This window comes from Triticum urartu, chromosome 1A, assembly GCF_056163025.1.
Source record: "Triticum urartu cultivar PI428250 chromosome 1A, HENAU_Tu73, whole genome shotgun sequence".
NCBI classification, from domain to species: Eukaryota; Viridiplantae; Streptophyta; class Magnoliopsida; order Poales; family Poaceae; genus Triticum; species Triticum urartu.
The window spans coordinates 36832728-36904386 of NC_141873.1; the positions used below are offsets into that span (position 1 = coordinate 36832728).

Below are 71659 nucleotides of genomic sequence, written 5' to 3' on the forward strand. Positions count from 1 at the left end.
GCAAATCTCGAAAGTCAGTCAGTTGGCTCAATGAATCGACCAAGGGTCTGTCCACGGTCGACAAAGGAAAGCAAGTTTTGTTATTACCCGGAAATGGTAGGGACAGCCATCTTCATCTTGGGCAGAGCCTTGGGCGGCTTGGACGGCATCGCGCGTGGGTGCTTGGGAGCCTTCCCAGTCGGCGTAGGAGAAGAGGCCCGAGGGCGTTTCGACGACTGCCCAACGGGAGCAGTCGCCTTGCCACGTTCCCGCGCTGGATCGTGTGTGAGCTTGGATCGCCCCTCCGGGCGGGGGGGGGGGGGGGTTCAACCTCCTCCTCCTCTTCGCTGGAGTCGACGTTGTCGTCTCCCTCTCCTTCACCGTCGGACTCCCACTCGCCTTGGTCATCTCCACTCTCACCTCCGCTCGCCTCCCCTTCCTCAGTTGGCTCCTGTGCCCCGTTGGGCGTCGAGTACATCTCGGTAGTCGCCTGGAAAACAACGGACAAGACGAAGGTCAATCGACCTACCCAATGAAGAAAACAAGATCTCAGTCGGGAGCATAAAGTCAGACCTGATCCACTTCATATGAGTTGTCGAATGGAACAACCCTCCTGGCTCCTCGGGGGTTGTCTTTGTTCCCCGTGATGCTCGACAGCCACCCCTCCAGCATCTCGTCAGTGACCTCCTCCGGGTGGACCCGAGTGGTGTCGTCAAAACCCGAGTACAGCCACATCGGGTGGTCATGAGCCTGGAGCGGTTGGATGCGCCTCTGGAGGAAGACCTCCAGCAAGTCCATACCAGTCACGCCCTCACAGACAAGCTCAACCACTCGACCAGCCAGCACTTTGACTTGGGCCTTTTCCTCCGGCGTCACTTTCAAAGAAGCAGGTTTTTCAGCTCGGTCGAGAGAGAAAGGGGGAAGACCAATCGACTGTCCTGGGGTTGCCTGGTCTTGACAGTAGAACCAGGTCGCCTGCCAACCGCGGACCGACTCTAGGAAAGTGATAGATGGAAAACAACTCTTTCCCCTCGTCTGGATCGCCAGGCCCCCGCACAGCTGGATCACCTGTGTCCTTTCGTCACTCGACTTGGCCTTCTTGACCGATTGGGAACGGCAGGTAAAGATGTGCTTGAAGAGTCCCCAATGGGGGTGGCAACCCAAGAAACCCTCACACATGGAGATGAAAGAAGCAAGGTATACGATGGAGTTGGGAGTGAAGTGGTGGAGCTGCGCTCCGAAGAAGTTCAGGAAGCTTCGGAAAAAAGGGTGGGGCGGCAGAGAAAACCCGCGGTCGACATGGGTGGCTAGGAGCACGCACTCACCGTCGCGGGATTGAGGTTCGATATCTCTCCCCGGGAGACGCGCAGCCTCGTGGGGAATGACTCCCCCCTCGACCATGTCGTCGAGATCTTCTTGCCGAATCACCGACGGCATCCAATCGCCCTGGATCCAGCCTCGGGGCAGAGCAGACCTTGAGGAGGATCCGCCCCGAGCAGACCTCTTCCCCTTTCCCTGCGCCGCCGCCTTCTTCGCGCGCTCCAGAGCGGATGTCTTGTCCTTCGCCATCGTCGCCGGCAAATCTTGCACGGGCCTGCGGCGCTAAGGTGAGAGCGGAGGTGGAGGAGGAACTTGCGAAGGGAGAGAGGAAGAAGAAAGCACACTGTTTGGAAACCCCGAGCCGGCGACTTATAAGAGGCCGCTCCTGAGTGGCTGACTGGTAGGCCCAAGCTTTCCAGTCAAATCCCGCAGCAGACGCGCGCGCAGTATGTGGCGAAAAGGTGGCGCGGCAATCAAGGAGCTTCCGCTTTATCGCTTCCGATTACTGCGGCCGCTCCCGTCCCGCGCGCTTCCTGAAATCCGAATCCCGCGACATCCGCGGGCTGCAGAACAACTTGTCAAAACAGAAGACCCCGCTCGCGCCGACACTCGGTATGTCACAAGTAAAGAAATTCACTCGACGAAAGGCCTGGAATGGATCAAGGCGACTGAAAGAGGTTGATGACGTCATCCGTGACGATTGACCCAAAACAAGGCACTCATGTAGCCCAAAGAACCAGTCGGAAAGATCCCCAACTCTTTCCCCACTCTAACCTCGATCCATTCGGGGGCTAATGATGAAGCTATGTACCTAGGGTAGGGGCACGGACCTGTCCAAGGAGCCCTACCCAAGGACATCCCTAGAAGAAGTCACCTTTCAATCGACTTGAAGGTATCCCACTCGACGGGTTCAAGACACTCGACCAAGAAGCTATCACTTGACCATGAAGCCAACCACTCGACTGCCAGGAGACCTAAAGTCACTCCGCAGGCAAACGGTCGGCTATTAAGTAGTCTTTATGGTCATTATAGCACTTTATTAGGGGCGTTACCAGTAACGCCCAACCTTAAATGTACCTTAAACCCTGCATCACTGAGGGCAGGAGAGGGCCAGCGAACTCTATATAAGCCACCCCCCTCCTCAGTATGAAGGGTTCGCACCCCTGTTATTCATATACACATAATCCAATCGACCGCCTCCGGGCACCGAGACGTAGGGCTGTTACTTCCTCCGAGAAGGGCCTGAACTCGTAATCCTCATGTGTTTACAACTTCCCAATAGCTGAGATCTAGCCTCTCCATACACACCCCCCTACATCACTGTCAGAGTTAGAACCACGACAACGGCCGATTGAACAACACACAATCGATCAAATCATCTATCACTTTTTATCTTTTATCTTTTCTCCCTAACCCTAGTTCTTCTTCTTCCTCGTTCTTCGTCTGTTCTTTTGCAGGGCGGCGAACCTCGAGGCCCTAGGGGCGATCAGGTCGACCTAGGGCAGCCCATAGCTGCCGCGCGCCCTGACGGGGTCCCTCCCGGGCGTGTGGGGTTTCGGGTCCTCAAAAGCACCCGCTGGATTGCTTGCGTACCACGCTTCCGGACGGGTCTCCTTCGACGTGAGCTGCGGTGCATCACCCCCGGCATCGAGGGTACATGTTGAGGTGTTCGTGTGTGAACAGCTTTGGGTTCAATCTTGCGGTGTCCTTTCCCAGTAACAGTAGGGGCAGCAAGGCACGTATTGTATTGTTGACATCGAGGATAACAAGATGGGGTTTTCATCATATTGCATGAGTTTATCCCTCTACATTATGTCATCTTGCTTAAGGCGTTACTCTGTTCTTATGAACTTAATACTCTAGATGCATGCTGGATAGCGGTCGATGTGTGGAGTAATAGTAGTAGATGCAGGCAGGAGTCGGTCTACTTGTCTCGGACGTGATGCCTATATACATGATCGTACCTAGATATTCTCATAACTATGCTCAATTCTGTCAATTGCTCAACAGTAATTTGTTCACCCACCGTAAAATACCTATGCTCTTGAGAGAAGCCACTAGTGAAACCTATGGCCCCCGGGTCTATCTTCATCATATTAATCTTCCAATACTTAGTTATTTTCATTGCCTTTTATTTTACTTTGCATCTTTATCATAAAAATACCAAAAATATTATCTTATCATATCTATAAGATCTCACTCTCGTAAGTGACCGTGTAGGGATTGACAACCCCTTATCGCATTGGTTGCGAGGATTTATTTGTTTTGTGCAGGTGCGAGGGACTCGCGCGTAGCCTCCTACTGGATCGATACCTTGGTTCTCAAAAACTGAGGGAAATACTTACGCTACTTTGCTGCATCACCCTTTCCTCTTCAAGGGAAAACCAACGCAGTGCTCAACAGGTAGCAAGCAGGATTTCTGGCGCCGTTGCCGGGGAGGTCTACGCAAAAATCAAACATACCAAGTACCCATCACAAACCCTTATCTCCTGCATTACATTATTTGCCATTTGCCTCTCGTTTTCCTCTCCCCCACTTCACCCTTGCTGTTTTATTCGCCCTCTCTCTCTATCCTCCCTCTCTTTCCCGTTTGCCTCTTCTTGCCCCTTTCTTGTTTGTTTGTGTGTTGGATTGCTTGCTTGTCACGATGGCTCAAGATAACACTAAATTGTGTGACTTTACTAATACCAACAACAATGATTTTATTAGCACTCCGATTGCTCCTCTTACCGATGCCGAATCCTGTGAAATTAATGATGCCTTGCTGAATCTTGTCATGAAAGATCCGTTTTCCGGTCTTCCTAGTGAAGATGCCGCTACTCATCTAAATAGTTTCGTTGATTTGTGTGATATGCAAAAGAAGAAATATGTGGATAATGATATTGTTAAATTGAAGCTATTACCTTTTTCGCTTAGAGATCGTGCTAAATCTTGGTTTTCGTCTTTGCCTAAAAATAGTATTGATTCTTGGAATAAGTGCAAAGATGCTTTTATCTCTAAGTATTTTCCTCCCGCTAAGGTCATCTCACTTAGAAACGATATTATGAATTTTAAGCAACTTGATCATGAACATGTTGCACAAGCTTGGGAGAGGATGAAATTAATGATACGTAATTGCCCTACTCATGGTTTGAATTTGTGGATGATTATACAAATTTTTATGCCGGATTGAATTTTTCTTCTAGAAATCTTTTAGATTCGGCCGCGGGAGGCACATTTATGGAAATCACTTTAGGAGAAGCTACTAAACTCCTAGATAATATTATGGTTAATTATTCTCAATGGCACACTAAAAGATCTACTAATAAGAAAGTGCATGTGATAGAAGAAATTAATGTTTTGAGTGGAAAGATGGATGAACTTATGAAACTATTTGCTAATAAAAGTGTTTATTTTGATCCTAATGATATGCCTTTGTCTACTTTGATTGGGAATAATAATGAATCTATGGATGTGAATTTTGTTGGTAGGACCAATTTTGGTAACAACGCGTATAGAGCAAACTTTAATCCTAGGCCTTATCCTAGCAATTCCTCTAATAATTATGGTAATTCCTACAACAATTCTTATGGAAATTATAATAAGATGCCCTCTGATTTTGAATCTAATATTAAAGAATTTATTACTTCGCAAAAGAATTTCAATGCTTTGATTGAAGAAAAATTGCTTAAGATTGATGAGTTGGCTAGGAACGTTGATAGAATTTCTCTTGATGTTGATTCTTTGAAACTTAGATCTATTCCACCTAAGCATGGTATCAATGAGTCTCTCAAAGCCATGAGAATTTCCATTGATGAGTGCAAAGAAAGAACCGCTAGGATGCGTGCTAAGAAAGATTCCTTTATAAGAGTGTGTTCTTCTAGTTTCCGTGATAATAAAGATGAAGATATAAAAGTTATTGATGTGTCCCCTATTAAATCTTTGTTTTGCAATATGAATCTTGGTAATGCTGGGACTGAATATGATCCACCTTTACCTAGAAGGCGTTCCAAAAATTCGGAGTTTTTAGATCTTGATGCTAAATTTGATAAAAGTGGGGTTGAAGAGATCAAAACTCTAGATGTTAATGAACCTACTATTTTGGATTTCAAGGGATTTAATTATGATAATTGCTCTTTGATAGATTGTATTTCCTTGTTGCAATCCGTGCTAAATTCTTCTCGTGCTTATAGCCAAAATAAAGCTTTTACTAAACATATTGTTGATGCTTTGATGCAATATTATGAAGAAAAACATGAGTTGGAAGTTTCTATCCCTAGAAAACCTTATGATGAGTTAAAACCTACTATTAAAATTAAAATTAAAGATCATGAATGATATGCTTTGTGTGATTTGGGTGCTAGTGTTTCCACAATCCCAAAGACTTTGTGTGATTTGTTAGATTTCCGTGATTTTGATGATTGCTCTCTAAACTTGCACCTTGCGGATTCCACTATTAAGAAACCTATGGGAAGAATTAATGATGTTCTTATTGTTGCAAATAGGAATTATGTGCCCGTAGATTTTATCGTTCTTGACATAGATTGCAATCCTTCATGTCCTATTATTCTTGGTAGACCTTTCCTTAGAACGATTGGTGCAATTATTGATATGAAGGAAGGAAATATTAGATTCCAATTTCCGTTAAGGAAAGGCATGGAACACTTTTCTAGAAAGAAAATTAAATTACCTTATGAATCTATTATGAGATCCACTTATGGATTGCCTACCAAAGATGGCAATACATAGATCTATTCTTGCTTTTTATGCCTAGCTAGGGGCGTTAAACGATATCGCTTGTTGGGAGGCAACCCAATTTTATTTTTATTCCTTGCTTTTTGCTCCTATTTAGTAATAAATAATTTATCTAGCCTCTGTTTTGATTGTGTTTAATTAGTGTTGGTGCCAAGTAGAACCGTTGGGAAGACTTGGGGAAAGTCTTGTTAATCCTGCTGTAAAAAACAGAAATTTTAGCGCTCACGAGAACTGCTTCCATTTTTATTTGGAAAGTGCTATTTAGTTAATTCTTTTTGAAGATGATTAATAGATAAATTCCTCACGTCCATAAATTTATTTTAGAATTTTTGGGGTTCCAGATCTTGCGCTAGCTACAGATTACTACAGACTGTTCTGTTTTTGACAGATTCTGTTTTTCGTGTGTTGTTTGCTTATTTTGATGATTATATGGCTAGTAAAATAGTTTATAAACCATAGAGAAGTTGGAATACAGTAGGTCTAACACCAAAATAAATAAATAATGAGTTCATTACAGTACCTTGAAGTGGTCTTTTGTTTTCTTTCGCTAACGGAGCTCACGGGATTTTCTATTTTAAGTTTTGTGTTGTGAAGTTTTTAAGTTTTGGGTAAAGATTTGATGGATTATGGAACAAGGAGTGGCAAGAGCCTAAGCTTGGGTATGCCTATGGCACCGCCAAGATAATCTAAGGACACCTAAAATCCAAAGCTTGGATGCCCCGGAAGGCATCCCCTCTTTCGTCTACTTCTATCGGTAACTTTGCTTGGAGCTATATTTTTATTCACCACATGATATGTGTTTTGCTTGGAGCATCTTGTATGATTTTAGTCTTTGCTTTTTAGTTTACCACAATCATCTTTGCTGTACACGCCTTTTGATAGAAACACACATGATTCGGAAATTATTAGAATACTCTATGTGCTTCACTTATATCTTTTGAGTTATATAGTTTTTCTCTAGTACTTCACTTATATCTTTTAGAGCACGGTGGTGGATTTGTTTTATAGAAACTATTGATCTCTCATGCTTCACTTAGATTATTTTGAGAGTCTTAAATAGCATGGTAATTTGCTTAAATAATCCTAATATGCTAGGTATACAAGATTAATAATAAAATTCTCTTATGAGTGTGTTGAATACTAAGAGAAGTTTGATGCTTGATGATTGTTTTGAGATATGGAGGTAGTGATATTAAAGTTGTGCTAGTTGAGTAGTTGTGAAATTGATAAATACTTGTGTTGAAGTTTGCAATTCCCTACCATGCACGTATGGTAAACGTTATGTAAAAAATTTGAAACATGAGGTGTTCTTTGATTGCCCTCCTTATGAGTGGCGGTCGGGCACGAGCGATGGTCTTTTCCTACCAATCTATCCCCCTAGGAGCATGCGCGTAGTGCTTGATTTTTGATGACATGTAGATTTTTGCAATAAGTATGTGAGTTCTTTATGACTAATGTTGAGTCCATGGATTATACGCACTCTCACCCTTCCATCATTGCTAGCCTCTTCGGTACCGTGCATTGCCCTTTCTCACATTGAGAGTTGGTGCAAACTTCGCCGGTGCATCCAAACCCCGTGATATGATACGCTCTTTCACACATAAACCTCCTTATATCTTCCTCAAAACAGTCACCATACCTACCTATTATGGCATTTCCATAGCCATTCCGAGATATATTGCCATGCAACTTTCCACCATTTCGTTTATCATGACACGTTCATCATTGTCATATTGCTTTGCATGATCATGTAGTTGAGATCGTATTTGTGGCAAAGCCACCGTTCATAATTTTTTATACATGTCACACTTGATTCATTGCATATTCCGGTACACCGCCGGAGGCATTCATATAGAGTCATACCTTGTTCTAGTATCGAGTTGTAATCATTGAGTTGTAAATAAATAGAAGTGTGATGATCATCATTTAATAGAGCATTGTCCCAATAAAAAAAGAGAAAGGCCAAAAAAGGAATGCAGGCCCAAAAAAAGAAATAAAAAGGGACAATGCTACTATCCTTTTTACACGCTTGTGCTTCAAAGTAGCACCATGATCTTCATGATAGAGAGTCTCTTATTTTGTCACTTTCATATACTAGTGGGAATTTTTCATTATAGAACGTGGCTTGTATATTCCAACAATGGGCCTCCTCAAGTGCCCTAGGTCTTCGTGAGCAAGCAAGTTGGATGCACACCCACTAGTTTCTTTTGTTGAGCTTTCATACATTTATAGCTCTAGTGCATCCGTTGCATGGCAATCCCTACTCCTTGCATTAACATCAATCGATGAGCATCTCCATAGCTCATTGATTAGCCTCGTTGATGTGAGACTTTCTCCTTTTTTTCTTCTCCACATAACCCCCATCATTATAATCTATTCCACCCATAGTGCTATATACATGGCTCACGCTCATGTATTGCGTGAAGGTTTATAAAGTTTGAGATTACTAAAGTATGAAACAATTGCTTGGATTTCCATTGGGGTTGTGCATGATGAGAGCATTCTTGTGTGACGAAAATGGAGCATGACTAAACTATATGATTTTGTAGGGATGAACTTGTAGGGGAACGTAGCAGAAATTCAAAATTTTCCTACGTGTCACCAAGATCTATCTATGGAGAGACCAGCAACGAGGGGAAGGAGAGTGCATCTACATACCCTTGTAGATCGCTAAGAGGAAGCGTTCAAGTGAACGGGGTTGATGGAGTCGTACTCGTCGTGATTCAAATCACCGATGACCAAGTGCCGAACGCACGGCACCTCCGCGTTCAACACACGTACAGCCCGGTGACGTCTCCCAAGCCTTGATCCAGCAAGGAGAGAGGGAGAGGTTGAGGAAGACTCCATCCAGCAGCAGCACAACGGCGTGGTGGTGATGGAGGAGCGTGGCAATCCTGCAGGGCTTCGCCAAGCACCACAGAAGAGGAGGGAGAGAGAGATGCAGGGCTGCACCAACGAGAGATCAAATCACCTGTGTTATGGGAAGCCCCTAGGCCTCATATATATAGGGGAAGGGGAGGAGGCTGCGCCCCCTCTAGGGTTCCCACCCCTAGGGGGGAGGCAGCCCTAGATGGGGAGCAAGGGGGGCGGCCAAGAGGGGATGGGAGAGGGAGGCGCAGCTAGATGGGCCCTAAGGCCCATCCCCTTTAGGGTTTGCCCCCTTCCCACCTCTTGGGCGCCATGGGCCCTTGTGGGAGGCGCACCAGCCCACTAAGGGGCTGGTCCCTCACCACTCTTGGCCCATGCAAGCCTCCGGGGTTGGTGGCCCCACTTGGTGGACCCCCGGGACCCTCCCGGTGGTCCCGGTACGTTACCGATAAACCCCGAAACTCTTCTGGTGACCAAAACAGGACTTCCCATATATAAATCTTTACCTCCGGACCATTCCGGAACTCCTCGTGACGTCCGGGATCTCATCCGGGACTCCGAACAACATTCGGTAACCACATACAAGCTTCCTTTATAACCCTAGCGTCATCGAACCTTAAGTGTGTAGACCCTACGGGTTCAGGAGACATGCAGACATGACCGACACGATCTCCGGTCAATAACCAACAGCGGGATCTGGATACCCATGTTGGCTCCCACATGTTCCACGATGATCTCATCGGATGAACCACGATGTCAAGGACTTAATCAATCCCGTATACAATTCCCTTTGTCTATCGGTACGATACTTGCTCGAGATTCGATCGTCGGTATCCCGATACCTTGTTCAATCTCGTTACCGGCAAGTCTCTTTACTCGTTCCGTAACACATCATCCCGTGATCAACTCCTTGATCACATTGTGCACATTATGATGATGTCCTACCGAGTGGGCCCAGAGATACCTCTCCGTTTACACGGAGTGACAAATCCCAGTCTCGATTCGTGCCAACCCAACAGACACTTTCGGAGATACCCGTAGTGTACCTTTATAGCCACCCAGTTACGTTGTGACGTTTGGCACACCCAAAGTATTCCTACGGTATCCGGGAGTTGCACAATCTCATGGTCTAAGGAAATGATACTTGACATTAGAAAAGCTTTAGCATACGAACTACATGATCTTGTGCTAGGCTTAGGATTGGGTCTTGTCCATCACATCATTCTCCTAATGATGTGATCCCGTTATCAATGACATCCAATGTCCATGGTCAGGAAACCGTAACCATCTATTGATCAACGAGCTAGTCAACTAGAGGCTTACTAGGGACATGGTGTTGTCTATGTATCCACACATGTATCTGAGTTTCCTATCAATACAATTCTAGCATGGATAATGAACGATTATCATGAACAAGGAAATATAATAATAATCAATTTATTATTGCCTCTAGGGCATATTTCTAACAGTCTCCCACTTGCACTAGAGTCAATAATCTAGTTCACATCGCCATGTGATTAACACTCACAGGTCACATCGCCATGTGACTAACACCCAAAGAGTTCTGGGTTTGATCATGTTGCTTGTGAGAGAGGTTTTAGTCAACGGGTCTGAACCTTTCAGATCCGTGTGTGCTTCACAAATCTCTATGTCATCTCCTAGATGCAGCTACCACGTTCTATTTGGAGCTATTCCAAATAACTGTTCTACTATACGAATCCAGTTTACTACTCAGAATAATCTGGATTAGTGTCAAAGTTTGCATCGGCGTAACCCTTTACGACGAACTCTTTTACCACCTCCATAATCGAGAAAATTCCTTAGCCCACTAGTTACTAAGGATAACTTTGACCACTGTCCTGTGATCCGTTCTTGGATCTCTCTTGTACCCCTTGACTGACTCATGGCAAGGCACACTTCAGGTGCGGCACACAGCATAGCATACTGTAGAGCCTATGTCTTAAGCATAGGGGACGACCTTCGTCCTTTCTCTCTATTCTGTCGTGGTCGAGATTTAAGTCTTAACTTCATACCTTACAACTCAGGCAAGAACTCCTTCTTTGACTGATCCATCTTGAACAACTTCAAGATCATGTCAAGGTATGTGCTCATTTGAAAGTACCATTAAGCGTTTTGATCTATCCTTATAGATCTTGATGCTCAATGTTCAAGTAGCTTAATCCAGGCTTTCATTGAAAAACACTTTCCAAATAACCCTATATGCTTTCCAGAAATTCTACGTCATTTCCGATCAACAATATGTTAAAACATATACTCATCAGAAATTCTATAGTGCTCCCACTCACTTCTTTGGAAATACAAGTTTCTCATAAACTTTGTATAAACCCAAAATCTTTGATCATCTCATCAAAGTGTACATTCCAACTCCGAGATGCTCACTCCAGTCCTCAGAAGGATTGCTGGAGCTTTGCATCCTTATTAGCATCTTTTCAGGATTGACAAAACCTTTCGGTTGTATCACATACAACCTTTCCTCAAGAAAATCGTCGAGGAAACAATGTTTTGACATCCTATCTGCAAGATTTCATAAATAATGCAGTAATCGCTAATATAATTCCAACAGACTCTTAGCATCGCTACGAGTGAGAAAGTCTCATCATAGTCAACTCCTTGAACTTGTCGAAAAACATCTTAACGACAAGTCGAGCTTTCTTAATGGTGACATTTACCATCATTGTCCGTCTTCCTTTTAAAATCCATCTACACTCAACAGCCTTACGACCATCAAGTAGTTCTTCCAAAGTCTACACTTTGTTTTCATACATGGATCCTCTCTCGGATTATATGGCCTCAAGCCATTTATCGGAATCCAGGCCCACCATCGCTTCTCCATAGCTCGTAGGTTCATTGTTGTCTAGCAACATGACTTCCAAGACAGGATTACGTACCACTCTGAAGTAGTACGCATCCTTGTCATCCTACGAAGTACGGTAGTGACTTGATCCGAAGTTTCATGATCACTATCATAAGCTTCTACTTCAATTGGTGTAGGTGCCATAGGAACAACTTCCTGTGCCCTGCTACACACCAGTTGTAGTGACGGTTCAATAACCTCATCAAGTCTCCACCATCCTCCCACTCAATTCTTTCGAGAGAAACTTTTCCTCGAGAAAGGACCCGATTCTAGAAACAATCCTTTATTGCTTTCGGATCTGAGACAGGAGGTATACCCAACTGTTTTGGGTGTCCTATGAAGATGCATTTATCTGCTTTGGGTTCGAGCTTATCAGCCTGAAACTTTTTCACATAAGCGTCGCAGCCCCAAACTTTTAAGAAATGATAGCTTAGGTTTCTCTAAACCATAGTTCATACGGTGTCATCTCATCGGAATTACGTGGTGCCCTATTTAAAGTGAATGTGGTTGTCTCTAATGCTTAACCCATAAACTATTGTGGTAATTCGATAAGAGACATCATGGTATGCATCATATCCAATAGGGTGCAGTTATGATGTTCGGACACACCATCACACTATGGTGTTCCAGGCTGTATTAGTTGTGAAACAATTTCCACAATGTCTTATGCCAAACTCGTAATTCAGATATTCATCTCTATGATCATATCATAGATATTTTATCCTCTTGTCACGACGATCTTTCAACTTCACCCTGAAATTACTTGAACCTTTCAATAATTCAGACTCGTGATTCATCAAGTAAATATACTCAACATCTACTCAAATCATCTGTGAAGTAAGAACATAACGATATCCACTACATGCCTCAGCACTCATTGGACTGCACACATCAAAATGTATTACTTCCAACAAGTTGCTTCCTAGTTCCATTTTACTGAAAACGAGGCTTTCAGTCATCTTGCCCATGTGGTATGATTTGCATGTCTCAAGTGATTCAAAATCAAGTGAGTCCAAACGATCCATCTGCATGGAGTTTCTTCATGCATATACACCACTAGACATGGTTCGCATGTCTCAAACCTTTCAAAAATGAGTGAGTCCAAAGATCCATCAACATGGAGCTTCTTCATGCGTTTTATACCGATATGACTTAAGTGGCAGTGCCACAAGTAGGTGGTACTATCATTACTATCCTTTGGCATGAACATGTGTATCACTACGATCGAGATTCAATAAACCATTCATTTCAGGTGTAAGACCATTTGAAGGTATTATTCAAATAAACAGAGTAACCATTATTCTCCTTAAATGAATAACCGTATTGCGATAGGCATAATCCAATCATGTCTATGCTCAACACAAACACCAATCTCGATGGTAGAAGGAGCGTACGATATTTGATCAACCTTGGAAATACTTCCAACACATATCGTCATCTCACCTTTAGCTAGTCTCCGTTTATTCCGTAGCCTTTTGTTTCGAGTTACTAACACTTAGCAACCGAACCGGTATCTAATACCCTGGTGCTACTAGGAGTACTAGTAAAGTACACATCAACACAATGTATATCCAATATACTTTTATCGACCTTGCCAGCCTTCTCATCTACCAAGTATCTAGGGTAATTCTGCTCCAGTGGTTGTTCCCCTTATTACAGAAGCACTCAGTCTCGGGTTTGGGTTCAACCTTGGGTTTCTTCACTAGAGCAGTAGCTGAATTGCCGTTTCATGAAGTATCCCTTTGTTCCCTTGCCCTTCTTGAAACTAGTGGTTTCACCAACCATCAACAATTGATGCTCCTTCTTGATTTCTACTTTCGCGGTGTCAAACATCGCGAATATCTCAAGGATCATCATACATGTTCCTGATATATTATAGTTCATCACGAAGCTCTAGCAGCTTGGTGGCAATGACTTTGGAGAAACATCACTGTCTCATCTGGAAGATCAACTCCCATTCGATTCAAATGATTGATGTACTCAGACAATCTGAGCACAAGCTCAACAATTGAGCTTTTCTCCCTAGTTTGTAGGCTAAGAAAATCGTCGGAGGTCTTATACCTCTTGACGTGGGCACGAGCCGGAAATCCCAATTTCAGCCCTCAAAACATCTCATATGTTTTGCGACGTTTCAAAACGTCTTCGGTGCCTCAACTCTAAACCATTTAACTGAACTATCACGTAGTTATCAAAATGTGTATGTCAGATGTTCGCAACATCCACAGACAACGTTTGAGGTTCAGCATACTGAGCGGTGCATTAAGGACATAAGCCTTCTATGAAGCAATGAGGACAATCCTCAGTTTACGAACCTAGTCCGCACAATTGCTACTATCAACTTTCAACTAATTTTTCTCTAGGAACATATCTAAACAGTAGAACTAAAGCGCGAGCTACGACATAATTTGCAAAATCCTTTTGACTATGTTCAGGATAATTAAGTTCATCTTATGAACTCCCACTCAGATAGACATCCCTCTAGTCATCTAAGTGATTACATGATCCGAGTCAACTAGGCCGTGTCCGATCATCACGTGAGACGGACTAGCCAACGTCGGTGAACATCTTCATGTTGATCGTATCTACCATACGACTCATGCTCGACCTTTCGGTCTTCTGTGTTCCGAGGCCATGTATGTACATGCTAGGCTCGTCAAGTCAACCTAAGTGTTTGCATGTGTTCCGAGGCCATGTCTGTACATGCTAGGCTCGTCAACACCCGTTGTATATGAACGTATGAATCTAACACCCGATCATCACGTGGTGCTTCGAAACTACGAACTGTCGCAACGGTGCACAGTTAGGGGGAACACTTTCTTGAAATTTTAATGAGGGATCATCTTATTTACTACCGTCGTTCTAAGCAAATAAGATGTATAAACATGATAAACATCACATGCAATCAAATAGTGACATGATATGGCCAATATCATATTGCTCCTTTTGATCTCCATCTTCGGGGCTCCATGATCATCATCGTCACCGGCATGACACCATGATCTCCATCATCATGATCTCCATCATCGTGTCTTCATGAAGTTGTCACGTCATCTATTACTTCTACTACTACAGCTAACGGTTAGCAATAAAAGTAAAGTAATTACATGACGTTTAAGTTGACACGCAGGTCATAAATAAATAAAGACAACTCCTATGGCTCTTGCCGGTTGTCATATTCATCGACATGCAAGTCGTGATTCCTATTACAAGAACATGGTCAATCTCATACATCACATATATCATTCATCACATCCTTTGGCCATATCACATCACATAGCATACCCTGCAAAAACAAGTTAGATGTCCTCTAATTGTTGTTTGCATGTTTTACGTGGCTGCTATGGGTTTCTAGCAAGAACGTTTCTTACCTACGCAAAAACCACAACGTGATATGCCAATTGCTATTTACCCTTCATAAGGACCCTTTTCATCGAATCCGATCCGACTAAAGTGGGAGAGACAGACACCCGCCAGCCACCTAATGCAACTAGTGCATGTCAGTCGGTGGAACCAGTCTCACGTAAGAGTACGTGTAAGGTTGGTCCGGGCCGCTTCATCCCACGATGCCGCCGAATCAAGATAAGACTAGTAACGGCAAGATAATTGACAATATCGACGCCCACAACTACTTTGTGTTCTACTCGTGCATAGTAACTACGCATAGACCTAGCTCATGATGCCACTATTGGGGAACGTAGCAGAAATTCAAAATTTTCCTACGTGTCACCAAGATCTATCTATGGAGAGACCAGCAACGAGGGGAAGGAGAGTGCATCTACATACCCTTGTAGATCGCTAAGCGGAAGCGTTCAAGTGAACGGGGTTGATGGAGTCGTACTCGTCGTGATTCAAATCACCGATGACCAAGTGCCGAACGCACGGCACCTCCGCGTTCAACACACGTACAGCCCGGTGACGTCTCCCAAGCCTTGATCCAGCAAGGAGAGAGGGAGAGGTTGAGGAAGACTCCATCCAGCAGCAGCACAACGGCGTGGTGGTGATGGAGGAGCGTGGCAATCCTGCAGGGCTTCGCCAAGCACCACAGAAGAGGAGGGAGAGAGAGATGCAGGGCTGCACCAACGAGAGATCAAATCACCTGTGTTATGGGCAGCCCCTAGGCCTCATATATATAGGGGAAGGGGAGGAGGCTGCGCCCCCTCTAGGGTTCCCACCCCTAGGGGGGGCGGCGGCCCTAGATGGGGAGCAAGGGGGGCGGCCAAGAGGGGATGGGAGAGGGAGGCGCAGCTAGATGGGCCCTAAGGCCCATCCCCTTTAGGGTTTGCCCCCTTCCCACCTCTTGGGCGCCATGGGCCCTTGTGGGAGGCGCACCAGCCCACTAAGGGGCTGGTCCCTCACCACTCTTGGCCCATGCAAGCCTCCGGGGTTGGTGGCCCCACTTGGTGGACCCCCGGGACCCTCCCGGTGGTCCCGGTACGTTATCGATAAACCCCGAAACTCTTCCGGTGACCAAAACAGGACTTCCCATATATAAATCTTTACCTCCGGACCATTCCGGAACTCCTCGTGACGTCCGGGATCTCATCCGGGACTCCGAACAACATTCGGTAACCACATACAAGCTTCCTTTATAACCCTAGCGTCATCGAACCTTAAGTGTGAAGACCCTACGGGTTCGGGAGACATGCAGACATGACCGAGACGATCTTCGCTCAATAACCAACAGCGGGATCTGGATACCCATGTTGGCTCCCACATGTTCCACGATGATCTCATCGGATGAACCACGATGTCAAGGACTTAATCAATCCCGTATACAATTCCCTTTGTCTATCGGTACGATACTTGCCCGAGATTCGATCGTCGGTATCCCGATACCTTGTTCAATCTCGTTACCGGCAAGTCTCTTTACTCGTTCCGTAACACATCATCCCGTGATCAACTCCTTGATCACATTGTGCACATTATGATGATGTCCTACCGAGTGGGCCCAGAGATACCTCTCCGTTTACACGGAGTGACAAATCCCAGTCTCGATTCGTGCCAACCCAACAGACACTTTCGGAGATACCCGTAGTGTACCTTTATAGCCACCCAGTTACGTTGTGACATTTGGCACACCCAAAGTATTCCTACGGTATCCGGGAGTTGCACAATCTCATGGTCTAAGGAAATGATACTTGACATTAGAAAAGCTTTAGCATACGAACTACATGATCTTGTGCTAGGCTTAGGATTGGGTCTTGTCCATCACATCATTCTCCTAATGATGTGATCCCGTTATCAATGACATCCAATGTCCATGGTCAGGAAACCGTAACCATCTATTGATCAACGAGCTAGTCAACTAGAGGCTTACTAGGGACATGGTGTTGTCTATGTATCCACACATGTATCTGAGTTTCCTATGAATACAATTCTAGCATGGATAATAAACGATTATCATGAACAAGGAAATATAATAATAATCAATTTATTATTGCCTCTAGGGCATATTTCCAACAGAACTTTCTTTGGCCATGTTATTTTGAGAAGACATAATTGCTTAGTTAGTATGCTTGAAGTATTATTATTTCTATGTCAATATTAAACTTTATCTTGAATCTTTCAGATCTGAATATTCATGCCACAATTAAGAAGAATTACATTGAAATTATGACTAGTAGCATTCCACATCAAAAATTCTGTTTTTATCATTTACCTACTCGAGAACGAGCAGGAATTAAGCTTGGGGATGCTTGATACGTCTCCAACGTATCTATAATTTTTGATTGCTCCATGCTATATTATCTACTGTTTTGGACATTATTGGGCTTTATTATACACTTTTATATTATTTTTGGGACTAACCTATTAACCGGAGGCCCAGCCCAGAATTGTTGTTTTTTGCCTATTTTAGGGTTTCGAAGAAAAGGAATATCAAACGGAGTCCAAACGGAACGAAACATTCGGGAAAGTGATTTCTGGAACGAACAAGATTCAGGAGACTTGGACCCTACGTCAAGCAACCAATAGGGAGGCCACGAGGTAGGGGGCGCGCCTACCCCCCCAGGCGCGCCCTCCACCCTCATGGGCCCCCTGTTGCTCCACCGACGTACTTCTTCCTCCTATATATACCTACGTACCCCCAAACGATCAGATACGGAGCCAAAACCCTAATTCGACTGCTGTAACTTTATGTATCCATGAGATCCCATCTTGGGGCTTGTTTCGGAGCTCCGCCGGAGGGGGCATCGATCACAGAGGGCTTCTACATCAACACCATAGCTTCTCCGATGAAGTGTGAGTAGTTTACCTCAGACCTACGGGTCCATAGTTATTAGCTAGATGGCTTCTTCTCTATTTTTGGATCTCAATACAAAGTTCTCCCCTCTCTTGTGGAGATCTATTCGATGAAATCTTCTTTTGTGGTGTGTTTGTTGAGACCGATGAATTGTGGGTTTATGATCAAGTTTATCTATGATCAATATTTGAATCTTCTCTGAATTCTTTTATGTATGATTGTTATCTTTGCAAGTCTCTTCGAATTATTAGTTGGGTTTGGCCTACCAGATTGATCTTTCTTGCAATGGAAGAAGTGCTTAGCTTTGGGTTCAATCTTGTGGTGTCCTTTCCCAGTGACAGTAGGGCAGCAAGGCACGTATTGTATTATTGCCATCGAGGATAACAAGATGGGGTTTTCATCATATTGCATGAGTTTATCCCTCTACATCATGTCATCTTGCTTAAGGCGTTACTCTGTTCTTATGAACTTAATACTCTAGATGCATGCTGGATAGCGGTCGATGTGTGGAGTAATAGTAGTAGATGCAGGCAGGAGTCGGTCTACTTGTCTCGGACGTGATGCCTATATACATGATCATACCTAGATATTCTCATAACTATGTGAAGGAAATATGCCCTAGAGGCAATAATAAAGTTATTATTTATTTCCTTATATCATGATAAATGTTTATTATTCATGCTAGAATTGTATTATCCGGAAACATAATACATGTGTGAATACATAGACAAACAGAGTGTCACTAGTATGCCTCTACTAGACTAGCTCGTTAATCAAAGATGGTTATGTTTCCTAAATATGGACAAAGAGTTGTTATTTGATTAACGGGATCACATCATTAGGTGAATGATCTGATTGACATGACCCATTCCATTAGCTTAGCACCCGATCGTTTAGTATGTTGCTATTGCTTTCTTCATGACTTATACATGTTCCTATGACTATGAGATTATGCAACTCCCGTTTGTCGAAGGAACACTTTGTGTGCTACCAAACGTCACAACGTAACTGGGTGATTATAAAGGTGCTCTACAGGTGTCTCCAAAGGTACATGTTGGGTTGGCGTATTTCGAGATTAGGATTTGTCACTCCCGTTGTCGGAGAGGTATCTCTGGGCCCTCTCGGTAATACACATCACATAAGCCTTCCAAGCATTGCAACTAATGAGTTAGTTGTGAGATGATGTATTACGGAACGAGTAAAGAGACTTGCCGGTAATGAGATTGAACTAGGTATTAAGATACCGACGATCGAATCTCGGGCAAGTAACATACCGATGACAAAGGGAACAACGTATGTTGTTATGCGGTCTGACCGATAAAGATCTTCGTAGAATATGTAGGAGCCAATATGAGCATCCAGGTTCCGCTATTGGTTATTGACCGGAGACGTGTCTCGGTCATGTCTACATTGTTCTCGAACCCGTAGGGTCCGCACGCTTAAGGTTTCGATGACAGTTATATTATGAGTTTATGAGTTTTGATGTACCGAAGGAGTTCGGAGTCCCGGATAGGATCAGGGACATGACGAGGAGTCTCGAAATGGTCGAGACATAAAGATTGATATATTGGAAGCCTATATTTGGATATCGGAAGTGTTCCGGATGAAATCGGGATTTTACCGGAGTACCGGGAGGTTATCGGAACCCCCCGAGAGGTATATGGGCCTTAGTGGGCCTTAGTGGAAGAGAGGAGAGGTGGCCAGGGATGGGCCGCGCGCCCCTCCCCCCCTAGTCCGAATAGGACAAGGAGAAGGGGGCGGCGCCCCCCTTTTTCTTCTCTCTCTCTTCTTTCCCCCCTCCCGAATCCTATTCCAACTAGGAAAGGGGGGAATCCTACTCCCGAAGGGAGTAGGACTCCACCTGGCGCGCCCTCTCCTGGCCGGCCACACCCCCCCTTTGATCCTTTATATACGGAGGCAGAGGGCACCCCTAGGGACACAAGTTGATCCACGTGATCATATTCTTAGCCGTGTGCGGTGCCCCCTTCCACCATAGTCCTCGATAATATTGTAGCAGAGCTTAGGCGAAGCCCTGCGACGGTAGTACATCAAGATCGTCACCACGCCGTCGTGCTGACGGAACTCTTCCGCGACACTTTGCTGGATCGGAGTCCGGGGATCGTCATCGAGCTGAACGTGTGCTAGAACTCGGAGGTGCCGTAGTTTCGGTGCTTGATCGGTCAGGCCGTGAAGACGTACGACTACATCAACCATGTTGTGCTAACGCTTCTGTTGTCGATCTACAAGGGTACGTAGATCACACTCTCCCCTCTCGTTGCTATGCATCACCATGATCTTGCGTGTGCGTAGGAATTTTTTTGAAATTACTACGTTACCCAACAGTGGCATCCGAGCCTAGATTTTATGTGTTGATGTTATTTGCACGAGTAGAACACAAGTGAGTTGTGGGCGATATAAGTCATACTGCTTACCAGCATGTCATACTTTGGTTCGGCGGTATTGTTGGACGAAGCGGCCCGGACCGACATCACACGTACGCTTACGCGAGACCGGTTCTCCCGACGTGCTTTGCACAAAGGTGGCTAGCGGGTGACAGTTTCTCCAACTTTAGTTGAACCGAGTGTGGCTACGCCCGGTCCTTGCGAAGGTTAAAACTGCACCAACTTGACAAACTATCGTTGTGGTTTTGATGCATAGGTAAGATTGGTTCTTGCTTAAGCCCGTAGCAGCCACGTAAAACTTGCAACAACAAAGTAGAGGACGTCTAACTTGTTTTTGCAGGGCATGTTGTGATGTGATATGGTCAAGACATGATGCTAAATTTTATTGTATGAGATGATCATGTTTTGTAACCGAGTTATCGGCAACTGGCAGGAGCCATATGGTTGTCGCTTTATTGTATGCAACGCAATTGCGTTGTAATGCTTTACTTTATCACTAAGCGATAGCGATAGTCGTGGAAGCATAAGATTGGCGAGACGACAACGATGCTACGATGGATATCAAGGTGTCACGCCGGTGATGATGGTGATCATGACGGTGCTTCGAAGATGGAGATCACAAGCACAAGATGATGATGGCCATATCATATCACTTATATTGATTGCATGTGATGTTTATCTTTTATGCATCTTATCTTGCTTTGATTGACGGTAGCATTTTAAGATGATCTCTCACTAATTATCAAGAAGTGTTCTCCCTGAGTATGCACCATTGCAAAAGTTCTTCGTGCTGAGACACCACGTGATGATCGGGTGTGATAGGCTCTACGTTCAAACACAACGGGTGCAAAACAGTTGCACACGCGGAATACTCAGGTTATACTTGACGAGCCAAGCATATACAGATATGGCCTTGGAACACGGAGACCGAAAGGTCGAGCGTGAATCATATAGTAGATATGATCAACATAGTGATGTTCACCATTGAAACTACTCCATCTCACGTGATGATCGGACATGGTTTAGTTGATATGGATCACGTGATCACTTAGAAGATTAGAGGGATGTCTATCTAAGTGGGAATTCTTAAGTAATATGATCAATTGAACTTTAATTTATCATGAACTTAGTCCTGGTAGTATTAGCATATCTATGTTGTAGATCAATAGCTCGCGTTGTTGCTTTCATATGTTTATTTTGATATGTTCCTAGAGAAAATTGTGTTGAAAGATGTTAGTAGCAATGATGCGGATTGAATCCGTGATCTGAGGTTTATCCTCATTGCTGCACAGAAGAATTATGTCCTTGATGCACCGCTAGGTGACAGACCTATTGCAGGAGCAGATGCAGACGTTATGAACGTTTGCCTAGCTCAATATGATGACTACTTGATAGTTTAAGTGCACCATGCTTAACGGCTTAGAATCGGGACTTCAAAGACGTTTTGAACGTCATGGAGCATATGAGATGTTCCAGAAGTTGAAGTTAATATTTCAAGCAAATACCCGAGTTGAGAGATATGAAGTCTCCAACAAGTTCTATAGCTAAAAGATGGAGGAGAATCGCTCAATTAGTGAGCATGTGCTCAGATTGTCTAGGTACTACAATCGCTTGAATCAAGTGGGAGTTAATCTTCCAGATAAGATAGTGATTGACAGAATTCTCTAGTCACCATCACCAAGTTAGTAGAACTTCGTGATGAACTATAATATGCAAGGGATAACGGAAACGATTCCCAAGCTTTTCGTGATGCTGAAATCAACGAAGGTAGAAATTAAGAAAAACATCAAGTGTTGATGGTTGACAAGACCACTAGTTTCAAGAAAAGGGCAAAGGGAAGAAGGGGAACTTCAAGAAGAACGGCAAGCGAGTTGCTACTCAAGTGAAGAAGCCCAAGTCTGGACCTAAGCCTGAGACTAAGTGCTTCTGCTGCAAAGGGATTGGTCACTGGAAGCGGAACTACCCCAAGTATTTGGCGGATAAGAAGGATGGCAAAGTGAACAAAGGTATATTGGATATACATGTTATTGATGTGTGCTTTACTAGTGTTTATAGCAACCCCTCGGTATTTGATACTGGTTCAGTTGCTAAGAGTAGTAACTCGAAATAGGAGTTGCAGAATAAACAGAGACTAGTTAAGGGTGAAGTGACGATGTGTGTTGGAAGTAGTTCCAAGATTGATATGATCATCATCGCACACTCCCCTATACTTTCGGGATTAGTGTTGAACCTAAATAAGTGTTATTTGGTTTTTGCGTTGAGCATGAATATGATTTGATCATGTTTATTGCAATACGGTTATTCATTAAAATCAGAGAATAATTGTTGTTCTGTTTACATGAATAAAACCTTCGATGGTCATACACCCAATGAAACAAATTCATTGGATCTCGATCGTAGTGATACACATATTCATAATATTGAAACCAAAAGATGCAAAGTTAATAATGATAGCGCAACTTATTTGTGGCACTGCCGTTTAGGTCATATTGGTGTAAAGCGCATGAAGAAACTCCATGCTGATGGGCTTTTAGAATCACTTGATTATAAATCACTTGATGCTTGCGAACCATGCCTTATGGGCAAGATGACTAAAACGCCATTCTCCGGAACAATGAAGCAAGCAACAGATTTGTTGGAAATCATGCATACTGATGTATGTGGTCCAATGAATATTAAGGCTTGCAGCAGGTATCATTATTTTCTGACCTTCATAGATGATTTGAGCAGATATGGGGATATCTACTTGATGAAACATAAGTCTGAAACATTTGAACAGTTCAAAGAATTTCAGAGTGAAGTGGAAAATCATCGTGACAAGAAGATAAGGTTTCCACGATCTGATCGCGGAGACGAATATTTGAGTTACGAGTTTGGTCTCCAATTAAAACAATGTGGAATAGTTTCACAAATTCATGCCACCTGGAACACCACAGCATAATGGTGTGTCCGAACATCATAACCGTACTTTATTGGATATAGTACAATCTATGATGTTTCTTACCGATTTACCACTATCGTTTTGGGGTCATGCATTAGAGACAGCTGCATTCACGTTAAATAGGGCACCATCAAAATCCGTTGAGACGACGCCTTATGAATTGTGGTTTGGCAAGAAACCAAAGTTGTCGTTTCTTAAAGTTTGGGGTTGCGATGCTTATATGAAAAAGTTTCATCCTAATAAGCTCAAACCCAAATCGGAGAAATATGTCTTCATAGGATACCCAAAGGAGACAGTTGGGTACACCTTCTATCAACGATCCGAAGGCAAGACATTCGTTGCTAAGAATGGATCCTTTCTAGAGGAGTTTCTCCCGAAAGAAGTGAGTGGGAGGAAAGTAGAACTTGATGAGGTAACTGTACCTGCTCCATAATTGGAAAGTAGTTCACCACAGAAATCTGTTCCTGTGACTCCTGCACCAATTAGTAAGGAAGATAATGATGATGATCATGTAACTTCGGATCAAGTTACTACCAAACCTCGTAGGTCAACCAGAGTGAGATCCGCACCAGAGTGGTACGGTAATCCTATTCTGGAGGTCATGTTACTTGACCATGACGAACCTACGAACTATGAGGAAGCGATGATGAGCCCACATTCCGATAAATGGCTTGAGGCCATGAAATCTGAGATAGGATCCATGTATGAGAACAAAGTGTGGACTTTGGTGGACTTGCCCGATGATCGGCAAGCCATTGATAATAAATAGATCTTCAAGAGGAAGACGGACACTGATAGTAGTGTTACTATCTACAAAGCTAGAATTGTCGCAAAAGTTTTCGACAAGTTCAAGGTGTTGACTACGATGAGAGTTTCTCACTCGTATCTATGCTTAAGTCTGTCCGAATCATGTTAGCAATTGCCGCATTTTATGAAATCTGGCAAATGGATAAACAAAACTGCATTCCTTAATGGATTTATTAAAGAAGAGTTGTATGTGATGCAACAAGAATGTTTTGTCAATCCTAAAGATGCTAACAAAATATGCAAGCTCTAGCGATCCATTTATGGAGTGGTGCAAGCATCTCGGAGTTGGAATATACGCTTTGATAAGTTGATCAAAGCATATAGTTTTATACAAACTTGCGATGAAGCCTGTATTTACAATAAAGTGAGTGGGAGCACTACAGAATTTCTGATATGTATATGTGAATGACATATTGTTGATCAGAGATAATGTAGAATTATTCTGCAAATCATAAAGGAATGTTTGAAAAGGAGTTTTTCAAAGAAAGACCTCGGTGAAGCTGCTTACATATTAAGCATCAAGATCTATAGAGATAGATCAAGACGCTTGATAAGTTTTTTCAATAAGTACATACCTTGACAAGATTTTGAAGTAGTTCAAAATGGAACAGTCAAAGAAAGAGTTCTTGCCTGTGTTACAAGGTGTGAAGTTGAGTAAGACTCAAAGCTCGACCACGGCAGAAGATAGAAAGAGAATGAAAGTCATTCCCTATGCCTCAGTCATAGGTTCTATAAAGTATGCCATGCTGTGTACCAGATCTATTATATACCATACACTGTGTTAAGAGAGGGAGTACAATAGTGATCTAGGAGTAGATCAATGGACAGCGGTCAAAATTATCCTTACTGGAATAAGGATATGTTTCTCGATTACGGAGGTGACAAAAGGTTCGTCGTAAAGGGTTACGTCGATGCAAGTTTTGACACTGATCCAGATGACTCTAAGTCTCAATCTGGATACATATTGAAAGTGGGAGCAATTAGCTAGAGTAGCTCCATGCAGAGCATTGTTGGCATAGAAATTTGCAAAATACATGCGGATCTGAATGTGGCAGACCCGTTGACTAAACTTCTCTCACAAGCAAAACATGATCACTTTTTGGGTCTTAATCACATAGCGATGCGAACTAGATTATTGAATCTAGTAAACCCTTTGGGTGTTAGTCACATGGAGATGTGAACCAATCACATAAAGATGTGAACTATTGATGTTAAATCACATGGCGATGTGATCTAGATTATTGACTCTAGTGCAAGTGGGAGACTGAAGGAAATATGCCCTAGAGGCAATAATAAAGTTATTATTTATTTCCTTATATCATGATAAATGTTTATTATTCATGCTAGAATTGTATTATCCGGAAACATAATACATGTGTGAATACATAGACAAACAGAGTGTCACTAGTATGCCTCTACTAGACTAGCTCGTTAATCAAAGATGGTTATGTTTCCTAAATATGGACAAAGAGTTGTTATTTGATTAACGGGATCACATCATTAGGTGAATGATCTGATTGACATGACCCATTCCATTAGCTTAGCACCCGATCGTTTAGTATGTTGCTATTGCTTTCTTCATGACTTATACATGTTCCTATGACTATGAGATTATGCAACTCCCGTTTGCCGAAGGAACACTTTGTGTGCTACCAAACGTCACAACGTAACTGGGTGATTATAAAGGTGCTCTACAGGTGTCTCCAAAGGTACATGTTGGGTTGGCGTATTTCGAGATTAGGATTTGTCACTCCCGTTGTCGGAGAGGTATCTCTAGGCCCTCTCGGTAATACACATCACATAAGCCTTCCAAGCATTGCAACTAATGAGTTAGTTGTGAGATGATGTATTACGGAACGAGTAAAGAGACTTGCCGGTAATGAGATTGAACTAGGTATTAAGATACCGACGATCGAATCTCGGGCAAGTAACATACCGATGACAAAGGGAACAACGTATGTTGTTATGCGGTCTGACCGATAAAGATCTTCGTAGAATATGTAGGAGCCAATATGAGCATCCAGGTTCCGCTATTGGTTATTGACCGGAGACGTGTCTCGGTCATGTCTACATTGTTCTCGAACCCGTAGGGTCCGCACGCTTAAGGTTTCGATGACAGTTATATTATGAGTTTATGAGTTTTGATGTACCGAAGGAGTTCGGAGTCCCGGATAGGATCAGGGACATGACGAGGAGTCTCGAAATGGTCGAGACATAAAGATTGATATATTGGAAGCCTATATTTGGATATCGGAAGTGTTCCGGATGAAATCGGGATTTTACCGGAGTACCGGGAGGTTATCGGAACCCCCCGAGAGGTATATGGGCCTTAGTGGGCCTTAGTGGAAGAGAGGAGAGGTGGCCAGGGATGGGCCGCGCACCCCTCCCCCCTAGTCCGAATAGGACAAGGAGAAGGGGGCGGCGCCCCCCTTTTTCTTCTCTCTCTCTTCTTTCCCCCCTCCCGAATCCTATTCCAACTAGGAAAGGGGGGAATCCTACTCCCGAAGGGAGTAGGACTCCACCTGGCGCGCCCTCTCCTGGCCGGCCACACCCCCCCTTTGATCCTTTATATACGGAGGCAGAGGGCACCCCTAGGGACACAAGTTGATCCACGTGATCATATTCTTAGCCGTGTGCGGTGCCCCCTTCCACCATAGTCCTCGATAATATTGTAGCAGAGCTTAGGCGAAGCCCTGCGACGGTAGTACATCAAGATCGTCACCACGCCGTCGTGCTGACGGAACTCTTCCGCGACACTTTGCTGGATCGGAGTCCGGGGATCGTCATCGAGCTGAACGTGTGCTAGAACTCGGAGGTGCCGTAGTTTCGGTGCTTGATCGGTCAGGCCGTGAAGACGTACGACTACATCAACCATGTTGTGCTAACGCTTCTGTTGTCGATCTACAAGGGTACGTAGATCACACTCTCCCCTCTCGTTGCTATGCATCACCATGATCTTGCGTGTGCGTAGGAATTTTTTTGAAATTACTACGTTACCCAACACTATGCTCAATTCTGTCAATTGCTCAACGGTAATTTGTTCACCCACCGTAAAATACCTATGCTCTTGAGAGAAACCACTAGTGAAACCTATGGCCCCCAGGTCTATCTTCATCATATTAATCTTCCAATACTTAGTTATTTTCATGGCCTTTTATTTTACTTTGCATCTTTATCATAAAAATACCAAAAATATTATCTTATCATATCTATCAGATCTCACTCTCGTAAGTAACCGTGTAGGGATTGACAACCCCTTATCGATTTGGTTGCAAGGATTTATTTGTTTTGTGCAGGTGCGAGGGACTCGCGCGTAGCCTCTACTAGAGTGATACCTTGGTTCTCAAAAACTGACGCTACTTTGTTGCATCACCCTTTTTCTCTTCAAGGGAAAACCAACACAGTGCTCAAAAGGTAGCAGCCATCTTAATCAATAAATCCGTTTTACTTCCACGGCTATCAAGGCATTACACCTTTACCTGTATAAATGGAGGCTTCATGAGCAGCGATGGGCATGTTAGACGCGTTAGAAACCAATGTTGTTCTCTTCATGACAAACTCTTCACGTCCGTTGAGCAACGTCATTGTCAATTGGGGCAAGTCCATGAGAACCCCAGCCATCTCATTTGTCCTTTCACCACATCTCACATAAACCACAGCTTCAGAACTGGAGTACTACAGAGATTGTTAAACTCAACAGTCAGTATAGAGATGCCACCAAGAAATATATGGAAGGAGCAATTCTCTGGAGCTATTACATCAGGGCAGTAAAGAATGGAGAATTAGTGATCACCTTGGAAAGTGCCTGACTAATAACAGTTTTTCCACGACCAAAAGCACCAGGAATAGCACATGTTCCTCCAAGAACCAAGGGATGCATCAAGCACACGCTGGAACCATCACAAAATAGATAAGACTAAGATTTAATGGACTCAGAGGGCAATAAGAAACTAACATCTGAGAATGTTTGGTTACGTAAGAAGAGAAACCATGATGATAAAACAAAAGAACACATTTTATTATGGAAATTGAAGCTAAAGATAAGTTGTACACAAAGTTGTCCTGTAAGAAGAGGTGTATCCGCAAAAAGCTTTGATGCAACAGGTCTTGGTGTACACACATGCCATGACTGTTGTTCAATAAGTTCAACACAATAAGCTACTGCCTCTGTAATTTAAAATAAAACGTTTTTTGACACTATCATGGACTCTAAAAGATCTTATAAGAAGTTACAGAGGGAGTACCAACTTTCCTAAAAAGAGTTGTATGAAATAACTTTCTTGCCTGAAGCATAGTAAATTGCTTTTTCATGCCCTGAAATTCTAACTCTAGCACTGTATCCTGCATACATGACAAGAGTAGTGTTTCAAATAAAGTTAAGCATGGGTAGAACACATGCAGATAAATTAGAAATTGGAATAAAGTGATAGCTTCCACTAACCTATAGGCTGTATTGAACAGCTGAAGCGACGTAATTTACTTTCCCCATAGAACCAGGTGGAAGGGCGACACTGTGGTTCATCAAATTGTTCTCGAAGACAGTCTACAATAGAGTCAGCGAACATTAGCATGTGCACACAGGCCCAAAGCTTCTATCCTCTGTACAGTAATATCCATAAAAGAAAATTCAACATCATAAGAACTTACATCATATAGATCTCCGACTGCGAGAACATCTCCAACAGCTGAAGCAAATAATAAAAGGAGATATTTTAGAGGGCCTTCCAAAGATTAACAGGAATGTCCCTCGTTCACAGTTAGAATATGCTAAATGCATTACCCAACTTTTTTCACTTAAATTCCCAGAGTGCATCGTCTTTAGATCTAATAGCAATAGCTTTTAGTGGGCGCTTCAAATTTAACAGGAACGAGGTTGTGACAAGTGACACAGATAAAGAGTAAATCAACAGAATGGACTGATTATCAATTTATCATGCTGAGCTTACCTGGATTCCCTAAAAAATGTTCCCGAGGATACCAGGACCCAGCTCAACTGAAAGGGGCTGCAAGTGCACAGCTAGTATTATACTGTTAGAAGAGCAAACAGTGGATCTCAAGGGAAGAATAAAAAGTGTAAAAATGAGAACTGAAAAATTCACATTAATAGTTTTGATAGGTCACACCGCGTAATTATTCGTTATATTCACACCATTTATGTTTTGTTCACTATCAAATAAGCTAAATCCGACCAAAGGTATTGATCTGCTAGGAAAAAAGACACTGATCTGCAATGCTACAGAACTAATAAGATTAAGCTTAGAACTGTGACTGTACAATGCAAATAACTTGGTAGAACCGTGGAAAACGACGTCCTAGTTCTAAAATTTGTAGCACTGCTTTTCCATCTAGCAACTAAAATTAACCATGACAATGTTTACAGTCCTAAACAGCATTATCCATGCTGAACCAGAATCACAAAAAATGCTTCCAAAATTGACAGTATTAATCGAGTTCACTTCCTCTCCTGAAATTGAGAGGACCTGAACAAAGCAAGCCGCATGCACAGCCTGGTGGCAGCCGCAGGCAGGAACATCACATAGGCCGGCCAGCCGCGCGCTCCTCTGTAACATCACTACATCCTTTAACTGGAAATACAATGCTTCAGGAACCTGGTGATCAACAGAGGAAGAAAATTTTAGATAGAAACATGCGTTTCATTGCTGGACTAAAACTAAAAATGTTAAAAATCGAAGCCGTTGCAGGCCTCGCAATGCATCACAGGATCCACTGTAGCTGTAGCAAGAATTCATTATCAAAGGAAACAATGAAGATGTAGCAGGTATTGATCTTTACAGGAATCATTGTCGTTGCTGCTGGTTTTTATTGTGTGTGCACAAATTAGCATCCCAAAGATCAGATAGTTAGGTTGTCTTGGCTATGCATGACACACACAAAATAGTACTTTGTATGAATAGAAAGACATCTTCATACAAAAATAGGAGGAAATTGAATTCTTTAATTAAGCCTGCCAAATTTCAAAATTGAAACCTTTGTATGCCTATGCCTGGAAATGGGTCATCCTATACAGAAAGGTCTAGTGCATATACCATTAGTAAGTAATGTACACATACATGTACAGAAGACCCAAGAGCCATGATTGGTACTTCAATTTAATAGCAAGAGGTTCCATATAGTCGAGAACAGAGTTGGAAAATTCCATCAATAACATTCATTGATTAGAAAGGATTAAACTCAAACTTTGAAGATTCCAACTCCAGTAGTTCCAACAAGGCTGCATACCCCGAGCAGACCTTGGAACAGATAACCTGCACGCGCAAATTCATCTATTCTATCAACATCCTATATTCACCATCCGCCTCTCTCATTTCCTCTCTCCACTGCCTCCTCTCAACCCATCCCGGTAAGCCCCACCTTCCCACCTTCACCTTGTCGATGCATACGGCCTTTGCATCACAGTGCGCAAACCTTCATGATCTAAATAGATCTACCTTTCATGTCAATATATAATGCTTGCTCACAACCCATGACTCAATCTCTTGAAACAACAAAACACGTGGGTTTTTTTTAATTTTTAATTGAAACTACAATGTGGTATTCTTTAACTCAAACTACAATGTGCAGATTATATATTTAGATTATTTAGATTATATATTTGAGTAGTTGTGACAAAACAAAACATCGCTGCCGATACTATTTTGGATAACCCATATAGCAAAACTTTGGCCTCCTTTTCCTGTAGTTAGGCAACTTCAGGAGCATAGCACAAAATGGGATGGGAAGGTAAGCAACAAAACTTCAAATGTATGAGTTGCTTGGACTACAAATTTCTGAAATCCTCACTAATTCAATATGTCCTCATAAACTGTAACCCTTTTAGCGCTGAGTGTGGCATTGGCGTTGGATCATGATAATTCACATACGGCAATTGTTCCAGAATAATTGTTCCTGCTGTGTGGAAGGATCATGTATGTATGCACTAAAATAATCATAGCCAGAAGGATCATGTATGTAACAGATTATCTTGTGTGGAAAGAACAGAACCACAAACATGTTGTTCAAACAATGCACACTTGAATGTAAAGAAAACTTACTGGCTCGGATGAGATCGTCGGCGGCAGAGGAGGAGCAGAGGAAGGCGGGCGGCGGAGAAGAGGATCGGTGAGCGGAGGGCGGGATGGGCGGGAGGTGGGAGAGGATGGACGGGACGGCAGCTCACGCCCACGGCGGCTCCCGCGGTGGCTCCGGCTGTCCCACGGCGGCTCCCGCGGCGGGGGCGAGTGGTGGAGGTGGAGTGGCGGCGGCCAAGCTACGGCGGGGCTGCTCCGGCGGCAGGGGAGGCTCCCGACGAGCCGCGGCTGGGGAGGAGGAGGAGGCCGTGCGGCTGGGGAGGCTCCCGGCGACCCGCGGCCGCTTCCCGTGGATCCGGCGGCGCGAGGAGGCGGTGAAGGGCGCGACGGCGGGAGGCGAACGACGCGGCTGCGGGAGGAGGAGGAGGTCATGCGGGAGAAGGAGGAGGTCGTGCGAGTGGGCGGTTTCCTTTCTTTTTTACTGCAGGGCATCCATAGACTGTGAGCTTATTGCGTGGTTGATAGCGTTAAACATAGAATGATTAAGGGTTATTAGATTTTGATGATGGATGAATGTGATTGTTTGGATCTGCCCTTCTCTTCCTTTTATAGTGGTAATAGATAGTAGATGCATGATACAGTAAATTATAGAAACATATTTGCTACTTTCTCCATTTCAAAATATTTGTCTTTTTAGAGATTTCAAATGGACTATCACATACGGATGTATATAGACATATTTTAGAGTGTAGATTTACTCATTTTGCTTCATATGTAATCACTTATTGAAATATCTAGGAAAGACAAATATTTAAGAACGGAGAAAGTAGAAAACAATCACATTCTGCTAGGTTGGCAGGAGCCATCCTAGCTTGTTAAGATTTAAAAAAAAACACCGTTTTTAGGCTGGTGTCTAACTGATTGTACTCTCTCCGTTTTTTTTTACTCTGCATATAAGATTTGGTCAAAGTCAAACTACACAATGTTTGACCAAATTTATATCGAAAAATATAAACATCTATAATACTATAACTATAAAGTATGAAAATACATTTCATGATGCATCTGGTAATATATTGATTTCATATTGTGAATCTTGATATTTTTTTTATAAACTTAGTCAAAGTTAACAAAGTTTGACTTTGACCAAATCTTATATGCAGACTAAAAAGAAACGGAGGGAGTACTGACTTAGCGATTTTGCTTGTTTTAACTCGTTTTCTGACTGCTCGGCCCCACCTGTCGGGTCCACGTGGCAAAATTGAAGGCGCGGGCCATTTCCCCTGGCGGTCAAAACAGCTCCAAACGTTTCCCTTTGCGTCTCCCGTTTCTCGCAGTCCTCGCGGGAATGGTTGTAAATTGCGAAGGAGTTTTGATGTCGAAGCTGGGGATCTAGATAGGTACCGATCTTGATGGGTTTTTTCCTATTTCTTTTCTATGGAATTTGTTTCATTCCTTTCATGCCCCTGAAGCGTCGCCACCGCATTTCCACCAAGGTTTCATGGGGTGGGACGAGCTCATTTGAAGATTGGCACACAGGCAGGTGATTTTTGGCATGTGCAAGCGAGGTTAATTATGTGTGTAGTAGATCTTTTCATGCTGAAAGAAAACTCAATGGTTATAATTATGTTTGTCTTTTGACCGTGCTCCCTTCCTGGTCCGACTCCTTTGACACCTCCATCCACGGTGACTTCGCCTACTACCGTTGCTTCGTAGGTGACAAGGGAATTGGTCACGCAGAGAAGTGGTGAAAGTTGTCCTTATGTACTCCTATCTAGTCGTAGTTTGTATCAGCTATCGTACTATCTTATGTTGTGAACTTGCTACGTCCGATGGTATGAATGCTACGTGTTGAGCTTATCTTTCTTATGTTGATCTATGTCTCATGAGATTATATTGATTCGGAGGTTTCGGTGTGAAGGGAACGACCGTGGATGCCTGACATTATTTAGATGCGCCCATGAACATATAAGAAACTAAATTTGCTATGTCCAGTTATAGGAGTTTAAGTTTCCCTATGAGGATGCGTTTAAGTAGTGGAGATAGAGATTTTTCAAGGTCTCGGAGGTTCGCGAAGGCACCAAGCAAGAAAGAAATGGGCTGGCCAGCCAGACCCTCTTTTCTCACGTTCGCCGTTGCGCAGCGCTTCACGACCCATGCTGGAACCCGTGATGGTTCACATCCTCTTTACATGTCCGAGGGTTGGGTTTTCGGTGGCCCATGTTAGAACTTGTTTTTGTAAGGTGGCGGCGGGGAGAATATCTAGTGTTCCGGTGCTCGTGGTGTTGCCAGTGCACCGAACAAACGTTGCACATTTTTTAATGTTCATTTTTTTAAAAAAATAGCACATTCATGGAACATATTCTTTTTAAAGTCTTACACGGGTATCAGGTGCATTGGTAGCACCACACGTGCAGTGTTGTGGGTGCATCTGATGCGTTCTCGGTGGTGGTGGGCACGACGCACATGGACAAACACATGGTGGGTTTGCCGCCGGTGGAGCCGGCCACGGGTACCCTGTACCGTACCCCCCACCAGCCTGCGTGCGGCACACGCACACTGATTGCATCGCATAGCAGCGGGTCCAGTCGATCCCATCTGGTACGGCTAAACGGCTAAATGCATGACACCGCACCACACGAATACGAAAGATGCGAAGGTGATGGGCTCCTGGCCGCAGCGTGAGCTTCGTGCCGTGCCTGCCGCCACCAGGGCCTCAAGGGAACACGTAAGTACTCCTACGTTGCCGACCTCCGGACCGGGCGGAGGCAAAGCGCGGCGGCATTATTCTTTTTTTTTTTGAAAGCGCGGCATTACTCGAGGCTAGCGACATTACGAGGAGCATGCCGACTTGTCCTGTCGCGTCGCGCTTTTAACCGGCCGAAAGCAGCAAGGCCGGTCCAAATCATACCCCCCACGCGGTCCACGCGCGCGCTATATAAATAACCTATAGCCCCCTCAGAAAAAAAAAAACAATCCAGTGAACCGCCCATGCTCACCCTCCCGTGCTTCACCACTCCTCCTCAACCTCCACCGACCCGGCCGGTCCGGTCCGGTCCGGTCCCGGCTCCGGAAGTCTCCAGAACCCGGACAACCACCGCCACGCGGGCCCGCATGGCAGGGTCACGTCCCTCACGCGCCGCTACCTCCGGCGAGACCTGCTCGCACCACCCCCTCATAAATACTGGTGCGCCCAGGCCTCGCCGCAGATCGACCGCGCTCGCCCTCTCCACTTTCCTGCTGCTGGTGCTGTTAACCGGACTCCCCGTCGCCGCCAACATGACCGAGGTCTGCGTCAAGGCCGCCGTCGGCCACCCCGACACGCTCGGCGACTGTGAGTCCCCCTTCCCTTCCGTGCTTCCTCGCCGGGTCGATTCCGCGGCGGAGCCCTACCCTAACTGATTTTGGTTTTGGTGGGGTGTCCAGGCCCCTTCTCCCAGAGGGTGCTGCTCACGCTGGAGGAGAAGAAGGTGCCCTACCAGATGAAGCTCATCGACGTCAGCAACAAGCCCGACTGGTCCGACCCTCCCCCTCCCTCCCTCCCCACTAGAATTTCAGTTTCACGCCACCAAAATTCCTTAAGTCGTTACTAGTTTGTTCGCGTTGGGTGAAGCAGAGCAGTGTGGGACTGGGAATTTTATCGTACTTAGTTGCTATGTGTGAGACCTGCGTGTCGCTTAGATGCCTTCTATGATGTGGCAGATTTTGTGGATACAGGGGGGATGTAGCCCTGGAATTGGGTGTAAATGGATAATGCGTTAAGAACTGAAAGTTGTTACCGTAAGGTAGCTGAAGATAAAAACCAGAGACATAGTTAAATATCTCTCTGGCAACTTTGATTAAAAAAAATTACTAGAAAATCTCTTGGTTTACTGCTGCACAGGGGGTTCAGCATTTCGATAAAAAATAACTAGAAATTCTCATGGTTTACTTCTGCACAAGAGTTCAGTATTTCCATCTTGTTCCATAGAAACAGATTTACAGGATGAATTTTATCTATGATGAAGCACAGCAGTGCGGGACTTGGAATTTTCTTGTGGTCACCATGGGTGAGGCTTATGCGTCGCTTAGATGCCTGCTGTGATGTGACAGATTTGGCCTATCTAGTGCAGAATGTGTGGCCCTGGACTGGAGTTGGGTGTACATGCAGAATGTGCTAGAACTGAAAGTTACCGTAACATATTTCGAGATAAAATCAGAGACACAGTTAAATATCTATCTAGTAATTTTCATAAAAAAGAATCAGAAAACCTCTTGATTAGCTGCTGCACAAGGGGTTCAGATGGTAAAAAGGAATTAGAAAAACTCTTTGGTTTACTTCTGCACAAGGGGTTCAGTATTTCGATCTCACTTCAGAAGAACAGAGTTTATAGGATGAATTTCTGGTCTGACTAGTGGGCTACATCTTGAAGGTGATTTACCCAATGCATTTGCACTGTCCAGGCATAAGCTCGGAAGAATTTGAAAATTAGAACTAACTAACAGTAGCTAATATAGGGTAATTGAAATGCTTAACTTGAATTTTTTATGGGCCAAATGTGCCAAGATGAATTGCCAACTATTGCAACTTCTTGGGCATTAAAGCATTACAGACATTATTCTGCAACAACGAGTGCTGCATGATACATGTAACTAGGATTTTCCTATGAAGCAAATAAAACATTGTGCATTTGATTAGCATTGAAAAAAAAATCTAAGAGCAGCTACCATTTCCATTTTGCTAGTTCTTATATGGGGTTGAGGCTTTTATCTATGCAGATGTGCATGTTGGGGTAGCTTGATTTGCAACAAGCCTTTGGGTTGATACTGGACAGTATTCTGGCCTACTTTTTGCTAGGTTGCAAGCTTAAAGCCATTAGACGTAATCCCCAATGGACCATATGACCAAAGTGTTGCATTTAACTTCTATTTGTTGTCAGTCAGATTTACTGAGCACTTTGGAATTACTTTCATTTACTATTTCGAGGAGCCTGGTCTGTTCTGCATGCATTTTTCCTATATTTTATCTGTAAAAATGAAATGATCAAAAGGAAAAGTTGAAATGATCAAAAGGAGGATCTCAATTTGTAGCATGGCCTTTCACAGTCTGTAACCTTGCTTTTCACAGGGTGGGGGAGCAAACCCACAGTTGTTGTTCCTTCTTTTGTAAGATTGTTGCCTTAATAATCACAATTTCCTTGTAAGCATTGTTAATCTTTTTCAGTCTATATGAACGTGGTAGTGTTCCTTACTGTGTCTAGACGAACATAATAGAAATCGAAACTACTTTACGTATGACAGTTAGCTTTATCCTTGTACAACAACTGATCCAAAGGTCCTGATCCACACACCAGACGTGATGAATGGCTCTGCTGACTTGTAAATCGTACAAAGTGTTGTACGTGTAGTATTCTTCAATAGAAATTCAGCCTTTTGCGGCCACATAATCGTACTCTTTTTCGGCAAATAGAAGCAACTATATAGTGAGCAAATGAAATACAGAATGTTTCATGCTTTCACGTGCGGAGTTATTAGTCTTGGTCACCATTTTTATGACATTCTGGAGCATTAGCATCGGCAGTGATCTGATTAAGAAAATAGTGTTACATTTTTCAGACTGAGTCTGTAGGGATTCGATGGTGTTGAGATTGTGGAGCTTACCCCTGTTTGCAAACTTAAACTAATCTACTGTAATGACTCTTTCAGGTTCCTGAAGATCAATCCAGAGGGCAAGGTGCCTGTGTATAACGGTGGTGATGGTAAATGGATTGCTGATTCTGATGTGATCACTCAAGTCATTGAGGAGAAGTACCCAACTCCATCACTTGTGACCCCTGCTGAATATGCATCAGTGTAAGTTCGTAAGTTCCTTGATGGCACATCGCCAAATCCACTTTTGCATCTCTTAAGTTTAAAAACTTTGCTATTTCTTGCATTTCGAGATCCTTGTTATTTATATGGTCTCGTAAGAAGAAATTTGCTTTCATTTCGGCGATATATTTGGCATGTTGCTGCTAGGTTTTATATACTTATAAGGTCTTTGGCGTTGGGAATTGTGATTGTTAGTAGTTTTGTGACAACTTTTTTGCATGATCTCGTAATAAGGGAGTTGCATTTTTCTGCGGTTAGTTACAATAGAAATTGTTTTATCTCTCTTTTCTTGCAAGGTCTATTATGCTATTTTAACAGCTTAGTGGTGCTAGTAATAAACTTGCTCTCTTCCCTATTTAAAAAAGAAAATAAAAAGAGCTTCTAGATGCCTTTGGATTTGAAACTTTAGTTGGTTTCATGGACAATTTGGACATGATTTCCTCTGAATTAAGGTATTTATGCATCCGTAGAGAGGAGAGTTGGCTACAATAGCATCTGGCAAGTAATTGATTCTGATAACTTAGTGAAATGACTGTAGTAACATGATTTATTTCTGTCTACTAAAAGAACGACAAAATCAGTTTTGATGCCATCTTGTTTCACCAACAAAGTAGTTTAGTAGCCACTCTCCATTTCTTTTACCATGTTCTGAGTATGGTTTCTCAACTTGGTTGTGGCTTGTGATAAACAGGGGATCAAAGATCTTCTCCACCTTTGTCACGTTCTTGAAGAGCAAGGATGCCAGCGATGGTTCGGAGAAGGCACTTGTTGATGAGCTGCAGGCGCTCGAAGAGCACCTGAAGGCCCATGTAAGTAGGCGGAACTGTCTTCGCAGTTGATGTGGCAGTTGATTTCTGCAGTGGAATGGACATAACACATGCTTCCACAACCAATCCATTATATTCGAGCTGCACTCACTAGCTTCACTATCTCAGCACTCATCCTGTCTGCAATAATTTCATTTTGTCACGTTTCCTAATCGTGCAAGACGTGGGGCCTTTGTTTGTTCAGTCTGAACATCTGGCCTGATCTTGATCTAACAAAACTTTTGCTGGCAGGGACCCTACATCAATGGGGCGAACATCTCCGCTGTCGATCTCAGCCTGGCTCCGAAGCTCTACCATCTCCAGGTCGCCCTGGAGCACTTCAAGGGCTGGAAGGTCCCTGAAACCCTGACCGGCGTCCATGCCTACACCGAGGTAACACACGTTACCTTCTTTTGCCACTTCCAAAATCTTTGTCCATAGATGAAGTTGCCGAGGCTCATGACTATGTTTTCCCCTCACGCAGGCTCTCTTCAGCCGCGAGTCGTTCGTCAAGACCAAGGCGACCAAGGAGAACCTGATCGCCGGGTGGGCGCCGAAAGTGAACCCGTAAGCCCTCCCGCCGCTCGGAGACCCGGCCCACCCCCGTCGTGTGAGTAGCGACGGGCCTCATCTGTCTAGGTTGGAATAATGCGAGCGAGCCTTGATGTGCTCTGGTTGTCGCAAGACGTGCACTTGCTGCCTGGACTGTGCCCTGCCTGGCTTGTGTGTGTGGGTGTGGGTGATATGTGTGTGGTCTGGTTCTAGCTGGAGTGCAAGTATTGTGGTGTGAACCTCTTTCGTGTGAATGAATAATGGAGCTGCGTAAAATTCAGATTTGTTATGCTGTAGAGAGTGGAGGAGCGCCTCCGAGGAAGTAAGATGTGGTACGCCGTTTCTTCAGTGTCTCCGATGTGACTCGTGAGATGGGGCAGGCAGCAGCGGCTTCTGCATCAGTAGTGGGAATTAATTAAAACTGGAGATGTAGAAAGTAGAAAATTGCCCCCTCACTTGATTCAACAAATTGAACTTCCCACACCTGATGTGTGACCATCAGGCTGATTCAGGCACCAGCTTCTTCAACAAATTAAACTTCAATACCGGATCCGTGTAATTGCTCCCCTCACTTATCTAAGAGCATCTCCAACAGCCGTGGTAAATATCGTGCGCTCGGAGGCGTTTCGCGTGCTCGAGCAGACGCCGCAGGGTTCAAAAATCACGCGTGCGCGGCAGTTTTGACGTGACGCGCGCGCCCAAGCCGGCCAAACACCCACTCGAGCTCCAGCAGATGCCGCAGGGTTCAAAAATCACGCGTGCGCGGCAGTTTTGACGTGACGCGCGCGCCCAAGCCGGCCAAACACCCACTCGAGCGCTTCCTTCTCCCATCTTCCCCCTGCCACCCCCTTCTTCCTCGCATCTAGCGCCCCGCTGCCGCCACCGCACCCTTCTCGTAGACGCCTTCTCCTCTGTCGCCGACTCCTCCGCCGTTGACATGCCGCTACGCGCCCGGAGCAGCTTCGGCTACCGAGGCGTCCGCGCCTGCCCCTCCGGCATGTTCTACGCGGAGATCCGCTCCAGTGGTGTGCGTCTCAGTCTCGGGACGTTCGAGACCGTGCACGAGGCCGACCGCGCATATGACGCGGCGGTGTGGCGCCTCTTTAGGACAAGCTTGCACATGAACTTCGACGACGCGCGGACGTGCCAGCAGGCGCAGGACCTCGTGCCTCCGTTGCGGCTAGTTACTGATAAGGACGGTCACGAACACTGCAGACGACAATGTTGCCTCCTCATCACCGAGGCGGACGAGCTAGCCATGGCAGAATGACGCCAGCGCTACCCGCAGGACGTCGTCAACGAAAACGCCTTCTGGGCGGAGAGGAGGGCAAAGCACCGCGCGGACCGGGCGGACAGGCATCGGGGAAAGGTACTGGCGATATCGCAGTGTGAACTGGGACATGCGTCGTTCTTTGACGACAACAATCCTCGGTGAGATGATGTGTTTCTGTCGACGTCGGACAACACCACCGAGGAGGAGGACAACTCGGAGTAGTTTCTAGTTTTTATTTGCACCTTAGCTTATCTTTTTTTTTTGTATCGTAAGACTAGTTTGTGGTGTTTGGGTTGAACTATGATATTTGTATTGTTGAATTTTATCTATATGTTGTTTCAATATTGTTCGTATGTGCTCTTGTTGCTCGCGTGCGTCTTTTTTTGCAGCCTGTTGAAGCGGCTCGCGCGCGCAATATTTTGGAGCTGCCGCTGGAGCCAGCGCTTTGCTGCGCGCAAAAACATGTTATTTTGGCACTGTAAAACTTGTTTCAGCGCGCCGCGCGTTGCGCATCTGTTGGAGTTGCTCTAAAGTGGTTTTGGCACACGAGGCGGATATTTTACCGAATTTTAACCAAAAATTTAAATTGTCCAGAAAAAAATATGAAAAAAAGGTATGTAAAATCAAAACTACCATTGCTGACCAATATGCGAAAGTTTCAAACCTTTTAGACAAACATATTTCAAAAAATGTAGAAATCCAATTTCAGCCATTTTTTGGGTCAAATTTCAACCATGGATGGGTTCTTTTTCAAAACCGCCATGGATGGGTTCCTAATTAATCATTCTCGCTTAGAAAGAAGCAAAAGGTTCAGGTTCGTTGATTGGTAGGCTTGGTCTGTCACTGTTCCCGGATGCAAAGGTTTCCTTCCTTCTGAGGAACCGGGACGATCTGCCAGGATTTCAGAACCCATCTCTTGTGCTGATGAATCACAGTTCCTATGATGTGAACAAAAGAACATTTTTTTCTTCTTATTCCTACTAATAGGATATAAGATACTCCCTCCGGTCCTTTTTACTCTGCACATTGGATTTGCCGAAAGTCAAACTTTGCTAAGTTTGACCAAATTTATATTAGAAATTATTAGCATCTATAATATGTAATAAATATAATATGAAAATATATTCCAAGATGAATCTAATGATATTGGTGTTGTTATGTGAATGTCTATAATTTTTTGTATAAACTTGGTCAAAATTGAATGAGATTGACTTCGGTCAAACCTAATATGCAGAGTAAAAAGGACCGAAGAGAGTACATGATATTTCATTTGCTACAGGTGTGATTTTCTCACCCTGTGGACCAAAAAAGAGGCACTTGTAAGATTGTAAGATGAGACAATTATTAATAATGCAGTACACATTTAAAATTTACTATCGTACGCGCACCGGTTATTAGGTTGCCTCTAGATGACATGACAACTCCTCATCGATTATTGGCTACGGTATCAACCATGCTCTCTAAGGGCATCTTCAACGCCGATCCTCGAACCTCCCGCAACCATCTGGAACTGGAATGTAGTTTAGTCACAAACTTGGCAGCCTCATTTAAATCGCAAGCAAACCCATCAACCATGGAGCAGTAGCAGCAAAGATGTTGAATGTAGCTTGGGGGTTTGATCTATTTTTCTCGTTTTTTTTGTACTAGCTATGTCATGATACCTAAGATGTTGAATGCAGTTGGATTATTTTCTTCCGGCTTTGTGGGTTCAAGCAATCTAAAAGTTGGACCATCTTCTCTTGTTAGTCTGCCATGTCTCTTATGTTTGAGATTCTTGTTTGGCAGATTAGTTAGTTTGTCTTGTTATTTTTCAGAATTGTTGGTAAACAAGTCGAGGAGAAGTTACTCGTGGCTATTTTGAGCTAGCTATGTAGTTACCATCCTTCCGTAGGGCTAACCGTCGCGGTCAACCAAGTGGACGAACGTGAGGGCAAAATCTTTCCCAGATATAGAGGCTTGGGTATGTGAGAGGTTTCAGATTGTATGAAAATCTCATTCCTAGCATCCAAAAAAAAAACCGCATTCCTGGACGTCGCGACGCGAGGACGTAATAGCCAGTGTCTTTTTTCCCTATCTTTTCTCGACAAAAAAAAATGTCATAAGGACAAAAAAATGTCACAAGGAATTATAATTTTCAGCCTTCCTTAGCGAGAAATTCCAGAAATTCGTTCCACAAAGGAATCGAACACTGGATGTCAGGGGTGATACTGGTACCCTGTCCATTGGGCCAAAGCCCAGCTCTCGTTCTGTATGCTTCAACCCAATTATAATATTTTGAAGCTGTTCCGTATTTGTGTGCTTGCTCTTCAAGTTGTTTTTTTTTTTTGAGAATCACATAACAGCTTTCTGAGACATGCGTGGCTGTACCGCTGTTCTATTGCCAGCCCAGCCCATAGGTAGGGTCGTCCTTGGATCTGGCTGGTCGACATTCTGGGCTTGATTTACTTTTGGATGTTTTTTTTTGCTACTTGGGTCCGTGGTAACATGCGACACTGTTCCTTGTGTGTCCGATGTGACTTGACCTGTGAGTGTGAGGTGGGACAGCAAGGAGGCATGGCGATGTGGCACCCTCAGCATCTTGTGCGTGAGGACGTTAAGGAGTGGGACATCGGACACACAGTTGACACCAGAAACGTGTGATCATCGGTGGATGGATTATATTCCTAAGGGCATTTACAATGGTGCTATCTTAGAATTGCCACGTAGGATAAATGATGAGGTGGAGGAGAGAGAACTCGTAAGAAAAGGCTTGTCTTCTCTTATTTAAGATAAGACAAGAGATGATCTCTTAGCACAATTTGTCTCACCATGTTTTAAGGAATTGCTAGTTATTGAAGATAAAACTAAGATATAACCTATTGTAGACATACTTTTTTGTCATCTTTAAATTATATGCAAGACTTAAGATAAAACTGTCTTATCAATCATTGTACATGCCCTAATCATTCTCCGTGAGAAAGAAAAGAAAGAAACAGGTTCGCGGTTCGTGCTGACGGGTGATTGATGATGGGCACGTTTACAGGTCTGTCGCGTCTCTCAACTGCTCCCAGATGCCTCCAAAAGCTGTATCTTCTGAACCGGAAAGAAAGAAAGAAAGATTTGCTAGGATTTCAGAGCCCATTCTGCTCCGCAACCGAATCGACCGACAGGCAAGAGGCGCGTGCGTGCGCTGGGACGATTCCGCACGGGTCTGCAGACCGACAGACGTGCGCTTCCCCGTGCCCACGGCCGCTCACGCCATACGTGTGTCGTGTTTTTTATTATTTTTATTTTTTCTTTCTTGGGGATATCTTTCGATTGCTCTTTTCGCCCGCGAGATTCTCCGCGCACAAAAAATCCCGTTAGTCTTGCACGGCGATTTTCTTTACTATTTCCTCGAAAAAGGAGCCAATAAGTCCTTCATCTATAACTACTATCCGTTGAGAAGACACGGCGCAATCACGATCCTAAACTGCCGTTGCGGTGAGCCGTCACGATCTTATCTCGGCATCTTGTTCGGAACAACTCCACTCTTATCCGAGCTCAAAAACAGCCGGGATCCAACTCTAACCTCTTTCTTTCTTTCTCTTCAATCAGAAGCCAAAGCCAAGGAAAAAAAAAGTTCAAACATCTACTCGGAGCAAAGGGGGTCCATACACTGGCAACCCGGAGAACAGATTAATCCTCTGACGTGGATCTGTGGGCCCCGTCGGTCGGAGGAAGAGGAAGTTCGTTACCCGCCCGCCCGTTCGTAGGGATAAACGACTCTGTTTTACTGATCCCAATCCACCCCGATTACCGCGGCCGTTAATCCTATCCACCACCGCCACCGCCCTTCCTTCTAACCCCGGGGCTATAAATACCCGGCGCCCGATCGGCCGATCCCACATCGCCTCATCACACCCTCCTGCTCCTCCCGGCAACCTCCAACCAGCCTCTCGATCGATCGTAGCGGCTTCTGCTTTTTCGCTCGCGGCGATGGCGGTGGATCTGACCCCGAGGCAGCCGGCCAAGGCCTACGGCGGCGACGGCGGCGCCTACTACGAGTGGAGCCCCGCCGAGCTGCCCATGCTCGGCGTCGCCTCCATCGGCGCCGCCAAGCTCTCGCTCGCCGCCGGCGGCATGTCGCTCCCCAGCTACTCCGACTCCGCCAAGGTCGCCTACGTCCTCCAAGGTATATCTCTCCATCTATCACGCCGACCCCCATCTCCCCTCCCCCGTTCCGAGTTCGATCGATCGATCGGACGTGTCGGTTGCTGCTCTGTTCGGGGACTGAATTGTGGGTCCTACTCTCGTCGATGGTCGCGGATCGATCGAATTTGTTGGTTCCTGTTCGCACATCTAGATCGAAAAATACAGTGGTAGATTGGAACCGAATGGAGTCGTTCGTTCTCATGAATCATCTGCCGAGTACGTCCATGTGGTCGGTTCTGATGAAATCGTGCTAGTTGTTTGGTTTCGTCAGTTTAACAAACAGCAACTAATATTTTAGTGCTTTACTGAATTGTAGATGGCTCTCTAGTTTAGATCGATTGCAGTAGTGGATTGGAGTTTAGCAGAGTCGCCCTCCCGAATTATTCGACTGCACGATGCGGTCAGTTCTGAAATCGTGCCTAGTTGTTGTATAGTTTCGTCAGGTCTAAGTGTCTGCGTCAGATCCCACTTATTTGGAATCAATAACAGATAATATTGCAGTACTTTACTGAATTATTCCCGTTTATCCTTTTGATTAAATCTATTCAACACACAGTACTCGTGCTCTAGCCTGTTGGTTTAATCAAATCCTTTTGTAATGCCACAACCTGTCATGCATGTCGGCTCCTCTGATCGTAACACAGCTCATGATCCGACCTTTTCTAGTGTCACATTCTCTGTTTTGGGAATTTCGTTGCAGTAAGTCACTGTTAGGATTTGTTTTTCTGAGGAATTTCGTACCAGCACTTCCTGTTTTCATCATGCATGTCCTGAACAGAGTAACATCCAAATATTTGCCCTGTTATGGTATTTCGTTGTGCTAGGACTAATTAGTAGTAGCAACCTGTTGAACCTTTTCTTGATGAATTACATATGTACAAGCTGTTGATTGACGCTGGTTTCTATCCACGATTGATCTGTGATGCTGGTTTTTCTATGACGATGCCACACTAGTGTCTGTTTTGGAATTTCTTTGCTGTAAATTATTATTGGAATTTCATGATGGCAGCACTGTTAATGCTTTGCTTGTTTTGTTGCATGATGGATAGGCAAAGGAACCGTTGGCATCGTCCTGCCTGAGGCCACCAAGGAGAAGGTGGTTGCCGTGAAGGAAGGCGACGCTCTGGCGCTCCCCTTCGGTGTGGTCACCTGGTGGCACAACACCCCTGAGTCTGCCGCGGAGCTCGTCGTCCTCTTCCTCGGTGACACCTCCAAGGGCCACAGGCCCGGCCAGTTTACCAACTTCCAGCTCACCGGTGCCAGCGGCATCTTCACCGGCTTTTCCACAGAGTTCGTTGGCCGCGCGTGGGACCTCAAGGAGGACGATGCCGCCAAGCTTGTCTCCAGCCAGCCTGCGTCTGGCATTGTGAAGCTCACTGCTGGACAGAAGCTCCCGGTGCCGGTCGATGCTGACCGCAAGGACATGGCTCTTAACTGCCTTCAGGCCAAGCTGGACGTGGACATCCCCAACGGTGGCCGCGTGGTGGTGCTCAACACCGCGAACCTGCCTCTGGTCAAGGAGGTTGGGCTCGGTGCTGACCTTGTCAGGATCGACGCCCACTCCATGTGCTCCCCGGGCTTCTCCTGTGACTCGGCCTACCAGGTGACCTACATCGTCCGCGGCAGCGGCCGTGTTCAGGTTGTCGGCCCTGATGGCAAGCGCGTGCTGGAGACCCGCATTGAGGGCGGCAGCCTCTTCATTGTGCCCCGCTTCCATGTCGTGTCCAAGATCGCTGATGCCTCCGGCATGGAGTGGTTCTCCATCATCACCACCCCCAAGTAAGGGTTTCCTGAAACAAACACTTTCTACTGTGCTTCTCGAAAAACCAATTCGTCATCCATGGTGATCTAATGATACGATTTGTGTGTGTTACTGCAGCCCGATCTTCAGCCACCTTGCTGGGAAGACCTCGGTGTGGAAGGCCATCTCGCCGGAGGTGCTGGAGGCGTCGTTCAACACCACGCCGGAGATGGAGAAGCTCTTCCGGTCCAAGAGGCTGGACTCTGAGATTTTCTTCGCCCCCAACTAGGAGCCATTCGTCGCGCATCGGCTGGTTGCCTTAGGCAGGAATAAATAAATTTAGTTAGGATATTGAAACTCTTTGAGTGTGAGTCTGTCAGTTGAGCTGCTGGTGGTTTTAATGGATCACCTATGATAATCTATCTTAGTTGCCCCTGGCAGAACACAATGTTACTGTCAGGTCGCCATCGGTTATATCGAGTGAGTGTTTGTGGCTGGCCGAGCTGGTCTGAGAACTGCTGAATGCAATCGATCCTTAAATTTGGTGAAATTGTTTGCCTCCTATGTTACTGCTCATCTTCTTCGATCCTTGAATTCGGTGTTTTCCTACTGTGTTATATGCTTCTGCTGCTCCTCTTCTAAAATCCTTAAATACGGTGAAATTGTTTGCCTCCTATGTTATATGCTTCTACTGCTCATCTTCTATTTCTTCATAACTTCTTGTTTTGATTTCAATTTTTTTTCATAAATTCTTTTGTTTGAAACAAAACCCTTTTTCATTTCCAAAAAAACCTTCATAGCCTTTTTGCTAAAAATGTACTTCTCCCTCTGTTCACTCTTCTAAGTCTTAGACAGCTGAAATTGAATTGTTTTTTGTGTTGTCTTATAAATGTCTAAAATGTCTTGCAAAAGTGAACGGAAGGAGTATTTCTTTGCAACCTCCTTGTTTCTTCATAGCCTAAAAACAATTTGTCCCTACATCCATGGTAGTTTTATATTGTACATTTATTTACTGTCGGTTTTTTGAAAACGTTGGTTAAATTTGTTGGGTTCAGAAACAAAAAAGGAAAACAGAAAAGCCCGGTCCAAGATCAGCAAATCCAGGGCCTGCGGGCCACCCTTGCAATTTTCCGCTGCCTCAACCTGTATGTACCCTGTCCATCGGCGGCGTCCTCCCCCCGTGGTGAAGCACCACTACCGAGCTCAGGGCCGCGCCTACGTCAAGTGCAGCGACCGCCTCCGGTAACGCCACCGACCACGCCTCAGGTCACTAGCTAGGTGCTGTGTCGCCGTCTTGCGCTCTCGGTCTAACAAATCGTACAACTTCTGGAGATTCATGCCACGGACCAAGATAATTTGGTGGTTACTGCTGACTTTGTTGGTTCGAGCATCGACTTCAAGGGCAGTAAGAGGACTCGTAGGAGGGAGGCGACCAGGGCCGTAAAGAGTAGTTCCGGCACACCAACTGTTCGATGAAATGCCCACAACACCTGCAGCAACGTCTTCCTCTCCCCTCTCGCCGGCAAGGAGCCTGTCCACGCTGCCGCCCATCAAATGTTGACAAGTCACCATCTAAAAAGTTATCCCAGAAGCTATAGCCGAACACTGAATGCTGAATCTAGTCGAAGTGCTTTCATACACCTTCAGAATTTCTTCTTTATGTCAATCTTAGTTGACTAGAATTTGCTGTATCCTGTAGCAATTAATCATTTTTTCCGTGCCATTGATCTAGTGCTCAAATCTTTATACTCCATATGCCTTTCCATACAGTCTACAAGCTGAAATAACGAAATGACCAAGTTAATGTTTGATATTTTGTTACATCGATTTGTAAACCTCAATGTCTATTTGCTGCTTTCACAAGACTAATTCACTGATGGACGTTGAATACTACATATACAAGTAGATTTCCACATAATCCGCCTAGGTTCGCTCGTCAACACCCCATGGCACGCGTGATTAGCGGAGCCCCTGACGGGGCGATTCGGAGGCGATCCGCAACTGGTGTTGGGGATCTAGATCAAGAGCAGAGAGGGTGTGATCTAGAGGGAGAGGGAGGATTGAACCAAGGTCCGAGGAGCAAGACGGATCGGGAGGATCCCTTCGGACTGCGTGATGCGTGGCTCACGACGAGGAATAAAATCAAGAATATCGCTGCAGAAAGGAAAGAGCGAAAGAAAACCCAGGAGAGTATCGCCGGGAATCAGAGGATTATGGATAGAATCAAGGGCAGGATGGAGCTGATGAGGAAAGATCTAACATGCAGGATGTTGGAGGGAAGCCAGATCTCGTCGGATTGGATTCAGAGCGACGGGAAGGTTACGGATCCACCAGACAAGGGAAAGATAGAGGATCGCATATCAGGCACCATTGCAGCACATGGAGAGGAAGCAGATCAGGCCCTGCCAAATCAGTCTGAATCGATCCCTGGAATAAAGGAGGAACAAAGTAGTTTAAAAGGGCGGCAAAGGGAGACGGCTAGACCCATCCAAACTCCCCAGAGCACAGAAACATCAAGTTCGTTGACAATGGAGCACCAGGATAATGGCAAGAACAAGGCCCCGATGGAGAGCCGTGAGGAGGTCGGCTCCAATGGTCGTCCAGGCCATGGTTCGAGGCCGCTGCCGCGAGGTGGATCGTCAAGGGCAGGTGGCGATCCCTACCGCACCCCTGAAGGCCAAGGTGTGGAGGGGACCCAAGTCGCAAGGTATGGAGCGAATGCTCATGTTGTGGCTCCGGTGTTTCCCACCAGCGTGGAGATGCAGGCGCCAAACGTCGTCGAGCTGAACCTGTCAAGGGAGAGGGCGGCCATGCGCTCGAGGTGGATAGCCGTCGGGCTGTTCTTCTCGGTGCAAGTCTTCAGCATCGTGGGACTATTCCAGGAGCTCAAGGGCAAGTGGGGACTGAGGGGGCGCCTCAGTTACACCCCACTAAAGAACAACCGCTTCCTCCTCAAGTTCGAGCGCGAAGGCGACCTCCGATTCATCCTCAACAACGGCCCCTGGACTCACAAGGGGGACGCCTTCTTGATGACGGCGATGGACGGGAGCGTGAGCCCCGACGACGTCGAGGTGGCCCACATGCCGATCTGGGCACGCATCTACGACGCACCACCGATCATGCTCTTTGAGACGGTGGCCCGGGAGCTCAGAGCAAAGCTTGGAGAAGTCCTCGAAGTGGATGCGGACAGGGAGGGAAGAATTTGGGGAGACTATATGCGTGTCAGGGTGAATCATGATGTTGATGAACCTCTGCGTAGTGAATTAGAGTCCCATGACTTAGAGAAAAGAAAGATGTACCTGATGAGTGTTAAGTATGAGAGGCTGCCTAGGTTTTGTAGCTTCTGCGGTCAGTTACGACACAACCAGCGCGATTGTAAGCTGCCTGAGGACCTTCAAGAGATGAGGTACTCGGCAGCGATGCGCGCATCCCCTTTCAAAAGGAGCAGCAGTAGGGGTGGAGTAGTGGTTCCGGAGGCCAGCAGCGCACGCCGCTTCATCAACTTTGGAGCTGAGAGCTCGGGTGCAGCAAGATCGACGAACCCCTTGCTTACAGTAGCAAGGGATGGGGGCGTTTCCTCGGAGGTCTTGGCAAACCCGCCGGTGCAAGCCGCAATCGGAGCTGTAAGCTGATAACCCACAAGTATAGGGGATCGTAACAGCTTTCGAGGGTAGAGTATTCAACCCAAATTTATTGATTCGACACAAGGGGAGCCAAAGAATATTCTCAAGTATTAGCAGCTGAGTTGTCAATTCAACCACACCTGGAAACTTAGTATCTGCAGCAAAGTGTTTAGTAGCAAAGTAATATGATAGTAGTGGTAGCGGCAACAAAAGTAAAGACACCAAAAGTAATATTTTTGGTATTTTGTAGTGATTGTAACAGTAGCAACGGAAAAGTAAATAAGCGTAAACCAGTATATGGAAAACTCGTAGGCACCGGATCAGTGATGGATAATTATGCCGGGTGCGGTTCATCATGTAACAGTCATAACATAGGGTGACACAGAACTAGCTCCGATTCGTCAATGTAATGTAGGCATGTATTCCGTATATAGTCATACGTGCTTATGGAAAAGAACTTGCATGACATCTTTTTTCCTACCCTCCCATGGCAGCGGGGTCCTTACAGAAACTAAGGGATATTAAGGCCTCCTTTTAATAGAGAACCGGAACAAAGCATTAACACATAGTGAATACATGAACTCCTCAAACTACGGTCATCATCGGTAAGTATCCCGATTATTGTCACTTCGGGGTTAACGGATCATAACACATAATAGGTGACTATAGACTTGCAAGATAGGATCAAGAACACTCATATATTGATGAAAACATAATAGGTTCAGATCTGAAATCATGGCACTTGGGCCCTAGTGACAAGCATTAAGCATAGCAAAGTCATAGCAACATCAATCTCAGAACATAATGGATACTAGGGATCAAACCCTAACAAAACTAACTCGATTACATGATAAATCTCATCCAACCCATCACCGTCCAGCAAGCCTACGATGGAATTACTCACGCACGGCGGTGAGCATCATGAAATTGGTGATGGAGGATGGTTGATGATGACGACGGCGACGAATCCCCTTCTCCGGAGCCCCGAACGGACTCCAGATCAGCCCTCCCGAGAGGTTTTAGGGCTTGGCGGCGGCTCCGTATCGTAAAACGCGGTGATTTCTTCTCCTCGATTTTTTTCTCATCGAAACTCAATATATGGAGGTGGAGTTGGCGTCGGAAGGTCTCCAAGGGGCCCACGAGGTAGGGGGGCGCGCCCTAGGGGGGGCGTCCCCCACCCTAGTGAGAAGGGCGTGGGCCCCCTGGTCTTCATATTTGGCGAGGATTTTTTATTATTTTTTCTAAGACCTCCCGTGGAGTATCAGGTCATTCCGAGAATATTTGTTTTCTGCACATAAAACAACATCATGGTAATTCTGCTGAAAACATCGTCAGTCCGGGTTAGTTCCATTCAAATCATACAAGTTAGAGTCCAAAATAAGGGCAAAAGTGTTTGGAAAAGTAGATACGACGGAGACGTATCAACTCCCCCAAGCTTAAACCCTTGCTTGTCCTCAAGCAATTCAGTTGACAAACTGAAAGAAAGAAAGAAAGAAAAACTTTTACAAACTCTGTTTGCTCTTGTTGTTGTAACTATGTCAAGCCAGCATTCAAGTTTTCAGCATAGATCATAACTAACCACATTTACAATAATTCTCAGGTCTCACAATTACTCGTATCAATAGCATAATCAACTAGCAAGTCATAATAATAAATCTCGGATGACAACACTTTCTCAAAACAATCATAATATGATATAACAAGATGGTATCTCGCTAGCCCTTTCTGAGACCGCAAAACATAAATGCAGAGCACCTTTAAAGATCAAGGACTGACTAGACATTGTAATTCATGGTAAAAGAGATCCAATCATAGTCACACCCAATATAAATTAATAGTGATGAATGCAAATGATGGCTGTGCTCTCCAGCTAGTGCTTTTTAGTAAGAGGGTGATGACTCAGCATAAAAGTAAATGGATAGGCCCTTCGCAGAGGGAAGCAGGGATTTGTAGAGGTGCCAGAGCTAGGTTTTGAAATAGAGATAAATTGTATTTTGAGCGGTATACTTTCATTGTCAACGTAACAACTAAGAGATGGCGATATCTTCCATGCTAAACACATTATAGGCGGTTCCCAAACAGAATGGTAAAGTTTATACTCCCCCTCCACCAACAAGCATCAATCCATGGCTTGCTCGAAACAACGAGTGCCTCCAACATACATCAGGTCCCAGGGGGAGTTTTGTTTGCAATTAATTTCTTGGAAATATGCCCTAGAGGCAATAATAAAATGGTTATTATTATATTTCCTTGTTCATGATAATTGTCTATTGTTCATGCTATAATTGTGTTATCCGGAAATCGTAATACATGTGTGAATACATAGACCACAACATGTCCCTAGTGAGCCTCTAGTTGACTAACTCGTTGATCAAAAGATAGTCATGGTTTCCTGACTATGGACATTAGATGTCATTGATAACGGGATCACATCATTAGGAGAATGATGTGATGGATAAGACCCAATCCTAAGCATAACACAAGATCGTGTAGTTCATTTGCTAGAGCTTTTCCGAATGACAAGTATCATTTCCTTAGACCATGAGATTGTGCAACTCCCGGATACCGTAGGAGTGCTTTGGGTGTGCCAAACGTCACAACGTAACTGGGTGACTATAAAGGTGCACTACGGGTATCTCCGAAAGTGTCTGTTGGGTTGGCACGAATCGAGACTGGGATTTGTCACTCCGTATGACGGAGAGGTATCTCTGGGCCCACTCGGTAATGCATCATCATAATGAGCTCAATGTGACCAAGTGGTTGATCACGGGATCATGCATTACAGTACGAGTAAAGTGACTTGCCGGTAAAGAGATTGAACGAGGTATTGGGATACCGACGGTCGAGTCTCGGGCGAGTAACGTACCGATTGACAAAGGGAATTGTATACGGGATTGATTGAATCCTCGACATCGTGGTTCATCCGATGAGATCATCGAGGAGCATGTGGGAGCCAACATGGGTATACAGATCCCGCTGTTGGTTATTGACCGGAGAGTCGTCTCGGTCATGTCTGCGTGTCTCCCGAACCCACAGGGTCTACACACTTAAGGTTCGGTGACGCTAGGGTTGTTGAGATATTAGTATGCGGTAACCTGAAAGTTGTTCGGAGTCCCGGATGAGATCCGGGACGTCACGAGGAGTTCCGGAATGGTCCGGAGGTGAAGAATTGTATATAGGAAGTCCAGTTTCGGCCACCGGGAAAGTTTTGGGGGTCACCGGTATTGTATCGGGACCATCAGAATGGTCCCTGGGGTCCACTGGGTGGGGCCACCTATCCCAGAGGGCCCCATGGGCTGAAGTGGGAGGGGAACCAGCCCCTGATGGGCTGGTGCGCCCCCCTTGGGCCTCCCCATGCGCCTAGGGTTGGAAACCCTAGGGGTGGGGGCGCCCCACTTGGCTTGGGGGGCAAGCCACCCCCCTTGGCCGCCGCCCCCCATCTAGATGGGATCTAGAGGGGCCGGCACCCCCCTGGACCCCTATATAAAGAGGGGGAGGGAGGGCTGCGTACCTAAGCCCCTGGCGCCTCCCTCTTCCCCCCGTAACACCTCTCCCTCTCGTTAGAGCTTGGCGAAGCCCTGCCGAGATCCCGCTGCTTCCACCACCACGCCGTCGTGCTGCTGGATCTCCATCAACCTCTTGTTGGGGAACGCAGTAATTTCAAAAAATTTCCTACGCACACGCAAGATCATGGTGATGCATAGCAACGAGAGGGGAGAGTATGATCTACGTACCCGTGTAGATCGCAACGGAAGCGTTGACACAACGTAGAGGAAGTAGTCGTACGTCTTCATCCCGATCCGACCGATCCAAGCACCGTTACTCCGGCACCTCCGAGTTCTTAGCACACGTACAGCCCGATGACGCTCCCCGGGCTCCGATCCAGCAAAGCTTCGAGGATGAGTTCCGTCAGCACAACGGCGTGGTGACGATGATGACGTTCTACCGACGCAGGGCTTCGCCTAAGCACTACAACGATATGACCGAGGTGGAATATGGTGGCAGGGGGCACCACACACGGCTAAGGAACGATCACGAGGATCAACTTGTGTGTTCTAGGGTGCCCCCTTGCCTCCGTATATAAAGGAGCCAAGGGGGAGGGGGCGGCCGGCCAAGGAGGGCGCGCCAAAGGAGTCCTACTCCCTCTGGGAGTAGGATTCCCCCCCCCCCCAAATCCTAGTTGGAATAGGATTCCTCGAGGGGGGAAAGAGAGAGAGGGGGACGGCCATCTCTCCTTGTCCTAATAGGACTAGGGGAGGGGGGAGGCGCGCGGCCCACCTTGGGCTGCCCCTTTCTCCTTTCCACTAAAGCCCACCAAGGCCCATATAGCTCCCGGGGGGTTCCGGTAACCTCCCGGTACTCCGGTAAAATCCCGATTTCACCCGGAACACTTCCGATATCCAAACATAGGCTTCCAATATATCAATCTTTATGTCTCGACCATTTCGAGACTCCTCGTCATGTCCATGATCACATCCGGGACTCCGAACAATCTTCGGTACATCAAAATGCATAAACTCATAATAACTGTCATCGTAACGTTAAGCGTGCGAACCCTACGGTTCGAGAACAATGTAGACATGACCGAGACACGTCTCCGGTCAATAACCAATAGCGGGACCTGGATGCCCATATTGGCTCCTACATATTCTACAAAGATCTTTATCGGTCAGACCGCATAACAACATACGTTGTTCCCTTTGTCATCGGTATGTTACTTGCCCGAGATTCGATCGTCGGTATCCAATACCTAGTTCAATCTCGTTACTGGCAAGTCTCTTTACTCGTTCCGTAATACATCATCTCGCAACTAACTCATTGGTTGCAATGCTTGCAACGCTTATGTGATGTGCATTACCGAGAGGGCCCAGAGATACCTCTCCGACAATCGGAGTGACAAATCCTAATCTCGAAATACGCCAACCCAACATGTACCTTTGGAGACACCTGCAATGCTCCTTTATAATCACCCAGTTACGTTGTGACGTTTGGTAGCACCCAAAGTGTTCCTCCAGCAAACGGGAGTTGCATAATCTCATAGTCATAGGAACATTATAAGTCATGAAGAAAGCAATAGCAACATACTAAACGATCGGTTGCTAAGCTAATGGAATGGGTCATGTCAATCAGATCATTCAACTAATGATGTGATCTCGTTAATCAAATAACAACTCTTTTGTTCATGGTTAGGAAACATAACCATCTTTGATTAACGAGCTAGTCTAGTAGAGGCATACTAGTGACACTCTGTTTGTCTATGTATTCACACATGTATTATGTTTCCGGTTAATACAATTCTAGCATGAATAATAAACATTTATCATGATATATAAGGAAATAAATAATAACTTTATTATTACCTCTAGGGCATATTTCCTTCAGTCTCCCACTTGCACTAGAGTCAATAATCTAGATTACACAGTAATGATTCTAACACCCATGGAGCCTTGGTGCTGATCATGTTTTGCTCGTGGAAGAGGCTTAGTCAACGGGTCTGCAACATTCAGATCCGTATGTATCTTGCAAATCTCTATGTCTCCCACCTGGACTAGATCCCGGATGGAATTGAAGCGTCTCTTGATGTGTTTGGTTCTCTTGTGAAATCTGGATTCCTTTGCCAAGGCAATTGCACCAGTATTGTCACAAAAGATTTTCATTGGACCCAATGCACTAGGTATGACACCTAGATCGGATATGAACTCCTTCATCCAGACTCCTTCGTTTGCTGCTTCTGAAGCAGCTATGTACTCCGCTTCACATGTAGATCCTGCTACGACGCTTTGTTTAGAACTGCACCAACTGACAGCTCCACCGTTTAATGTAAACACGTATCCGGTTTGCGATTTAGAATCGTCCGGATCAGTGTCAAAGCTTGCATCAACGTAACCGTTTACGATGAGCTCTTTGTCACCTCCATATACGAGAAACATATCCTTAGTCCTTTTCAGGTATTTCAGGATGTTCTTGACCGCCGTCCAGTGATCCACTCCTGGATTACTTTGGTACCTCCCTGCTAAACTTATAGCAAGGCACACATCAGGTCTGGTACACAGCATTGCATACATGATAGAGCCTATGGCTGAAGCATAGGGAACATCTTTCATATTCTCTCTATCTTCTGCAGTGGTCGGGCATTGAGTCTTACTCAACTTCACACCTTGTAACACAGGCAAGAACCCTTTCTTTGCTTGATCCATTTTGAATTTCTTCAAAACTTTGTCAAGGTATGTGCTTTGTGAAAGTCCAATTAAGCGTCTTGATCTATCTCTATAGATCTTAATGCCTAATATGTAAGCAGCTTCACCGAGGTCTTTCATTGAAAAACTCTTATTTAAGTATCCCTTTATGCTATCCAGAAATTCTATATCATTTCCAATCAGTAATATGTCATCCACATATAATATCAGAAATGCTACAGAGCTCCCACTCACTTTCTTGTAAATACAGGCTTCTCCAAAAGTCTGTATAAAACCAAATGCTTTGATCACACTATCAAAGCGTTTATTCCAACTCCGAGAGGCTTGCACCAGTCCATAAATGGATCGCTGGAGCTTGCACACTTTGTTAGCTCCCTTTGGATCGACAAAACCTTCTGGTTGCATCATATACAACTCTTCTTCCAGAAATCCATTCAGGAATGCAGTTTTGACATCCATCTACCAAATTTCATAATCATAAAATGCGGCAATTGCTAACATGATTCGGACAGACTTAAGCATCGCTACGGGTGAGAAGGTCTCATCGTAGTCAATCCCTTGAACTTGCCGAAAACCTTTTGCGACAAGTCGAGCTTTGTAGACAGTAATATTACCGTCAGCGTCAGTCTTCTTCTTGAAGATCCATTTATTCTCAATTGCTTGCCGATCAGCGGGCAAGTCAACCAAAGTCCATACTTTGTTCTCATACATGGATCCCATCTCAGATTTCATGGCTTCAAGCCATTTTGCGGAATCTGGGCTCACCATCGCTTCTTCATAGTTCGTAGGTTCATCATGATCTAGTAGCAAGACTTCCAGAACAGGATTACCGTACCACTCTGGTGCGGATCTTACTCTGGTTGATCTACGAGGTTCAGTAGTATCTTGATCTAAAGTTTCATGATCATCATCATTAGCTTCCTCACTAACTGGCGTAGGTGTCACTGAAACAGTTTTCTATGACGTACTACTTTCCAATAAGGGAGCAGGTACAGTTACCTTGTCAAGTTCTACTTTCCTCCCACTCACTTCTTTCGAGAGAAACTCCTTCTCTAGAAAGGATCCATTCTTAGCAACGAATGTCTTGCCTTCGGATCTATGATAGAAGGTGTACCCAACAGTCTCCTTTGGGTATCCTATGAAGACACATTTCTCCGATTTGGGTTCGAGCTTATCAGGTTGAAGCTTTTTCACATAAGCATCGCAGCCCCAAACTTTAAGAAACGACAACTTTGGTTTCTTGCCAAACCATAGTTCATAAGGCGTCGTCTCAACGGATTTTGATGGTGCCCTATTTAACGTGAATGCGGCCGTCTCTAAAGCATAACCCCAAAACGATAGCGGTAAATCTGTAAGAGACATCATAGATCGCACCATATCTAATAAAGTATGATTACGACGTTCGGACACACCATTACGCTGTGGTGTTCCGGGTGGCGTGAGTTGTGAAACTATTCCACAATTTTTCAAACGTACACCAAACTCGTAACTCAAATATTCTCCTCCACGATCAGATCGTAGAAACTTTATTTTCTTGTTACGATGATTTTCAACTTCACTCTGAAATTCTTTGAACTTTTCAAATGTTTCAGACTTATGTTTCATTAAGTAGATATACCCATATCTGCTTAAATCATCTGTGAAGGTGAGAAAATAACGATATCCGCCACGAGCCTCAATATTCATCGGACCACATACATCTGTATGTATGATTTCCAACAAATCTATTGCTCTCTCCATAGTACCGGAGAACGGCGTTTTAGTCATCTTGCCCATGAGGCACGGTTTGCAAGTACCAAGTGATTCATAATCAAGTGGTTCCAAAAGTCCATCAGCATGGAGTTTCTTCATGCTCTTTACACCGATATGACCCAAACGGCAGTGCCACAAATAAGTTGCACCATCATTATCAACTCTGCATCTTTTGGCTTCAACATTATGAATATGTGTGTTACTACTATCGAGATTCAACAAGAATAGACCACTCTTCAAGGGTGCATGGCCATAAAAGATATTACTCATATAAATAGAACAACCATTATTCTCTGATTTAAATGAATAACCATCTCGCATCAAACAAGATCCAGATATAATGTTCATGCTCAACGCTGTCACCAAATAACAATTATTTAGGTCTAATACTAATCCCGAAGGTAGATGTAGAGGTAGCGTGCCGACCGCGATCACATCGACTTTGGAACCGTTTCCCACGTGCATCGTCACCTCGTCCTTTGCTAGTGTTCGCTTAATCCGTAGTCCCTGTTTCGAGTTGCAAATATTAGCAACAGAACCAGTATCAAATACCCAGGTGCTACTGCGAGCTCTAGTAAGGTACACATCAATAACATGTATATCACATATACCTTTGTTCACCTTGCCATCCTTCTTATCCGCTAAATACTTGGGGCAGTTCCGCTTCCAGTGACCAGTCTGCTTGCAGTAGAAGCACTCGGTTTCAGGCTTAGGTCCAGACTTGGGTTTCTTCTCTTAAGCAGCAACTTGTTTGCCGTTCTTCTTGAAGTTCCCCTTCTTCTTTCCTTTGCCCTTTTTCTTGAAAACAGTGGTCTTGTTGACCATCAACACTTGATGCTCCTTCTTGATTTCTACCTCCGCAGCTTTCAGCATTGCGAAGAGCTCGGGAATAGTCTTGTTCATCCCTTGCATATTATAGTTCATCACGAAGCTCTTGTAGCTTGGTGGCAGTGATTGGAGAATTATGTCAATGACGCAATCATCTGGAAGATTAACTCCCAATTGAATCAAGTGATTATTATACCCAGACATTTTGAGTATATGCTCACTGACAGAACTGTTCTCCTCCATCTTGCAGCTGTAGAACTTATTGGAGACTTCATATCTCTCAATTCGGGTATTTGCTTGAAATATTAACTTCAACTCCTGAAACATCTCATATGCTCCATGACGTTCAAAACGTCGTTGAAGTCCCGATTCTAAGCCGTAAAGCATGGCACACTGAACTATCGAGTAGTCATCAGCTTTGCTTTGCCAGACGTTCATAACATCTGGTGTTGCTCCAGCAGCAGGCCTGGCACCCAGCGATGCTTCCAGGACGTAATTCTTCTGTGCAGCAATGAGGATAATCCTCAAGTTACGGACCCAGTCCGTGTAATTGCTACCATCATCTTTCAACTTTGCTTTCTCAAGGAACGCATTAAAATTCAACGGAACAATAGCACGAGCCATCTATCTACAATCAACATAAACAAGCAAGATACTATCAGGGACTAAGTTCATGATAAATTTAAGTTCAATTAATCATATTACTTAAGAACTCCCACTTAGATAGACATCCCTCTAATCTTCTAAGTGATCACGTGATCCAAATCAACTAAACCATAACCGATCATCACGTGAAATGGATTAGTCTTCAATGGTGAACATCATTATGTTGATCATATCTACTATATGATTCACGCTCGACCTTTCAGTCTCCGTGTTCCGAGGCCATATCTGCATATGCTAGGCTCGTCAAGTATAACCCGAGTATTCTGCGTGTGCAAAACTGGCTTGCACCCGTTGTAGATGGACGTAGAGCTTATCACACCCGATCATCACGTGGTGTCTGGGCACGACGAACTTTGGCAACGGTGCATACTCGGGGAGAACACTTCTTGATAATTTAGTGAGAGATCATCTTATAATGCTACCGTCAATCAAAGCAAGATAAGATGCATAAAGGATAAACATCACATGCAATCAATATAAGTGATATGATATGGTCATCATCTTCTTGTGCCTGTGATCTCCATCTCCGAAGCACCGTCATGATCACCATCGTCACCGGCACGACACCTTGATCTCCATCGTAGCATCGTTGTCGTCTCTCCAATCTTATGCTTCTACGACTATCGCTACCGTTTAGTGATAAAGTAAAGCATTACATCGCGATTGCATTGCATACAATAAAGCGACAACCATATGGCTCCTGCCAGTTGCCGATAACTCGGTTACAAAACATGATCATCTCATACAATAAAATTCATCATCATGCCTTGACCATATCACATCACAACATGCCCTGCAAAAACAAGTTAGACGTCCTCTACTTTGTTGTTGCAAGTTTTACATGGCTGCTACGGGCTTAAGCAAGAACCAATCTCACCTACGCATCAAAACCACAACGATAGTTTGTCAATTTGACTCCGTTTTAACCTTCGCAAGGACCGGGCGTAGCCATACCTGGTTCAACTAAAGTTGTAGAGACAGTCGCCCGCAAGCCACCTATGTGCAAAGCACGTCGGGGGAACCGGTCTCGCGTAAGCGTACGCGTAATGTCGGTCCGGGTCGTCTCGTCCAACAATACCGCTGAACCAAAGTATGACATGCTGGTAGGCAGTATGACTTATATCGCCCACAACTCACTTGTGTTCTACTCGTGCATATAACATCAAACCATAAAACCTAGGCTCGAATGCCACTGTTGGGGAACGCAGTAATTTCAAAAAATTTCCTACGCACACGCAAGATCATGGTGATGCATAGCAACGAGAGGGGAGAGTATGATCTACGTACCCGTGTAGATCGCAACGGAAGCGTTGACACAACGTAGAGGAAGTAGTCGTACTACTTCTTTCCGATCCGACCGATCCAAGCACCGTTACTCCGGCACCTCCGAGTTCTTAGCACACGTACAGCTCGATGACACTCCCCGGGCTCCGATCCAGCAACGCTTCGGGGATGAGTTCCGTCAGCACAACGGCGTGGTGACGATGATGACGTTCTACCGACGCAGGGCTTCTCCCAAGCACTACAACGATATGACCGAGGTGGAATATGGTGGCAGGGGGCACCGCACACGGCTAAGGAACGATCACGAGGATCAACTTGTGTGTTCTAGGGTGCCCCCTTGCCTCCGTATATAAAGGAGCCAAGGGGGAGGGGGCGGCCGGCCAAGGAGGGCGCGCCAAAGGAGTCCTACTCCCTCTGGGAGTAGGATTCCCCCCCCAATCCTAGTTGGAATAGGATTCCTCGAGGGGGGAAAGAGAGAGAGGGGGCCGGCCATCTCTCCTTGTCCTAATAGGACTAGGGGAGGAGGGAGGCGCGCGGCCCACCTTGGGCTGCCCCTTTCTCCTTTCCACTAAAGCCCACTAAGGCCCATATAGCTCCCGGGGGGTTCCGGTAACCTCCCGGTACTCCGGTAAAATCCCGATTTCACCCGGAACACTTCTGATATCCAAACTTAGGCTTCCAATATATCAATCTTTATGTCTCGACCATTTCGAGACTCCTCGTCATGTCCATGATCACATCCGGGACTCCGAACAATCTTTGGTACATCAAAATGCATAAACTCATAATAACTGTCATCGTAACGTTAAGCGTGCGGACCCTACGGTTCGAGAACAATGTAGACATGACCGAGACACGTCTCCGGTCAATAACCAATAGCGGGACCTGGATGCCCATATTGGCTCCTACATATTCTACGAAGATCTTTATCGGTCAGACCGCATAACAACATACATTGTTCCCTTTGTCATCGGTATGTTACTTGCCCGAGATTCGATCGTCGGTATCCAATACCTAGTTCAATCTCGTTACCGGCAAGTCTCTTTACTCGTTCCGTAATACATCATCTCGCAACTAACTCATTGGTTGCAATGCTTGCAAGGCTTATGTGATGTGCATTACTGAGAGGGCCCAGAGATACCTCTCCGACAATCGGAGTGACAAATCCTAATCTCGAAATACGCCAACCCAACATGTACCTTTGGAGACACCTGTAATGCTCCTTTATAATCACCCAGTTACGTTGTGACGTTTGGTAGCACCCAAAGTGTTCCTCCGGCAAACGGGAGCTGCATAATCTCATAGTCATAGGAACATGTATAAGTCATGAAGAAAGCAATAGCAACATAGTAAACGATCGGGTGCTAAGCTAATGGAATGGGTCATGTCAATCAGATCATTCAACTAATGATGTGATCTCGTTAATCAAATAACAACTCTTTTGTTCATGGTTAGGAAACATAACCATCTTTGATTAACGAGCTAGTCTAGTAGAGGCATACTAGTGACACTCTGTTTGTCTATGTATTCACACATGTATTATGTTTCTGGTTAATACAATTGTAGCATGAATAATAAACATTTATCATGATATATAAGGAAATAAATAATAACTTTATTATTGCCTCTAGGGCATATTTCCTTCACCTCTCCTTCCCCCTTGCTGGATCAAGAAGGAGGAGACGTCTTCCCCAACCGTACGTGTGTTGAACTCGGAGGTGCCGTCCGTTCGGCGCTCGGTCATCGGTGATTTGGATCACGACGGGTACGACTCCATCAACCCCGTTCTCTTGAACGCTTCCGCTCGCGATCTACAAGGGTATGTAGATGCACTCTTTTGTTGTCGTTGCTAGAAGACTCCATAGATTGATCTTGGTGATGCGTAGAAAATTTTAAATTATGCTACGTTCCCCTACAGTGGTATCAGAGCTAGGTCTATGCGTAGTTTCTATGCACGAGTAGAACACAAAGCAGTTGTGGGCGTTGTTATTGTCAATTTACTTGCCGTTACTAGTCTTATCTTGATTCGACGGCATCGTGGGATGAAGCGGCCCGGACCGACCTTACACGTACGCTTACGTGAGACAGGTTCCACCGACTGACATGCACTAGTTGCATAAGGTGGCTAGCGGGTGTCTGTCTCTCCCACTTTAGTCGGATCGGATTCGATGAAAAGGGTCCTTATGAAGGGTAAATAGAAATTGGCATATCACGTTGTGGTTTTGGCGTAGGTAAGAAACGTTCTTGCTAAGAAACCTATAGCAGCCACGTAAAAAATTTTGCAACAACAATTAGAGGACGTCTAACTTGTTTTTGCAGCATGTGCCGTGTGGTGTGATATGGCCAAAAGGATGTGATGAATGATATATGTGATGTATGAGATTGATCATGTTCTTGTAATAGGAATCACGACTTGCATGTCGATGAGTATGACAACCGGCAGGAGCCATAGGAGTTGTCTTAATTTATTTATGACCTGCGTGTCAACATATAACGTCATGTAATTACTTTACTTTATTGCTAAACCGTTAGCCATAGTAGTAGAAGTAATAGATGACGAGACAACTTCATGAAGACACGATGATGGAGATCATGATGATGGAGATCATGGTGTCATGCCGGTGACGATGATGATCTTGGCGCCCCAAAGATGGGGATCATAAGGAGCAAAATGATATTGGCCATATCATGTCACTATTTGATTGCATGTGATGTTTATCATGTTTTACATCTTATTTGCTTAGAACGACGGTAGCTTAAATAAGATGATCCCTCGCAATAATTTCAAGAAAGTGTTCCCCCTAATTGTTCACCGTTGCGAAGGTTCGTTGTTTCGAAGCACCATGTGATGGTCGGGTGTGATAGATTCTAACGTTCGAATACAATGGGTGTAAGCCAGATTTACACACGCAATACACTTAGGTTGACTTGACGAGTCTAGCATGTACAGACATGGCCTCGGAACACGGAAGACCGAAAGGTCGAGCATGAGTCGTATAGAAGATACGATCAACATGAAGATGTTCACCGATGTTGACTAGTCCATCTCACGTGATGATCGGACATGGCCTAGTTGACTCGGATCATGTTTCACTTAGATGACTAGAGGGATGTCTATCTGAGTGGGAGTTCATTGAATAATTTGATTAGATGAACTTAATTATAATGAACTTAGTCTAAAATCTTTACAATATGTCTTGTAGATCAAATGGCCCATGCTAATGTTGCCCTCAACTTCAATGCGTTCCTAGAGAAAACCAAGCTGAAAGATGATGGCATCAACTATACGGACTGGGCCCAGAACCTGAGGATCATCCTCATAGCTGCCAAGAAAGATTATGTCCTAGAAGCACCGCTAGGTGACGCACCCATCCGAGATAACCAAGACGTTATGAACGCTTGGCAACAGCGTGCTGATGATTACTCCCTCGTTCAGTGCAGCATGCTTTACAGCTTAGAACCGGGGCTCCAAAAGCGTTTTGAGCAACACGGAGCATATGAGATGTTCGAAGAGCTGAAAATGGTTTTCCAAGCTCATGCCCGGGTCGAGAGATATGAAGTCTCCGACAAGTTCTTCAGTTGTAAGATGGAGGAAAATAGTTCTGTCAGTGAGCACATACTCAAAATGTCTGGTTTGCACAACCGCTTGACTCAGCTGGGAGTTAATCTCCCGGATGACGCGGTCATTGACATAATCCTTCAGTCGTTTCCACCGAGCTACAAGAGCTTTGTGATGAACTTCAATATGCAGGGGATGGAAAAGACCATTCCTGAGGTATATTCAATGCTGAAATCAGCGGAGGTGGAGATCAAAAAGGAACATCAAGTGTTGATGGTGAATAAAACCACTAAGTTTAAGAAAGGCAAGGGTAAGAAGAACTTCAAGAAGGACGGCAAGGGGGTTGCCGCGCCCGGTAAGCAAGCTGCCGGGAAGAAGCCAAAGAATGGACCCAAGCCCGAGACTGAGTGTTTTTTTGGCAAGGGAAGTGGTCACTGGAAGCGGAACTACCGCAAATACTTAGTGGACAAGAAGGCCGGCAACACTAAAGGTATATGTGATATACATGTAATTGATGTGTACCTTACCAGTACTCGTAGTACTTCCTGGGTATTTGATACCGGTGCGGTTGCTCACATTTGTAACTCAAAGTAGGAGGTGCGGAATAAGCGGAGATTGGCGAAGGACGAGGTGACGATGCGCGTCGGGAATGGTTCCAAGGTCGATGTGATCGTCGTCGGCACGCTACCTCTACATTTACCTACGGGATTAGTTTTAAACCTCAATAATTGTTATTTAGTGCCAGCTTTGAGCATGAACATTGTATCAGGATCTCGTTTGATTCGAGATGGCTACTCATTTAAATCCGAGAATAATGGTTGTTCTATTTATATGAGAGATATGTTTTATGGTCATGCCCCGCTGGTGAATGGTTTATTCTTAATGAATCTCGAGCGTAATGTTACACATATTCATAGTGTGAATACCAAAAGATGTAAGGTTGATAATGATAGTCCCACATACTTGTGGCACTGCCGCCTTGGTCACATAGGTGTCAAACGCATGAAGAAGCTCCATGCAGATGGACTTTTGGAGTCTCTTGATTACGAATCATTTGACACGTGCGAACCATGCCTCATGGGTAAAATGACCAAGACTCCGTTCTTAGGAACAATGGAGCGAGCAACCAACTTATTGGAAATCATACATACTGATGTGTGCGGTCCAATGAGTGTTGAGGCTCGCGGTGGCTATCGTTATGTTCTCACCCTCACTGATGACTTGAGTAGATATGGGTATGTCTACTTAATGAAACACAAGTCTGAGACCTTTGAAAAGTTCAAGGAATTTCAGAGTGAGGTTGAGAATCAACGTGACAGGAAAATCAAGTTCTTGCGATCAGATTGTGGGGGAGAATACTTGAGTCATGAATTTGGCACGCACTTAAGGAAATGTGGAATAGTTTCACAACTCACGCCGCCTGGAACACCTCAGTGTAATGGTGTGTCTGAATGTCGTAATCGCACTCTATTGGATATGGTGCGATCTATGATGTCTCTTACCGATCTACCGCTGTCATTTTGGGGCTATGCTTTAGAGACTGCCACATTCACTTTAAATAGGGCTCCATCGAAATCCGTTGAGATGACATCGTATGAATTATGGTTTGGGAAGAAACCTAAGTTGTGGTTTCTAAAAGTTTGGGGATGCGATGCTTATGTCAAGAAACTTCAACCTGAAAAGCTCGAACCCAAGTCGGAAAAATGCGTCTTCATAGGATACCTTAAAGAAACTATTGGGTATACCTTCTACCTCAGATCCGAAGGCAAGATCTTTGTTTCCAAGAATGGATCCTTTCTAGAGAAAGAGTTTCTCTCGAAAGAAGTAAGTGGGAGGAAAGTAGAACTTGATGAAGTATTACCTCTTGAACCGGAAAGTGGCGCAGCTCAGGAAAATGTTCCTGAGGTGCCTGCACCGACTAGAGAGGAAGTTAATGATGATGATCATGAAACTTCAGATCAAGTTGCTACTGAACTTCGTAGGTCCACAAGGACACGTTCCGCACCAGAGTGGTACGGCAACCCTGTCTTGGAAATCATGTTGTTAGACAACGGTGAACCTTCGAACTATGAGGAAGCGATGGCGGGCCCAGATTCCGACAAATGGCTAGAAGCCATGAAATCCGATATAGGATCCATGTATGAAAATGAAGTATGGACTTTGACTGACTTGCCCGATGATCGGCGATCCATAGAAAATAAATGGATCTTTAAGAAGAAGACAGACGCAGATGGTAATGTGACCATCTACAAGGCTCGACTCGTTGCTAAGGGTTATCGACAAGTTCAAGGGGTTGACTACGATGAGACTTTCTCACCCGTAGCTAAGCTGAAGTCCGTCCAAATCATGTTAGCAATTGCCGCATTCTATGATTATGAGATATGGCAAATGGACGTCAAAATGGCATTCCTTAACGGCTTTCTTAAGGAAGAATTGTATATGATGCAGCCGGAAGGTTTTGTCGATCCTAAGAATGCTAACAAGGTGTGCAAGATCCAACGCTCAATCTATGGGCTGGTGCAAGCATCTCGGAGTTGGAACATTCGATTTGATGAGATGATCAAAGCGTTTGGGTTTACATAGACTTATGGAGAAGCCTGTGTTTACAAGAAAGTGAGTGGGAGCTCCGTAGCATTTCTCATATTATATGTGGATGACATACTGTTGATGGGAAATGATATAGAATTCTTGGAAAGCATAAAGGCCTACTTGAACAAGTGTTTTTCAATGAAGGACCTTGGAGAAGCTGCTTATATATTAGGCATCAAAATCTATAGAGATAGATCGAGACGCCTCATTGGTCTTTCACAAAGTATGTACCTTGACAAGATATTGAAGAAGTTCAATATGGATCAGTCCAATAAGGGGTTCTTGCCTGTATTGCAAGGTGTGCAATTGAGCACGGCTCAATGCCCGACCACGACAGAAGATAGAGAAAAGATGAGTGTCGTCCCCTATGCCTCGGCCAAAGGGTCTATTATGTATGCCATGCTGTGTACCAGACCTGATGTAAACCTTGCCGTAAGTTTGGTAGGAAGGTACCAAAGTAATCCCGGCATGGAACACTGGACAGCGGTCAAGAATATCCTGAAGTACCTGAAGAGGACTAAGGATATGTTTCTCGTTTATGGAGGTGACGAAGAGCTCGTCGTAAAGGGTTACGTCGATGCTAGCTTCGACACAGATCTGGATGACTCTAAGTCACAAACCGGATACGTGTATATTTTGAATGGTGGGGCAGTAAGCTGGTGCAGTTGCAAGCAAAGCGTTGTGGCGGGATCTACATGTGAAGCGGAGTACATGGCAGCCTAGGAGGTAGCACAAGAAGCAATCTGGGTGAAGGAGTTCATTACCGACCTAGGAGTCTTTCCCAATGCGTCGGGCCCGATGACTCTCTTCTGTGACAACACTGGAGCTATTGCCCTTGCCAAGGAGCCCAGGTTTCACAGGAAGACCAGTCATATCAAGCGTCGCTTCAACTCCATTCGTGAAAGTGTTCAAAATGGAGACATAGATATTTGTAAAGTACATACGGACCTGAATGTAGCAGATCCGTTGACTAAATCTCTCCCTAGAGCAAAACATGATCAACACCAGAACTCTATGGGTGTTCGATTCATCACAATGTAACTAGATTATTGACTCTAGTGCAAGTGGGAGACTGTTGGAAATATGCCCTAGAGGCAATAATAAAATGGTTATTATTATATTTCCTTGTTCATGATAATTGTCTATTGTTCATGTTATAATTGTGTTATCCGGAAATCGTAATACATGTGTGAATACATAGACCACAACACGTCCCTAGTGAGCCTCTAGTTGACTAGCTCGTTGATCAAAAGATAGTCATGGTTTCCTGACTATGGACATTAGATGTCATTGATAACGGGATCACATCATTAGGAGAATGATGTGATGGACAAGACCCAATCCTAAGCATAGCACAAGATCGTGTAGTTCGTTTGCTAGAGCTTTTCCGAATGTCAAGTGTCATTTCCTTAGACCATGAGATTGTGCAACTCCCGGATACCGTAGGAGTGCTTTGGGTGTGCCAAACGTCACAACATAACTGGGTGACTATAAAGGTGCACTACGGGTATCTCCGAAAGTGTCTGTTGGGTTGGCACGAATTGAGACTGGGATTTGTCACTCCGTATGACGGAGAGGTATCTCTGGGCCCACTCGGTAATGCATCATCCTAATGAGCTCAATGTGACCAAGTGGTTGATCACGGGATCATGCATTACGGTATGAGTAAAGTGACTTGCCGGTAACGAGATTGAATGAGGTATTGGGATACCGACGATCGAGTCTCGGGCGAGTAACGTACCGATTGACAAAGGGAATTGTATACGGGATTGATTGAATCCTCGACATCGTGGTTCATCTGATGAGATCATCGAGGAGCATGTGGGAGCCAACATGGGTATCCAGATCCCGCTATTGGTTGTTTACCGGAGAGTCGTCTCGGTCATGTCTGCGTGTCTCCCGAACCCGTAGGGTCTACACACTTAAGGTTCGGTGATGCTAGGGTTGTTGAGATATTAGTATGCGGTAACCTGAAAGTTGTTCGGAGTCCCGGATGAGATCCAGGACGTCACGAGGAGTTCCGGAATGGTCCGGAGGTGAAGAATTGTATATAGGAAGTCTAGTTTCGGCCACCGGGAAAGTTTTGGGGGTCACCGGTATTGTACCGGGACCATCGGAAGGGTCCCAGGGGTCCACCGGGTGTAGCCACCTATCCCGGAGGGCCCCATGGGCTGAAGTGGGAGGGGAACCAGCCCCTGATGGGCTGGTGCACCCCCCTTGGCCCCCCCGCGCCTAGGGTTGGAAACCCTAGGGGTGGGGGGCGCCCCACTTGGCTTGGGGGGCAAGCCACCCCCCTTGGCCGCCGCCCCCCCATCTAGATGGGATCTAGAGGGGCCGGTGCCCCCTGGACCCCTATATAAAGAGGGGGTAGGGCTGCATACCTAAGCCCCTGGCGCCTCCCTCTTCCCCCCGTAACACCTCTCCCTCTCGTTAGGGCTTGGCGAAGCCTTGTCGAGATCCTGCTGCTTCCACCACCACGCCGTCGTGCTGCTGGATCTCCATAAACCTCTCCTTCCCCCTTGCTGGATCAAGAAGGAGGAGACGTCTTCCCCAACCGTACGTGTGTTGAACGCGGAGGTGCCGTCCGTTCGGCGCTCGGTCATCGGTGATTTGGATCACGACGAGTACGACTCCATCAACCCCGTTCTCTTGAACGCTTCCGCTCGCGATCTACAAGGGTATGTAGATGCACTCTTTTCTTCTCGTTGCTAGAAGACTCCATAGATTGATCTTGGTGATGCGTAGAAAATTTTAAATTCTGCTACGTTCCCCTACATAATTTTGATTTAGTTTGCATAAAGCATGGGACTGGGCATCCCGGTGACCAGCCATTTTCTCGGGAGTGAGGAGCGGAGTCCACTCCTCTTGAGAATAACCCGCCTAACATGGAAGATAAGGACAACCTTTGTTGATACATGAGCTATTCGAGCATACAAAACAGAATGATTATTTGAAGGTTTAGAGTTTGGCACATACAAATTTACTTGGAACGGCAGGTAGATACTGCATATAGGAAGGTATAGTGGACTCATTTGGAATAACTTTGGGGTTTAAGGGTTTGGATGCACAAGCAGTATTCCTGCTTAGTACAAGTGAAGGCTAGCAAAAGACTGGGAAGCGACCAACTAGAGAGCGACAACAGCCATGTACATGCATTAAAATTAATAAACATTGGATGCAAGCATGAGTAGGATATAATCCACCATGAACATAAATATAGTGAAGGCTATGTTGATTTTGTTTCAACTACATGCATGAACATGTGCCAAGTCAAGTCACTTAAATCATTCAAAGGAGGATACCACCCCATCATACCACATCATAATCATCTCAATAGCATGTTGGCATACAAGGTAAATCATTATAACTCATAGCTAATCAAGCATGGCACAATCAACTATGATCTCTAATTGTCATTGCAAACATGTTTATTCATAATAAGCCGAATCAAGAACGACGGGCTCATCATATTTACAAAAACAAAAGAGGTCGAGTTCATACCATCTTTTCTCATCTCAGTCAGTCCATCATATATCATCATAATTGCCTTTCACTTGCACGACCGAACGGTGTGAATAATAATAAGAGTGCACGTGCATTGAACTAAGATGGAATCTGCGAGCATTCAATAAACAGGAGACGACAAGGCAATATGGGCTCTGGGTTAAATCAACAATAATGCATATAAGAGCCACTTCAAAAATTTAACTATGGTCTTCTCCTACTGACCCCCAAAGAAAATAAAAGAAATAAAACTATTTACACGGGAAAGCTCCCAACAAGCAGAAGAAGAACGGGAAATATTTTTGGGTTTTCTTTTTAATTATTACTACTGCAGCAGAAAAATAAACTACTACTAATTTTTTTGGTTTTTCTTAAGGTTTACTAAACACACAAGAAGAAAGCAGGAAAAAGAAAATAACCTAGCATGGATATTACAGTGAAAAAGTATGAGCACCGACATCTAGCAATGAGTGTGTGTGAACATAAATGTAATGTTGGTGAGAAATACGTACTCCCCCAAGCTTAGGCTTTTGGCCCAAGTTGGTCTATGGCCACGGCTGGCCTGGCGGATATCCATAATAATAGTTGTTGGGGTCGTACTGTGATGAGGAAGGATAGTTGGGATCATACTGATGTGCAGCGGTTATCGCCTGCTGAGCTGCAGCGTGGAGTCAGGCTGCCTCCGCTCTCCTCTCGTACTCTTCTGCCTCCTCTCTGGTAATAACATATCTTCCTTTTGTCTGTGAATCAAAGAAGGCAGGAGCAGGGAGAGTAATACAGAAAACACGTCGTTTATCAAAAATTAAGCGATATAAGAGAGGTGATTCAGGCCTTTTGACAAACTGGTGTGAAGCCATAGAGTTATAATCTAAATATGCAGGAGGCAACTCCATATCACCCTCACGAATGTCTATTTCAAGAAAATGAGCTAAGCGGATTGCATAAATTCCTCCAAAGAAATCTCCATTATGTCTATTATGATGCAACCTACGAGCTACAATGGCTCCCATATGATAAGATTGGTTTCCTAACACAGCACTCCTAAGAATGCTAAGATCAGGGACACACATGTGACATGCTTCATCCTTAGCATTTATGCATCTACCGATGAAGAGAGAAAAATAATGTATAGCAGGAAAGTGAATGCTCCCTATGGTAGCCTGCATTATGTCTCTGGATTCCCCCACAGTTATACTAGCAAGAAAGTTTCTAAATTCAGATTTAGGGGGATCCCTAATACTGCCCCATGATGGAAGTTCGCAAGCAGAAGTGAAATCCTCTAGGTCCATGGTATAAGATTTGTCATAAAGATGAAACATGACTGAAGGAGAATTACGCGAAGATGAATACTCAAACCTCCTCACAAATGAACTTGTGAGATCATGATACTGGGGGCATTTGTTAGCCTCAAAATCCTCAAGACCGGCATTGTGCAAATATGATCTGAATTCTTCTTTAATTCCCGCACAGTCCATAAAATTTTCCGACGGCCATTCGCAAGGCCATACTGGAGCGTCTCTTGGTGGATCCTCGTCAGTATCGCGCATAGCAATTCTGGGTCCTTGCTTCTTAGAGGAACCACCTTGGAACATCTTCCTAAACATATTGTTTTTCTCTGAAAAATTCTGAAATTTTTAGTAACTTCAAAATAAAAGTAAACCAAATTCAATAAAACTGATAGTAACTACTCCTACAAGTGCCTAGAGCCTATATCAAGCATTAGAACTACTTGGAACCATATAAATTTGACATGCAAGCTCAAGAACATGGTCACCTATGCAGCACAAATTTGCAAAGAATAAAGCACTAGAACAAAAACTAATTGGACCAATGGAGGAGTCACATACCAAGGAACAATCTCCCCAAGCAGTTTTGAGAGAGGTGCCTTGAGCAAGGAGATCGAAAATCACAGCAAAAGTGGCTGGAACTCGTGCTTGAGTTGGTTTTTCGGGTTTGTGTGAGATAGAGGAAGAAGATGGGTGCTGGGATAAGTGGAGAAGGGCCACAGTGGGCCCACGAGGCAGGGGGCACGCCCTATAGGGGGGGGGGGGCGCCCACCACCCTCGT

At 44.9% G+C, this 71659-nt stretch overlaps 4 protein-coding genes across 6 annotated transcripts; 3 read left to right on the forward strand and 1 right to left on the reverse strand.

The window, feature by feature from the left end:
* Positions 1-27574: 27574 nt before the first annotated feature.
* LOC125532645 (uncharacterized) lies at positions 27575-31667 on the reverse strand. Of its 3 annotated transcripts, XR_015617829.1 has the most exons (8): positions 31220-31667; positions 29648-29776; positions 29114-29170; positions 28815-28852; positions 28609-28710; positions 28452-28508; positions 27961-28057; positions 27575-27842 (listed from the first exon to the last, which is right to left on the reverse strand). XR_015617829.1 is itself a non-coding variant. In XM_087545682.1 (4 exons), the coding sequence occupies exons 1-3, from the start codon at positions 31625-31627 to the stop codon at positions 29123-29125; spliced, it is 585 nt and encodes a 194-aa protein (XP_087401808.1). In that variant the 5' UTR covers positions 31628-31667; the 3' UTR covers positions 28973-28991; positions 29114-29122. The 3 variants fall into 3 exon arrangements, 1 of the variants encoding a protein (XP_087401808.1); XR_015617828.1 differs by having other exon boundaries at positions 29114-29776; XM_087545682.1 differs by lacking the exons at positions 27575-27842; positions 27961-28057; positions 28452-28508; positions 28609-28710; positions 28815-28852 and adding an exon at positions 28973-28991.
* Positions 31668-34171: 2504 nt separating this feature from the next.
* LOC125544581 (putative glutathione S-transferase DHAR1, cytosolic) lies at positions 34172-38687 on the forward strand. Its single transcript, XM_048708317.2, has 6 exons — positions 34172-34529; positions 34622-34712; positions 36881-37027; positions 37737-37854; positions 38104-38244; positions 38336-38687. The coding sequence occupies exons 1-6, from the start codon at positions 34187-34189 to the stop codon at positions 38420-38422; spliced, it is 927 nt and encodes a 308-aa protein (XP_048564274.2). The 5' UTR covers positions 34172-34186; the 3' UTR covers positions 38423-38687.
* Positions 38688-39340: 653 nt separating this feature from the next.
* Positions 39341-39673, forward strand: LOC147988837 (ethylene-responsive transcription factor 1B-like). The gene has a single exon (XM_087536005.1). It carries the CDS (start codon positions 39341-39343, stop codon positions 39671-39673), a length of 333 nt encoding a protein of 110 aa, XP_087392131.1.
* Positions 39674-43526: 3853 nt separating this feature from the next.
* On the forward strand, positions 43527-46140 carry LOC125544590 (glutelin type-D 1). Its single transcript, XM_048708328.2, has 3 exons — positions 43527-43829; positions 44899-45628; positions 45729-46140. Exons 1-3 carry the CDS (start codon positions 43634-43636, stop codon positions 45877-45879), a joined length of 1077 nt encoding a protein of 358 aa, XP_048564285.1. The 5' UTR covers positions 43527-43633; the 3' UTR covers positions 45880-46140.
* Positions 46141-71659: the final 25519 nt, after the last annotated feature.

What these genes read in the sequence shown, in the direction of transcription:
- LOC125532645 (XM_087545682.1), bottom strand. Translation starts at nt 31,627, where the DNA reads ATGACCTCCTCCTCCTCCCGCAGCCGCGTCGTTCGCCTCCCGCCGTCG. An exon ending in CGACGATCTCATCCGAGCCA is followed by an intron (nt 29,777 to 31,219) that starts GTAAGTTTTCTT and finishes GTTGATCACCAG; the next exon opens with GTTCCTGAAGCATTGTATTT. An exon ending in ATGCGGCTTGCTTTGTTCAG is followed by an intron (nt 29,171 to 29,647) that starts GTCCTCTCAATT and finishes GTGCACTTGCAG; the next exon opens with CCCCTTTCAGTTGAGCTGGG.
- LOC125544581 (XM_048708317.2), top strand. Translation starts at nt 34,187, where the DNA reads ATGCTCACCCTCCCGTGCTTCACCACTCCTCCTCAACCTCCACCGACC. An exon ending in CCCCGACACGCTCGGCGACT is followed by an intron (nt 34,530 to 34,621) that starts GTGAGTCCCCCT and finishes TGGGGTGTCCAG; the next exon opens with GCCCCTTCTCCCAGAGGGTG. An exon ending in CCTGCTGAATATGCATCAGT is followed by an intron (nt 37,028 to 37,736) that starts GTAAGTTCGTAA and finishes TGTGATAAACAG; the next exon opens with GGGATCAAAGATCTTCTCCA.
- LOC147988837 (XM_087536005.1), top strand. Translation starts at nt 39,341, where the DNA reads ATGCCGCTACGCGCCCGGAGCAGCTTCGGCTACCGAGGCGTCCGCGCC.
- LOC125544590 (XM_048708328.2), top strand. Translation starts at nt 43,634, where the DNA reads ATGGCGGTGGATCTGACCCCGAGGCAGCCGGCCAAGGCCTACGGCGGC. An exon ending in GGTCGCCTACGTCCTCCAAG is followed by an intron (nt 43,830 to 44,898) that starts GTATATCTCTCC and finishes CATGATGGATAG; the next exon opens with GCAAAGGAACCGTTGGCATC. An exon ending in TCCATCATCACCACCCCCAA is followed by an intron (nt 45,629 to 45,728) that starts GTAAGGGTTTCC and finishes GTGTTACTGCAG; the next exon opens with CCCGATCTTCAGCCACCTTG.